This window comes from Trachurus japonicus, chromosome 12 (genome assembly GCF_045865225.1).
Source record: "Trachurus japonicus isolate A0001 chromosome 12, Traja_1.0".
In the NCBI taxonomy this organism is placed as follows: domain Eukaryota; kingdom Metazoa; phylum Chordata; class Actinopteri; order Carangiformes; family Carangidae; genus Trachurus; species Trachurus japonicus.
This window is the reverse complement of record NC_140918.1, coordinates 11,031,197-11,103,285: the sequence shown is the minus strand read 5'-3', so window position 1 is coordinate 11,103,285 and position 72,089 is coordinate 11,031,197. Positions and strand designations below refer to the sequence as shown.

The 72,089-nt window shown below is 41.3% G+C and overlaps 3 protein-coding genes across 5 annotated transcripts in view; all 3 read left to right on the top strand.

The window, feature by feature from the left end:
- The first annotated feature begins 33,023 nt into the window (after positions 1–33,023).
- tbca (tubulin cofactor a) lies at positions 33,024–46,744 on the top strand. The gene is made up of 4 exons (XM_085793124.1): positions 33,024–33,206; positions 39,366–39,471; positions 43,311–43,397; positions 46,396–46,744. The coding sequence occupies exons 1-4, from the start codon at positions 33,154–33,156 to the stop codon at positions 46,474–46,476; spliced, it is 327 nt and encodes a 108-aa protein (XP_085649250.1). The 5' UTR covers positions 33,024–33,153; the 3' UTR covers positions 46,477–46,744.
- Positions 46,745–52,061: 5,317 nt separating this feature from the next.
- Positions 52,062–58,286, top strand: otpa (orthopedia homeobox a). Of its 2 annotated transcripts, none has more exons than XM_085792400.1 (3): positions 52,062–52,466; positions 53,001–53,446; positions 57,137–58,286. In XM_085792400.1, the coding sequence occupies exons 1-3, from the start codon at positions 52,391–52,393 to the stop codon at positions 57,647–57,649; spliced, it is 1,035 nt and encodes a 344-aa protein (XP_085648526.1). In that variant the 5' UTR covers positions 52,062–52,390; the 3' UTR covers positions 57,650–58,286. The 2 variants fall into 2 exon arrangements, with proteins under 2 accessions (XP_085648526.1, XP_085648527.1); XM_085792401.1 differs by having other exon boundaries at positions 52,063–52,427.
- A 9,734-nt stretch (positions 58,287–68,020) lies between these two features.
- wdr41 (WD repeat domain 41) overlaps positions 68,021–72,089 on the top strand; it is an 11,423-nt gene continuing 7,354 nt past the window's right edge. The window contains exons 1-3 of one of the 2 annotated variants that reach the window (XM_085793122.1): positions 68,021–68,217; positions 68,387–68,462; positions 71,626–71,741. In XM_085793122.1, coding sequence (XP_085649248.1) covers positions 68,415–68,462; positions 71,626–71,741 — 164 coding nt within the window. In that variant the 5' untranslated portion in view covers positions 68,021–68,217; positions 68,387–68,414. Of the gene's footprint in view, positions 68,463–71,625; positions 71,742–72,089 lie in introns of both variants that reach the window. The other variant, XM_085793123.1, reaches the window with a different exon arrangement.

The following is a 72,089-nucleotide window of genomic DNA, read 5'->3' as shown; positions in this document are numbered from 1 at the left end:
TGGAAGATGAGACTGATCAGTGGTATCAGTGATTGTTAGTTGAAGACTTTGTGTCAGTGGTTTCACTTGGACCATGCAGAGCTCATCGGTCAGTGAATGCATCACCTCTGCCTCTGTTGTGTCCCCCCTGCTGTAGACAGGGACTAAGGCCGTCATCAGTACCCTCCTCCTCCTCCTCCTCCTCCTCCTCCTCTTCCTCAAATGTTACAACAGTCTCCAAACTCTTCTCCTCCTCCATCCTCTGTGCCGCTCTGCTGCGCTGCGTCATGACGCACCGCTCCCTCATCTGAATGCTAATTCACTATTTAAAAATCCTCCCTCTCTCACAGAGGAGGAGGAGGAGGAGGAGGAGGTCGGACTGGATGAATTTGCTAGAAATCACAGATGTAGAGAGCATCAAACCTGGCCTCTCTCCTTTCTCCCCACAGCTCTGAAGGCCGCTTAATTAACCCCCGGGCCGGCCGGTGGGTGGGTGGGAGTGGGCAGGTTTCCTGGCAGCCAGCGCGCGGCCACAGACCAGACCAGACCAGACCAGACCAGACCCCTGCATGTGCGCTCAGATTTAAATGCGCATCTCATTTCCACGGTGCTGAACACGCACAGGCTGCAGCGGCTCTTTAGCGGAGAGAGAAAAGAAATAGATGGGCAGAGAGAGAGAGAGAGAAAGGGCGGTGTTGCAACCCCAATTCTCCTCCTAAATCCAGCATCTAATCCCCTGAGAGAGATGGCCTTTGAGGGGGGGCCGGGGTCGATCCCGAGTCACTTTTTTTTTTTTTTGGTTAAATGCTTTGGAAAGATCCTTTTGTTTGCGCCACGCACGCTGCGGCGATCTTCTGAGGCCGCTCAAATAGAGAGTGACTGGCCTTTAATTGGAGTGGTCCGCGAGCAGTTGTCATATGGAAATATTTGAATAGAGATCGTGTGCAGCACTTCACCCAAATCCACTGGCGGCGCTGAGGGGTCCGCGCTGAGACCCGGGGATTAGATAAATGGACTCAATCAGCCAATTAACACTTTAGCCGGCCCCGGGAAACATGCTGGTTAACATTTGAAAAGGAGTTTAAGGCTTGATCCACTTGTGCAGCCACCTTTTTTGTCCCAGTGGTTAATAACAGATGTGTCATAATACAGCGGGATTACACGAGAGGAGGAGGAGGAGGAGGCAGGATAATCTTGTTAGGTTAAGATTACGCTGTTTGAGTTTTGGCCTCAACGCGCCGCTGATGAAGAACAAGAGAATATTTGGAGAAGTGTCACTTGTTCCATTTAGTTTCATTTCTCATTGGAGATGATTTGGTATCAGCTCGCGGGGCTGACAAGGTTACACGCTGCATTTGTTTGAGTTTGGCATCTCTAATCATGGCGCTTCCAATTGTGTGATTTATGTTCGGCGTCCAAATGCGGGCCTATGATTAGGGGCCTGGTGGCGAGTGCAGTTTGGATGCGTGTGTGTGGTTTTGTAGGCGAACAGGGGGAGTAAATGGGCGTTTTATTTATCACCGGTGCCACAGCCCCCCGGAGCGGAAGAGCGCCCTCCCAAATTGAAATATAGCGGAGTTTACTCTCCTGATTAGGGCTCTCTCTCCGCCGCGCGCGCAGCCCAAGGCTATCATCAAACTGAGAACAGCGGCGCGCTGACACCTAATTGCGTCTGGATTAATGTGGGCCCGGACTGACAGCGAAGCCTCCTCTCTCCTCTGCAGAGACCCGACGATCTGAGGGAAAGTTTAGCAGCTTTTACATCAAACACAGCAGCAGATTTATTTGCATGTATAAAGGAATAATGTTGGTGCAGCAACACCAGCAGGTCTCCTCTTTATGATGCTGGAACTACACAATCACATGTTAAAAGGTCTGTAGATGTTTCATGGGATAAGACTGAATGCCATAAATACACTATTACAATATCAAAATGTTTTAAAAGGCAGTTTTCCCCTGAACTATAAAATAAATACAATATTTAGATTATTATAAGGTCATATAATCACTGGATGCATCCTATAGGTCAACTGTCAACACACAAATCAAAATAAAAGTCAACCATTTGACCACCAATTGGCCATTTTCAGGTTCACAAACACTTTAAAATCCTGTTTGTTAATATAATGATGATAACATCAGTAATAAACTTTGTTAATTGGGTACAGGAAAGTTATCCAAATGACCAAATATATCAATCAGAATGTAAATATAACATGAACTATATTACAATATTTAGTTTATTATAAGGTCATATCATCACTGGATGCATCCTATAGGTCAACCGTCAACACCGTGTAAAAAACAACAACACACAAATCAAAATAAAAGTCTACCTATCCTATAAATCTAAAAGTGAATATAAAAATGGTGAAATTGCAGATTTTAAAAGGGAAACATTGTTTTGAGGTCTGTAAGGTGCTTGTTTTTTTCCAACTGAAGCTCATATGTTCAAGTCTGTAGAGCATAAATACACAGCAAACTGTTTTTACAGGCTGTTAATTTCTGAAAATACAACTGTATTATCAACTGTGAGCAGCAGGTCAGTACCCACAGGTTAGAAATTACACATAAATAGGCTACATATAAAAGTCTACTGATCAATGTGAGCCCAAAACCCAATGTGACATTGATGAAAATACATTAATTGAAAACTATTTGTACATTCAAAGAGATTTAATAAAAACACAAAGTTCTTAAACTGAACAAAAGTCGCCACGAAGATGATGCATCAATCACTGAGAGGACAGAAAGCAGCAGAGATACAGGAGTTAATACTGACAGTAGTGACATATACCAATACAGCATGGTGACATTGGTTCACTGAAGGTGTCAGGTGGTGAAGGTTGTTTATTTCCTGAGGATTCGTTTGTCACATAAAGATGTTTGACTCTAGACAAATACTTATGATGTAAGAAAAGAAAAAAGAAAAATGCTCATCTCACACCCACAAAATGATAACAAAGTGAAACCAAGAAAAGAGTCAAATCCTCACACTGGAACATTTACTTTTTGACGTGATCATCAAACTCATCAAATGCACAATCCAACAACTCCAGTAAATTCATGCAAAACCACTGATGCGCGTTCTCATCGGGGCAGTTTTGTCTCCGCATTTACCTCTAAAACAACTCTGTCTCGTTACGTTCTGTTATTATCTCACAGCGTGGTGAATGTGCAGGTCACAACTTGTCCACCAGAGCGTTTTGGAGTTGTGTATTTGATGAGTTTGATGAGGGAAACCAAGAAATAGCATCCGTAGCGTAGCTCTGAGCAGCTTGCACCGACAATTAATGGTAATAAATGAACCTACTGCTATGACTATAGGGATTATGGCAAAAGGCCAATCTGCCAAAATGTTGAACTATCCCTTTAAGAAGATAAGATAAGTTTGTTGCGACCATTTCCTGAATGATGGCAGCTATAATGTTGTTTGTCTTGTCACCAAACCTTGCAAACAAAGTGACTCAGACCAAGAACATGCAGGTCAAAATGTCACTTCCTGTCAAAGAGAAAAAAGTTGATCTGTGTATAAAATATCATATTTTAGTAAATTTTTGCTCCAGAGTGAGTTTTTCCTGCAGCAGGATGATGATTCAGACTCAGAGCAAACCACAGTGTTAATGTTAATGAAGATGGACGAACACGTCACCTGGTGCACCAGTGACTCACTCACATGGAGCCAGAACCAGATCTCCATCATGGGAGACAGACATGTAACCAACTACAGCCACAACAAGAATATATATACTGTATGTATATATATATATATGACAAAGTAAGAGTGAGTTGACAGATCAATCAAATCTGACAGATCTTGCAACCAGTGTACTGTAATCATGTCTCTGGGAGATGCGCAGCAATCAGAGATGTTACAGATAGAAGATGTTACTGTCTTACATCTGCAACTGTGTGTTTTACAGGCAAGTTGCAAGAGATAGAAAGTCAGAAAAAAGCAAAGGCGGAGCAGAGGGAGTGAGACATCAATAGTGCCAGTTTTATTGTTGTTTCTGTTATATACAAGAGACATTAATGACACCAAATATAGTTCATGCCATTAGAAAAAGAGAGAAAATACCAAGTCACTCATATTGAATGAAAATATTAAAATGCCTTTATCGCATTAAGGGCCCAACATAGTAAAAAAGAGCCAAACGCTCTCAGCCGAAAAGCGTTGAAGCGTCTTCTCTATGTTTGGCCCTTATTATTGCAATAAAGGCATTTTAATATTTTCATTCAAGATGAGTGACTTGGTATTTTCTCTCTTTTTCTACAGACCCGGCCCTTCACCAAAGAGCACCATCTTAACAAAAGAAACCCATAGTTCCAGGCAGCACTCCTAGTCTTCGGCTTTTTTTTTTTTATAGTTCATGTCATATTTACATTCTGATTGATGTATTTGGTCATTTGGATAACTTTCCTGTACCCAATTAACATCTTGGCAAAGTTTATTACTGATGCTATCATCGTTATATTAACATTAAAGTGTTTGTGAACCTGAGAATGGCCGAGGCCTCAACAAACATATTTTTTTTTTTAAAACCAACAAACAACAATAAAACCAACAGTATCTCTCTGTTCCCCGGAGGAATCAGGCTCTGGATGCTCAGACAACATGTTGAAATCAACTCACTGTTGGTTCTGTTTTGTTTTTCTCATGTTTCAGTAACCCAGTGAGCTCCATCCTCTTTCTCTCCTTCCCTGAGCACCAGAGGCTCATGGGAAGTTAAACTCCCATTACCTGTAAATACGAAAGGTAAAGTTGTGTTATGAAAAAAAGTGACCCCGCGTCTCCTCCCCCTCCTCCCTGGAGGAGCGAGAACCTGTTAACCTGAACGAATGTGTGTGTGTGTATGCTTGTATGTGTGTGTGAAGCACCGCCCGCCCGGCCGGCCCCGGCCCTGGAGGCGCGCACCTGAGCGTTACCGTACAAAGCCTCCATAAAGCAGCGGCAGGCTGTGACCTTTGCTATAATTCATCACGGGGCGCGGTGACAGCGGGGCCCTTCACAGGCCGATAATTTGATTACTATAACATCTGTAACATCAATAATGTCCGATGAGATTGTTTTGCGCAACCAAACATGCAGAGGCCATAAAGGACTGTTGGAGAGAGAGAGAGAGAGAGAAGGAGAAGGAGGGAGGTGACATGACATTTAACCGCGCGTGCAGTCAGCGTCAGGCTCGCGATGATGATGACGAGGATGGCGATGATGATGATGATGATGATGTGAGTTATAGAGGCTATACACATGTGTTGGAATCACCTTTACGCACAGGTTGAAATGACGCACGGGCTCAGTGGCCTCATTACGCACGTACATACACGTCCGTGCTGCTGTAGAGGTGTGCGCGTGCGCGTGAGAAACTAGAGAGGGAGAGGAGAGAGAGAGAAAGAGAGAGATAGATTGTGGGATATAAATGTTTTGCTTAACCAGAGGAAACACTGTGCCCGCTAACCGATCGTCGAATCCATTAAGCTAATTTATTAAATGCAATTTGCCGTGTGTCATTGAGCTGAGTAATGCCGGGAGAGCCGAGCACGCGGGCCGACAAAGGGCCATTGGGCGGGACAGCGGGGACACGCGGCCCTGACACGCGGAATTAGAGGAGGAATTAAGAGACTCATTGAAGAGGAGGGAGGGTCCAGGATAAACAGACAGAGGCTCTGCTCTCTCTCTCTCTCTCTCTCTCTGCAGCTCTGCTCCCTCTGCTTCTCCTCTCAAGGTGCTTTGATTATTGAATTTCCATGTTCAATAAAGCTTCCACACTTAGCGAGCCCCGTTCAGCTTTGATTCGCGCGCGGTATATCCCCACCGGCGCGCACGCATGATTAGCACTTTTCTCTGGAAGCTTAATGCGCCTGAGGTTGTTTTCCCCACGCAGCCACCATTAAATCATCTTCCACTGCGTGTAGTGTAGTGTAGTGTAGTGTAGTGTAGTGTGTGTGTTTTGCAATCCTCTTTGTTCTGCTCCGCAGGTTCCTTCACTCTGCAGGAGAACCCCCCCCCCCCCCTTCTGTTCCCACCATGAGGCGTTTAAGGACCCCTGTAACACAACACCCCTGTAACATCCTTAATTCCTCCTCCTCCTCCTCCTTCTCCAAACGCGCACCTGTAATCTGCTTTATAGTGTTACAAAACAAAACAAAAACTGATGTTTCATCATTTTCACCATCACTGCTCATTGTAACGAATGTAAAAAGGGGGGAAAAAAAGAGAGGAGGAGGAGGAGAAAGAGAGAAACTCTTACAGAAGAAGAAGAAAAAGAAGAAGAAGGGGGTGAAAAAAGATCCCACGCGCCATGGTTATTAGCTCGGGCAATTTATTTTGTGTATGTCAGAAAACAAGAAGACCAGAAAAAAAGAATATATAGGCTTTCTTTTCCATTACCAAACATTACAACCTTATTTCCATCACTGCGCCGTTCAGTAATTTGCGGAGAAAAAAGCCAACAGAGTCTGGCGGCATTCTCGCTGCGTGTGTTTAAACCCATTACTTTGCCTTTTAATCAAACGGCGCGCTGGTGTCAAAACGCACTATTTTCTCCATGCATCTCCCCCTCCTCACCCAATCCCCCCCCCCCACCCTGGTTCCAGTTCACCGGGTGACCTTGAAAATGTTTGCTCTCCTGAACGTCTCCCCTCTCCTCTCCTCTCCCTCCCTGCAGCTTTTCATCCACCAACATCACCCTCCTCCTCCTCCTCTTCCTCCTCCTCCTCCTCCTTTTGGCTGATCCTGGAGAAAGACGCGCTCCTCGACTCCCAGTCCCAGTCCCAGTCCCACAGCTCATAGCTGCACCAACCGGGCCACGGTGATGATGACGGGTGTGCGGGTGGAGGGGAGATGACCTCATGACAGGCGAGAATCACCACCAATATCAACAAAAAAAATCAATTACACTTCCTGAATGGCTTCCTCTTCTTCCTCCTCCTCCTCCTCATCTTCTGCTTTACCATGATGGATCACATTAATTTATGTCATTTAGATTCATATCAACTTAAAAATGTGGTTTGGTTTGTCCTCAGCTGATCATCCGTGCTAATGCAGGGGAATCAAACCGCCTATCACTGCCAGTAGATGAAGAAGAAGAGGAGGAGGAGGAGGAAAATAAGGTATTTACACCAAATTACGCAGCGGGGTGTTGTTGTGTAAATCCTGATTAGGCCAAAAGAACCAGGCCTAAATTAATATTAGTGCAGTAATTGTGTTACTGTCACCGCATCATGGCTCAGATGATAATAGACTACTGCTTCAATTACACCGCTGATCAACTGGTTTAACCCTGCAGGTGCAAAGGTGACGTAGCTGGCCCTATACCTGTGTATGTATGTGTGAAAGACACAGAGAGAGAGAGGGATGGAGCAGAGGATAAAGAAGGAAAGAGGGAGGGGAGGGAGGGATGTGGGTATGTGAGTGTGAATGTAACAACACTGGGCCTCTATGATTTATCGCGATGGGAACGCAGCTCCAGTTTTTTGGTGCCTGGCCTGTCCTAACGCATTTCGCTCCAGCCATCAGCTATGATTAAACACCTGCTGTTGCGGGGGGAACAAAGCGCACTAATCCAATATGTATTTCTGACATCTTAAATATCACCCAATCCCCCTGACATCACGGGCCGCTTTTTCCGCGGGATGGAATTCTAAAACATATTTTTCTAATTTATGGACGGACTATAAATCAAAATTAAGCCGGCGGACAACGAAATATACATCAGTGGGATAAAAAAAAAAAGAGAAAAGAAAAGAAAAGAAAAGAAAGAAACGGGAAATAAAAGAAAGAAAGAAAAAACTGAGGATGAAGGAGGCTCTCAGTGCCTCCTCGCGCCCTTGTGACAGATGCCTCGAGGCTGTATGCACGTGCTTTAAAATAATAATAATATAATAATAATTTAAAAAAATAAAAAAAGATCCTGGTTCTGATTCTGTCGTTTCCACTGTTTATCTCGGTGCTTTGTTGGAACAACAACAATAACAACAAACTGCTGCACCTGCTCTGCACTAAACAGCCTGTGTGTGTGTGTGTGTGTGTGTGTGTGTGTGTGTTTTCCAGCCATTTGAAAAGCCCTCAAATGTTCATTTAGCTCTACAAATCGAATCAGCACTAGTGATAAGTCGTTCATTCGCGCCTTTTAAACGTGCTCTCAGTCGATTAGACACAATTTAAAAGCTAAACCGGACAGGGACCTGTGGGCCTGAACCCCCCCACCCCCCACCCCCACCACCACCCTTATTGCTCTCTGATTTACACCCGGTTCTGACTAGTGCAGCCTATATCACCTAGGGGGGGGACCGGGGATGGTTGTAACACTTTTTGTCTCAGCTCCCATAACTTGCAGAGTGTTCATGGTAGGGCTCTCAAATTTTGACACAGAGTATACCCTCATTCATCCTCTACAAATAGCAATGCCCTAAACTTCTCAAATACAACCTACCCCACTACCAGGGTAAATTCTAACAGTGAGATTAACAACTAAAAACTGAGACCAAACCAAAAAAACATGCATCTATGTAAGTTTATTGTGCATGTTCCAAGACTAAAGCATCTTCCTATGGTTCAGTATGAACAAAAAGAATTAATCACTGACGGCTAAATGAAGAACAGTGACAATGTGGATCCTAACATTAGAAAGCTAAATTAGAAAGCAGATCATACAATTCCAGGAAGGATGGTGACACTTAATGACACTTACAGTAATAAAACAACAAAGGTAAAAGGTGTAACAACCATCCCCACCCCTGTCAGCCACGGTGGTTTAAAATAAACATTGATGAAATGACTCATATTTTACCTATTTTACCTTATACAAGTTACCTAATTCAAACTTCAACGGTATCGATACTACGTAGTCAAAATTTAGGCTTGGTCCAAAATATTAGTTTTTGACCTAAAAAAGTGTTTTTTTGGCTGTAAAACCTACACACTTATTGACACAGCCATGCAAATTCACATGCAATGTCAGGGAGTGGGTGGGTACACATGATATTGATCACATAACTCTAATGTAACATAACTCTAATGTTATCCCTTATTGGTGAAAGTGATGCTGTTACAACCATCCCCGGTCTCCCCTATACACACCACAACCACCAAGCTCGTGCACCGTGGAGACCTGCATGGCGACTCCTGATGTTGCATAGGCCCCCCACCTCATAAAGTTTCAGGTGTTTTTATGCAGAATAAAGAATCATTAAGTGCAACATGTCCCTGCACTGTGTTTATTCTACAAAAGCAGGTTTTCTATTATAGAAGATGTGAAGTTTCAGTTAAGTTCAAGTTGTTTCTATATAAAGCCTATAATAAAACGTAATGTACTACTACTACAACTTACACATCAAAGTATCTCTAATAATAATCCAACAGATCGTTGTCAGCTTTTGAATGCTGCTTCTTCCTTATGTCGCTACTTGATAATAAACTGATCAAATGTGCAGATTAACAGAAAATGAGAATGAATCATTAACCCGTCATCCGTTTGTTTGACATTGAGATTATTGTTGTAGGTCCATACTGTCACTTCTCTGACAGAACGGCTTCTTGTCATATTAACTTTAGGTGCTTGTTTGGCTTTCTAGTGTCTCTCTGCTGATTATAAAGCAGCAGTGGCAGAAGAATCCAGATGTTTCACTTATTAGGTTATAATATGTATATATATATATTCTTTTTATAGTTCAAGTGCTGCTGTCACAGCTCCACAGAGCCCATGGTGGTTTTATTCTTTGTCTGACCGACATATAAAACACAGAAATATTCAGTTTCAGGATATTTATTTCTCACTTATCTGCACATAGGCACTGTTACATCTAACTGAAGTGCAACCAACGCAGTGCACACAGGACTTCTGGCTCATTTTCTTATTCTCCTTGTCCACGGTCTGATTTTTAGGCAAATGATGCACACAATACACACAAATAGACCTAAAAACTGACAATTGAAGTGGACACAAACAAGCAGACTGATGATAATGAAAGAGAAAGAGACTTTAAGACATCAACTGAAGTAACAACTGAGAACAAACAAGAGGAAAAGAAATGTAAAATATACTAAAACAACAACTTAGTATTTGCAGATTTGTTTAGGCCTTATAACTTTGTAGTTTTACCTTTAGTATTGATCATTTTGGGGTCATTTGATCTGATTGTAAAGTGTATTATTTATATATTACAGCAAAAAGCAGCAAATCCTCCTGTGATGATCAACAATTATTACATTTCCATGTTTGTCAGTTCATTATTATATTATAAACCAGGTAAACAGGTGTTGTTCTACAGTTTCACTACTTCCTGCTTCCTCTCTCTGTGTGTGTGTGTTTCATGTTTAGGGAAAGATAAGTTTCTCCAGCTTCTTCAAAGTTGCTGCAGTGTTTTAGGAAGTACCACCACCACAAACCTCCATCTCTCCCCTCCACCTTCAGGCCACTGTCCCCCCTCGGCCCCCTCTCCCCCCCCCCCTCCTCACACCTCCACCCCTGCTGTGACGCTCATTGTATGTGACTCCTCAATTTCGCTGCTTCCCCGCATTTACAGCACATTTCTGCCGCTGTATTACGGCGCTATGAACTCTCTGGACAACCGGTGTTTGCACCAGGTAATGGATTGTTTTTTTTTTCATCCCCTGGACCCTCAGTGCTGATGTTGCTGAGAAGCCATTTCTAACACAGAACCCCCCCGAACCCAACCCCCCCCAACACCACCACAATACAACACCACTACTACCACCTCCCTCCCCAGCAAAAGAGCAAACATTATTCTATTTGTTCATTTTCTTGCAGCAGGATTTCGCGCCCTTTGCACTGTCCTAAGTGGCATTGCGTATAGAAATTAGTCCCACTGCAGTGTTGATTCCATCACAACAATGATCCATTACAGGATAACTGAAAAAACTAACCCACGTAATTGTTTATAGTGGCCTTAATTAATGCACTAATGACTGCATTTCACGCCTCCTAATGAAAATAAAGTATATTTTCAAGCATATAAAGTTTGTGGCCAATAGGGCGGGTAATTGTCATAATGTCTTCTTATTGATATTTATGTAAATAAGCAAGTTTCTTTTTAATCACGGCCGTTTGAATCAGGTAAAAAAAAATGTGCTGGATTCATTACTACAAAACGCATGTGGAGGAATCGATGCAGCAGTAATTTTTTTTTTTTTAGGGAGCATGGACAGCGCGCTAAAAAGCTGCAGGACGTATCGGGCCAATTTGCATCTAAAACGACTCTGTCAAACATGTTTTGGTAATGCGTTTATGAGTGTTACTCAGGCATTAGTGCTGTGGGTAAAGTGCGATATTAAGGTGGATTATTTTCCACCTCCTGCTACAACACACACACGCACACACAGACACACACACACTGCTGCAGTTAAACAGCCTGGACTGCTGCAAGTGTTGCTAAGTAGCTGCTCTAAAGTGGCCCTATATATAAAGTTAAGGACTCTAACACTGACAAAGAGGACGATAGAGCTCAACATAATGAGATGAAATGAAGACTTTTTAAAAGATGATAGTGTTGTTGAGTAAAAACACAGCAGGCGATGTGTTTCCCTGCCCCCCTAAAGGCATTCTGGGAAAAAAAAACAGGTGGCAGCAATTAAGGAGAAGAGTGAAAAATGCATCCGTTCCTCTCCATTCAGCGACTTTTATGTCAGACAGGCACAATTTAACGGCGGCGACGCGACGTCAGTGTCCAGAAAATGAAAACTCGCTTTAATGATTGTTTTCATCTCCCTGACAAATTGGTCGGTAGCTCTGTATCTTTTTACCTAAACGTGGCGTCTTCCATGGCGGCTGCCTGCCACTCATGTCTCCTGGGAGGCAGACTATTGTTTTTCATTTTTCACCAACGTCGCTTCTTTCTTTCTTTCTTTCTTTCTTTCTTTCTTTTTTCTTTTTTTACTCCTCATGAAGCTGCTTAATGCTGATTTAACTGAAGTCTTCAGTCTCATCTCTGGTGTTTCCACAGCAGTCCATTCTGGTGTTAATGGTGTGAAGGGACACATGAGACAAAAAATGATGATATATAATGTAATTGAATGCATTCATACTAAATATGGCATTCAATGAATATTTAAATAAAGATTTGACACATTGACCTCATCCAGGCCATGTTTATCACCTCAACTAACCACAACTGTAAAATACTTACACATTACTGCATTAGTAATAGAAATTATGTTTGAGCACTTTATCCTCCTAATACTCAAATATTTTAATTGACCAATACTGGAGAACATTTATTCTGTAGCACTGTCACTGTGCTTCTGTAACAGATGAAAAATACACATCTGGACATAATATTGATTTTAATCCAGACACACAGTCAACTCATGTGTTTGTGATCTGCACTGCAACACGTTAAACTTAAAATATTATTAGATTTTACACATTAAAACCCACGATTAACAGTCTAAAATAGTAGAAGGAGCTCCACCTTAACCAGTTACACCATTTAAATGCTGCTTACACATCTAATAATGTAATAACCGGCCCCTCTATATAACAAGTGCCTTCATTTTGGAGGTTTTAAAGGCAACGCACATTTATTTTGTGTAGCACACAAAGTTTTTAAGTATATTTCACTGATAATACGTCTAATACTTTAATTTATTTAACGTGCATGTGCACATATGTGGATGTAATGGAGTTTATTTCCACTTGTGCTGCAGCTCCACTTAAACACATTTACTTTTCCACATGTTATGATGCATAAAGTCCAGTTTTTAAACCAGTGCACCATTATGTAACATCTACCCCCACCCCACACACACACACACACACACACACATATACATGTATATACATCCACACATAAATGCATAGGTGAATTTGTGTGCAAGAGAAATGAGGAGTGCGTAGGGAGATGATTTTTCATTTTGTGTTTCGCTCCAGCTCTGCCCCCCACCCCCCCCACCCCACTCCCCCTCAACCCCCTTTCTACCGAGGATCCAATCAATCTGCCAGCTATTAAGTTTGTTAATTGATAATGCATACTAATTAGGCTGTGCGCAGTTACTTTGGAGACTCTGAGGAGGTAATTGTAGGCACAAGTCCAAATGGAGTTTAAAACAGTCTGTGCCAGGTAAAAATTCATTAGGCGGATAGATTGGAGGAGACGAGGAGAGGGAGGAGGTGCGGAGCAGAACAGGTGGAGGGGGGAAGGGGAGGGAGGGAGGGAGGGAGGATGGTGGTGGTGGTGGGAGCGAGGATGCGGAGGAGGAGGGTGGGGTGAGGGGGTCAATGCTAATGCCAGTCTATGGAGAAATTTCCCACTGTGATCCAATCATTGTTTCTTTTTCTTTGCGGCTTTTTTCCACTTGACGGAGGGAATTTGTTGTTGTTCTGTTTCGTTGTGAAACTTCTCCACTCGGCTGCTGCTGCCAGGTCGAGAGCTGCAGCTTCTCTACTCTGCTTTTGAGTGGAACGTATTTGATCTTGCAAATATGTATAATATGCAGTGATGGGAATAACGGCGTTAAAATAAACGGCGTTACTAACGGCGTTATTTTTTTCAGTAACGAGTAATCTAACTAATTACTATTTTCACCGTTACCACGCCGTTACCGTTACCGACCATTAAATGAGGCGCGTTACAAACTACTCAGTGAAGCCGTTGTCCTCCGACTTGGCTCATCCCCCTGTTATTTCATATAAAAGTTTAAGTGCATACATATTTAATGATGCTGTGTATTATATATTATATATTTAAGACCATCTTTGAATTTTCCAATAAATGTAATACTTTTTAAGGCCTTAATTTAAGATAGATGAATTTAAGACTTTTTAAGACTTTTTAAGGATCCGCGGATACCCTGAGAAGTTGTGCGCTCGCAGCAGGACAGATAATCAGATGGATAATCGGTAAAGTTAATCATTTCACTTAATGTGGCCATGAATAAATGAATTTCGATGTTTCCTGTTATTGTTGCCCAAACGCAAATCTTGAATAGGTCTCCGCTGTTTTCACATTTAAAAAGGTCTTTGTTGTCTTTGTACAGAGACAATATGAGATTTGCTTGTAGCCACAGCACTTAAAAAACCCACTGTAACCTATTTTCATAGGCACACCAGCCTCGCTTTCAATAAAACACTCCACTCGCATTCCATAATTGCGATCAGTGAAATATATGAAAACAATAAAATACAATTTAAAAATGCCCTTGGAAAGAAAAAGTAACGCAATAGTTACTTTCCCTGGTAACTAGTTACTATTATAGTGAAGTAGTGGAGTTACTAACTCAGTTACTTTTTGGGAGAAGTAATTAGTAACTATAACTAATTACTTTTTAAAAGTAACGTTCCCAACACTGATAATATGTATCCTTCTTTTCTACCTCCATCATCATCATCATCATCATCATCACCAGCGCTCAGCCTCCTTCACTCTGTTGCCCTGTGGCGTGTGTGATTGACATAATGAGAGCCATCTCCTTGGATCTCTGTCTGCCATCACGGCTGCTAATTGAGATGGTTGTGGTGTGTTTACTGCCCCTCTCCCTACCCTCCCTCATCCTCCTTCCTCACCCCCTCTCCTCCTCTCTCCTCCCCCCCTCCCCTGTTTCGGTGTCAGCCTGACGACCCTTTGAACTGTCTGTCAGTCTCCCCCCACAAATGAATGTGTCCCTCACGGTGAGAGGCATGTCTGGGGATCATGTCAGAAGCGTGTTTTACAGCAGCTCGCCTCAGCGTCTTGGTCGCTGAGACACGGAGTGACAGAGATACAGTGCGCACGACTGGAAACAGATTTGACTTCCAAGTGTCTTCAAATCATCCCAGAGATTGCAGATGGGAATTGTGTGTGTGTGTGTGTGTGTGTGTGGGAGTGGAAACAAGTGGACAAGTGGACGTTTGTTGGATTGTCACCGTCCGTTTAACTGGATTGAAATATTTCCAGCGGTCTCTTTATATAGGCTACACTTTCCCAGTGGTTTTTTTTTTTCCTGTCATAGCCTACTCTTGTCTTTGTTTTTTGTTTTTTTTGTTTTTTTTTCATTGTTTTTGTAGCTGACAAAGTGAATTAGCCGTCGTGTTGCTGTAATATGAAAAAGCGGGACAATTTCTACCATGTGAAACTCAATGAAGAGAGACTGTAAACTCTACAAATTGCTTTGATGTCCCGCTGTTGTCACATTATTTATCCAGCAATATCCTCCGCTTTAGATATCGCCAGGCCGCCCCCTCTCCCACTCTCCCTCCTTCCCTCCCTCCTCTTCCTTTTTGTTGAATTAATAATAATTTATAGTGAGAGATTTCACTTGCAATGTGAGCCTATCCTTCACTCCTCCTCCTCCTCCTCCTCTTCCTCCTGCTGCTGCTGCTGCTGCTGCCGTGGTCACTTGTTAAATAATCTCTCTCTCCTGGTCTCACTCTCTGTCTCTCAGTTTTGTTTGTTTCCCCCTGCTCGCCTCGTGGGACACCCACAGACAGACAGCCTTGCCAGATTCATTTTCTGATCAAAGCTGTTTGATTTGGTCAATTTTGCCACATTGGAGACGTTCTCTATTACTGAGATAAATAGCCTCGGGCTAACTGTCAACGAAAACTTGTAAGCTAATAAATTATTCCAATTTCTTCCAGCTGGATTTCTCTTGGGAGTCAGCCTCTAGGAAATACACTTTTTGATTAGTAAATTTCTGCCCGCTCCTATGTGTGTGTGTGTCTTGTGTGTGTGTGTGTGTCTTGTGTGTGTGCGTTTGTGTGTGTCTGGACATTCGGATGTGTCGTTTTTGATTAGCAGGCAGCCTGCTGGAGTGGAAGGCGGCAGAGGGGGCTGTCAGTAGAAGGAGGCCTCTAATGCATTATGCATTGACAAGGCTTTGGATCCTGCCACCTCGGCTGGCACGCCGGGGGGAGAGGAGGCTGAGTGGAGCAGCTCACCTGAGGGGCCTCGCTCTGCTCTCCCCCCTCCTCCCCCCTGCTCCCTTTACCTCCGTCCTCCTCATCCACTACGCTCCTGAGAGAGAGAGAGGGGGGGGGGGCTTTGACAGAAGCCATGCAGCGGCCCCTCGGACTCATCCACCCTCACTGCAAAAACTCCAAATCTGTCCAAGAATATTTGTCCTTTTTCTTGTCAAAATGTCTCATTTCTAGTCAAAACTCATCTCTTTCCACTTGAAATAAGACTCATCACCTAAAAATGTACTTGTTTTTAGATAATCTTCACTTGTTTCAAGCATATTTTCACTTGAAATAAGTAGAAAAATCTGCCAGCTTGTAATCAGAAAGAAAAACTTGCTCCTCTATCAGATTTTTCTACTTATTTCAAGTGAAAATATGCTTGAAAGAAGTAAAAAAAAACATGCTACTTATGCTTATGCTTATGTGATGAGTCTTATTTTAAGTATAATGAGAATTAGAAATTACATTTTGACTAGAAATAAGACAAATATTCTTGGTGAGAGTTTACGTTTTTTGCAGCGCTCCTCCTCCTCCTCCTCGTCCCAGGTGAGCTCACTCTCTCTCTCACTCTCTCTCTGTGTGACTGACACACACACAAACATGCACGCTCCAGACTAATACACACACACACCTCGACTTTTTTTTTTTTTCTTCTGTTTTTCTGCTCTTGGCCTGGAAATGGGCCGATGGGCAGAGAAAGTGTGTCATCAGCAGAAACGGACAGAGTGAGAGGACATGACTGATAGGCTGGAGGGGAAAATTGATCGGCTCCACGTCTCCCAGCCAGGCGGTCGGTCTGTCCTCCTCCCATCCCATCCCATCCCATCGCTCCGTCCCCCTCCTCCTCCTCCATCCTCCTCCTCTCTCCTCCTCCTCCTCCTCCTCCTCTCCCCTGGCCTGTCTCTCCACTCAACTAGCCCTTGGTGACTCAATAAGGCTCAGCATGCTCCACGTCTCCAGCTCCTGCTCTGCTGGGTTTTAGGCCGGAGCAGATAAATAGGTGTGCGTGTGCGTACGAGCACCAAAGCCACACACACCATTCATCAACCTACCAAAACTGTCCCTAGATGATTACCTCTTCCAAGCTTCCCCAAAACCAGGGGGAGGGAGATAGAAGGAGGGAGGGAGGGGCGGAGGGGGGGGGAGATGGTAAATGAAACTTTTGAGGGGTCAGTGGTTTTGTACTTTGGCTATTCATCTTCTCTCTCACCTCGCCGAACGGCAGGAGTGCTGCTGGGTAATTACCTCTCAGCGTGCCGCACTGCTTCATTATGTCCTGCAACTCCAATCCACTGAAACATTTGTAATTTAGTCTGGGAAGCTTCGCACAGGCCGTGCTGAGAGGAAGATGGTTGTGTGTATATACGCTTTTGTGTGTGTGTGTGTGTGTGTGTGTGTGTGTGTGTGTGTGTGTTGGCCTCGGAGGGTAATATGTGTATGCATATTATTGGTTGGGATCATTTCTATCTCTACCAAGCCCCATTTAGGAAATGAATCGAAATTTAATTCATCAGTTGCAGAGATTGCCCATTATTTTCAATGAGTATTGTTTTTCAAATCAGGGATTGGATTTGGATTCGCTCGCCCCCGGTTGGACGCAGCGAGAGTACACGATGCATACACAGAAAATAATACGCTTTCTGCTCAGCGCTGTCTGTGCTCTGACACATGCTCAGCTCCGCAAACGAAATTGACCAAAGCCTCGACACACACCAGGCTTCATGCTCGGCTTCAGCAGAACAGTAGCTATAAAAACGACAACGTCTTTCCCCACCGACGTGACCTTTATCTAATCTCAAACCCTCGGCCGCTGACGTCACACTAAGATGGAGTCTAACCCTCACTTTTTCTTTTTTTCTTTTTTTTTGTCATACCTGTGACAACACACTCATAACATCCAAACCCCCCCCCCTCTACCCCCTACCCCTCACCATGGGGACCGCCGTCCAGGCTCGGTCCCTCAGATGTGGACTCAGACGACAGGACGGATGGATGAACAGGCTCTTTTTGTTTTGACAGAGCCGCTGGGACCGAGGTTACAGTCCCCGGCAACTAGATGTGTTTTCTGATCTTCATGGAGGCTCAGACAGAAAACACAGTGCTGTCACTCAGAGGCCTGTGTGTGTGTGTGTGTGTGTGTTGGTGTGTGTGTGTGTGTGTGACACGTGTGTTACCGCTCACTTAACACACCTCAAAGCCCAACAACACTGCAGATCCGACACATGCACAGATGAAACAAAACCTGTCAGTTCTTAAACGCTCACTAATGAGTATTAATCCTTTTTGCAGATGTTTCATTCCTCAAAGGATAATAATGATATAATAGTTACAATAATGATAATAAACTTTATATATAACCTCTTTCTTAACAAAATGAATCGATAGACAAGATAAGATACTGTAAAACAAATGAAGATAGTAAAATCAAAGACTTTACTGCATGAATGTGCCCAACAGAGAATAATAGAAAATGTCAAATAGGTGCAGCAACTAGTTGACCCTGATAAACTTCATGTTATTCTGTTTTATTTTAATTAAAAATGTATAAAAAGAACATAAACATACGAGAAGACTTAATTAAACCTCAGAACTTCCCCAAAATACCTCTCAGGAGTAAATAGTGTGTGTGTTCGGGACTATTTCCAGTGGCGTATTAATCCACATTTGGTGGGGAGGGGGGGGGGGTGAGTCACTGTATAATGACCGTGTCCATCTTCATGGTGATGATCAACATGTGACATCATCAGTGCAGTGTTGTTCATAGACAGTTTAGTGGGTCGGTTGTTGGTCTTTACTGCAGTTTGTGTTTGTGACGATGAAGCAGCAACAGTTTGTGTTTTTTTTTATAGTTTTTGGAAACAACGGAGCTCAGTCTGTCTCAGGGAAATGTGGTGTTTCAGCTTTTTACTAAATACATAATTCATAGTTTCCCTTTCTCATGAGATTTGTTGACTTCACCAGCCTCGTAATAAACAGACTGGAGCTTGTTTAATTGATTTATATCTTTATATACGTAGCTCAGGATTTGACTTTGGGTAGTTAAATGCTGTTGTAAGAAAAGTGTCCCAGTGTTGTTTTACTTTCTAGTTAATAAATCCAGTCAGGTTTTATTTTTGTGTCTGATTAATTATCTGGTCTGAGTTTTTTCTCAGTTTTAGAAGAATCAGCATCAGTGTTGGCCAATTGGAACTGATGTGAAGTGACTTTTTTTTTGCATCTTCAAACTGTCGAGGTTTATTATAGAAATACCGTCCTTGCATTGGTTGATCCACTAGAGAGAAATAATAATGTTGTTCATTCAGTTTGTGGTTTAATCTCATTTCTATAGGTTTGATCCACACAACACTGTAGAAAAACAAAGTCTGCCATCATTCATTAGATATTTATTTACTTATTTCTTCACTTTTTCTAGTTATTTTTATTTATTTTATTCACATTCTCCACTTGTTTCCTGCAGAGCTGCTCCGAGGACATTTTGAATGATAAAAGTTATTTAATAAACAGTAAAATGTCGGGCCTCCATTACAGATTTGTCACAAGTTTTTGAACTATATTTCATGAACCATTGCAAAAAAAAAGTGGACTATCAGCTGATTGATCGGTTATCAGGAACAAATTTTACTCCCTAATATTGATATCGGACCCAAAGATCCCAAATCAGTCAGGCTCCAATTGTCACAGGTTTTCGCATGTGTTTAGAGGACAAGAAGTTTGAATAAACACACTCAGGGAAAACTAGAGGCTCCAGTGACTCGCTATCGGAAAATTGAACCTAGTTAGCATGCTAACTTTAGCCCCTTGACCCCTGACTGTCTCCACTGGGATCAGTGATCACTGTCCTAATAGTCCACCTTCACCTCGTCCTCTCACCTTCTCCCTCCATTCACTCCTTCAGATCTCTGCAGGTTGATTCCTCTTTTCCTCTTCTTGTCGTTGTCTTGCAACACAGCGGCGGCTAACGAAGCAGCTCACACACACACACACACACGTCCCTATTAGACATTGTTGGCCTCTAATCCGCTAATCAGAAAACTCATTTTTCCCTTTATCCATGAACTCCCATGAGCACACACACACACACTTATACACACACTCACTTAGACACACACACACATACAATGCTTGTTCACTTGCATGTTTACTCACAGACACACAAAAGTCTTCCTGTAAGAGGTGGGGCCTTACTGTAGAGGTAGAAGAACCACACACACACACACACACACACACACACCTCCCCCCCCCAGTGGAGAGGAGAGGAGTGTAGGGAGGGCAGGAGCAGCCAGCTGGGTTGTAGGAGTAATAAAGAAGGAGAATCAATAGGGCATGCAATGGAGCCAAGGTGCTGCCATTCATCACGCCGCCTCCCTGACTCCCATCATTCATCATGCTCAATGAGGCAGCAAATAGGAAAATGACTATTTGTATCAAACACATCTGCACTCATCCACCAAGGTATTTTATTCCCATTAACTCTCAGAGTAAAATACGCACAGGGTTGTTGTTTTTTTTTTTTGTTTTTTTTCTTCTCCTCCTCCTTCCACTGATTTTTGTGTGTTTGAGTGTGTGTCGTCTTTGTGTTGCTCGTGTCTCTCTGTTTGCACAGAGCACTGGTGAAAGATTTCTCGGGCAAAGAACATATTTATTGTGGAGTTAGCGTTTTTTTTTTTGTTTCTTTCTTTTTTTTGGGCCTTCCTACTTTCTTTTTTTTTTCATTTTTTCCTGCAGATAAAAAATTTTTATGACTCCAACCACACCCACGTCACCCTCTCCTCCTCTCAGGTCTCACACCCTCCTCCTCCTCCTCCTCCCTCATCATCCTTTATGTGCTGTCATTGGCGGGTTTTCATGGATGTCTTCATTCTTGAACAGCGACTACAAACGCAGGCGGTTTCTATTTGCCTTTTGGGTTTACAGTCCTGTAATAAATCTCCGCGCTTGACTCTAAGTGTGGGTTGTATTATTCCACCAGCGGCTTATTCACGCCTTTGCTCTATAAATTACCCGTGCCAGGTAAGATGGAGGTGCAGCTCCGGCTGCTAAAGGCTGGGATGGGATGCAAATGTCGAGGACTATCATCATTATAGTGTAATACCCCATGAAATGGCGGGATCATTACGGTCTATGGCAGAATCATTATTGTCTATGAGCTTTATGAGCTTCGAGAGGGGAAATGTGCAGAGAGAAGAGCGGCTGTATGGGAAAATAGGCCGGTGTGCTTGTGTGTGTGCACGTACGTACGCTCACACTCACGCTCGTGCCTCCTCTTCAAGGCTCTGTGATCCGGCCCCTCAACCTTTACATTAAACTAGTGCTGTTTGTTTTGAGGCTGCTCCCCCGGTGGCAACCCCATCACATCATTATGGGCCTACAATTTTAATTGGATCTGTCAAATTCTAATTAATGTGGATGATCCTCAAATCACAAAACATAAACAAACAGATTCTCATTAAGATGAAAATAATACAATCTGAGGTTTTTTTTTCTTGTCCATATCAGCACAGGATGCTGAGGAGTGGTGGAGGACGGCACATGAACACACTCACACTCTGCAGGATTCACAGCAGTCGATTTGTTTCACTTTAAAGCTGATTTAAAGACGATGTGATACTTCTCTCATGTCCTTAAACTTTTACAACCAAGCGCTCGTCCTCACACAATCACAAATCAAACAGCAGCTGCAGCTCCACATTATTATTGTGGCTGCTGGACAAACAGGTAAAAACACAAGCTGTACTTGTAAATCAAATCCAACGGAGGTAGCAACTTGCAACTTTCTTTCAAATACATGAAATCAACTATTTGCACTTTGCACTTAATACTATCAGACCATACTACAAAAAAAGAACAACAAATTCAATAAAATATATGGGATAATAATAATGACAACAATCTCAGATCATATTACAGTAATATCAATAAACAACGCTAAGCAATAAGTCCATTTAAACAGATGAGCAAAGATAATGTTGATTGTGTTGTTAAAATACAAATCTACACTGTGCACCAGGTCACAAATCCTGTGAAAAGAAGCAGATCCAACAACCTCTCACTATATAATCTGACTAAATGTTTTTTTATTTTTATTTTTTTTATTGTCACATACTGTATATAAAGTTACATTTTCTAGATACAGTAGGCTACAATCTGTGCACTGCACTTTTTAATAAACTTTACTCAAACTGGAGGAAATGCTGAATTTGCTTGGCACTATTTTCATTGGCGGATTAATACAGATGTCATCCTAAAGCAGCACAATCTTAAATGTTACTTTAAAATCTCCATTGTAAGGAGGGAACCTGTTGTTGACGTGGAGCTGTTTTGCAGTATAGCAGGAAATAAATCGCTCTTTTTCGGGAGTATTATTGATTATATTATGAAGCCTGATTGACTTGAATGAAAAAGAACAATTCCAATCGAAACAATAGCTCTAATTGTGCAGGAAGAGTAAAACTAGACATCAACAAATATCTGCACTTAGTGCACAAATTAGAGGGAAGCCCTGAATTACCTGCTCTTAACCAGCATGTATTAAGCTTATTAAAGGTGTGAAATGAAATGGTGTCTTTTAAATGAATCTAAACGGCCGTCTGTCTGCAGTTGTTCCAGTTCTTCTTCTTATTATCTCTGCTTTATGACAAACAACTAAAGAAGTAATCAGCAATCAGCCAACAGATCTCACTGTAACCTCTCAGCGTCTGAGCATCTCCCACTCTTTTTGTTTCCTTAACCCTGCAGACAAAACTTTAATTCTCACTCTGCTGCAAACATAAAGTTTCATTAGAAGAAAAAAAAAACCCTTTGCACTTTCCCCCTCTTCCTCCTCCTCCTCTTCTTCTTCTTCTTCTTCTCCCTCTCTCTTCCAAATCTCCTCCATTTGGCGGGCTGCCTTCCTTGTGCCCCTCTGCTCCTCCTCCTCCTCCTCCTCCTCCTCCTCCTGCTGCTGGGGGGTGGAGGGTGGGTTTGGGGGTCCCCTCGGGGAGCAGCCAGCAAAGTCACAGACTGCAGGAACAGACCTTTCAAATTCATAAAATTCATAGGATTTTTCACAAATGAATGAACACAATTTTCTACCAATTTCCTCATTATGCAAATATGCAAAATATCGCATTTAGGCCAATTAGGGCTCCACACAGTTCCAAATTTAACCATTTAGGCCATAATTGCAGAAACTATCAAATAATTACCGCCACTAATTGTGAATATTTGTGACAGATACAACAAATTCTCACACAAATTACATTTTTATTCAAGGAGCCACCGAAAGCCACTGCAACTTTTCTTTTTTTTTCTTTCTGGCAAAAAGTCTAATTTAACTTACATAATAAAGCGAATTGAGTGCTTGTTATCAAATTTGAACAATTCATAAGGCTGTAATGTGGAATGATGAAGTAAATTGGTCCGAGATCCAGACAATATTTTACTGATCTCCTTCGCTGGCGTTTCTATTTGTGGGTTGAGGGTGTGTGGTGTCTCCCACTATTACTGTAGGTGTCACCGGGTGATAGAAGCTGATAAAAGGTGATGGGCTCTCATCACCACGTCTCACTCCTTCTTGCCATGAAGCTGATTTCTTTCTGTTAAAATGAGCCGTTTAATAACAATATAATAAAACATTTATGTGACAAAGCCTTTCTTTCTTTTTTCTTTTTTCTTTTTCTTCCCTTTCTCTCCTTCTATGTCTGATAATAATAAACTGCAGGGAGAGTTAGAGAGAGAGAGAGAGAGAGGCCTGGTGCTGCATTCAGGGAAGGTCATCTTTGGACACGGACATCTATTCTAAACCCCCTAATACTAGACACAGGCATTTATAACTGTCTTGCTGGGTGACCCGTTAGCGGATTATGGATGTCCCCCCTCGGGCAGTGATTTGTTTAATCCGTGGAAATGGTCCTGGTGCTATGTAAACAAGCCAAGTGCGGAATGAAGGCGGCCATCCAAGCGTGGCGGGGAGGCCCTATTTGTCAGGGGCCCTTGATAAAATATACGGGGGGCTCTGGCGTTGGGGATGTGATGTCTTCATTTTTACACAGAGGAGCAAAAAAGAAAAAAGGCTATTCCAGCAAATTTAAACCCACGAGAGTGATTTCTTTTTTTTTTTAATCTCATTTTAAGAGAAATTAAGTTGTACTCAGCAGTCAGCAGATGGCATGGAAGTATTTTCACGTTAATTGCCTTGGTTAGAATGTTTTTAGATTAAACCCAGCTAAGATAATTACTTAACAATCAAAGAGCAAATTGAATGATTTTCTGTTTGTATTTTCTAAATAGCGCCGACAAAAATGAGTTTATTTACTTTATTTATTCCAGTATTTTTGCCTTTTTTTAAAAAAAAATATTGTTATTTCTTCCAAAAATGTATTTTTTATCGCTGAAATTTCTTATTGTTTTGATCAAGATGTTAAAGGAATAGTTCAACATTTTGAAGATTATTTGTTTTGCTGTCTCCTAGAAGTCACATTTAGAGCAAATGGGTTAGGATGAAATGATGGATTTTGACTGGATTACATTTTTTAATACTGTCAATGAGGAAATATTGTTGATTTTTTTTACGCATTCGCCAAAATATGTTGATACGTGTTTGTTTTCCACCAAAATATCTGATGTTGCAGCACAATATCCATTTGTAGTGATTACAAGGTGATTAATCTCTTAACGGTTCAGTTCAGACTCAACAGCTCTGACAGGGAACAATCCTGAAAATTTCATAATGACTTTGAGACGCAGCCTGTTATCTGTATTCAACTAAAAACTTTATACAACCGTAATTTCCAGAATAGATAAATTATATCTTAGTTTAGCATTAAGGTTGGAAACGGCTGGCCTTATGAAGCCAATATGGCGGCATCTAAAAACTGCAGTTCCTCAAATAGCCACTTGAGGCTGCTTCTAAAAGTGAGTCAAACCCCCATAGACACCTATATTCACCTATATAAAAATAAATATAGGCTATTTTATAATCTTCCGTCATGACAAATGTTGTCACACCCGTTTAAATTTCATTAAGACCGAAATTTGTGCATAATTGAGGGCGTGTCCGTGCACTACAAGTGAGCCGAAGTCTCAGCTCCACACTGGCTCCGCCTCTTTGCCCCATATTATTTGGATGAACTGGGAATTAGGTGTCGCTGCCAAGATGTTGATGGTGCAGCATCCCACTCTGAGCTTCTTTAGAAACCTGCAGAGGCGACGTCCATCTTTATTTACAGCCGCTGAAACTCATGAATTAACATGTCACATCTCTGTTGTTTACAGAAACTAAAAAAATGAGGCAATATGGACAGAACCAGGCTAGGTGAAGCTAATCTCTCTTTTGTTCTACATTAGAGCGGCTAAATGTATTTCCTAAAACATCAAAACTATCCCTTTAAATCCACATTAACAACTGCAGGTTGATCAAATTGCGGCCTTTAATGGAAGTCTTTTATATAGCACTAAAAATCATATCCCTATGTATTTACATTAATATCCAGCACCCTGCAGTGCACCCCCATTCAATGTCATGTTAGACATAATGACATCTGTGTTTATTCCTCAAAAAGTCATTGTTTTATGGCCCCATCATCCTTAACACACACACACTCACTCACACACACGCGGCTGCAGCGTTTCACCCTCATGGAGAATGATTTTGGGAGTGAATAGAGATGAAGGAGGGGATATTAAGTCACTCTATATAACATCCAGGACACAATGCCGCAGTGATTGATGGGGGACAAAGTGGGAACAGCAGGACAGGGGAGGGAGAGAGGGAGGGAAGGATGGAGGGATGGACGGATGGAGGGGAAGGGGAAGGGGGGGGGTCCTTGGAGACAGCGGTGGTGGGGAGTAAATATGGACGAGAGAGAGAAAAAAGGAGAAGAGGTGAACAGAGAAAAACACATTTTGGGGGGAGTTTGGAGTCTATTTGTATGAGTAATCAGCCGCCCATCTTCCACCTAACACACACACACACACACACACTCCTCCCTCTCCCTCTCTCTCTCTCTTTCCTCTCTCACTCTCTCTCTGTCAGCCGTGTTTACTCACTGATTTTCTCAACAAGACAGCCATTGACACTGGATGGATGGGGCTAATCCGACACAGAGAGGAACAGCTCTGCCGGGGTTACAGGTCTGAGATGGAGCGCCCTCGACACACTCCCCTCACCTAATCTTCCGGCAAATATTTATCACTATCAATTTGGCCTGACTCCGTGACATTAAAATACCACGTATAGATAACCTCTCGCTGGAGAATCGATCGGACGGGGGGCTGCTGCTGCTGCTGCTGCTGCTGCTGCTGCTGCTGCTGCTGCTTCTGCCTGCCTGTCGGGCTCAGCCCCCCCTCCCCTCCCCACCCCTGTCCAGCCCTGCTGCCTCCCCTGTGTGGCAGACCGCAGGATCAGATGGAGAAGGTCACTTTAGTGGCACAAAAACACCTGATACCAAACAGGTCATCCGTGCTGCTGCTGCTGCTGCTGCTGCTGCTGTGCCCAGAGAGGCCTTATGCATTTTAATACACTGCACCCTCCAAAAAAAAAACCAAGGGGCGACAAGCCAGTGGTGTCCCTGAGAAGACGTAGGGGGGGTCAGGTGGGGGGGCTTAAAGGCAGCAAAAGTGACGAGGAACTGATTCATCTCACTAGACATAAAGAAAGAGTTCAATAATCAGGTCTGACTGTGTCATCACACTGTTCACAGTAACAGGACCAAAGACTTTAAATGAACCATCTGATGCTTTATTTAAGAGTTCAGCTTCATTTAAAACAAACTAACTAACAAAAAAACTTCATGCTATTTTTTTTCTCTTAAGTCCAACTCATCAATATAGATCCAATAGCAAGCAAAATATGAAAAATATTTGGTGATATACTCATTAACAATATATAATTCCACTATTTAAACACACAAATTGATCAGGAAATTGTAAGAAATAAATCTTGTACACAGCACAAGTCCATAAATATTAATTATTCACAAGTTTATTATTGGTGTGAATAAAATCTATTGTTGTTATACATAAAACATGTTCATGGATGAAGTGCCTGACTCCAGCAGCAGCCACTCACACACAAGAACACACATGTTTGACTGATTATTGATACAGTGTCGTACAGTAACCTGGAAGTCAATTTAGAAACTATTTGTTTATTTATTTAGTGAGTTATAGTTCGATCCCCATTGGTCACTGTGCTGTCACTGTGCTGCTCCTCTCAGGCAAGGTCCCTTTAAAAAAAAAACTACACTTCCATGACAACAGATTCATAAAACATGATACACAACAACCAACATCAAATTAATACTATGCGTAAAAAAAGAAAAGAAAATCAATATTCCATATAAAGTCGTTGTGGAAACAAATACAACCTTTACTATTAAAAATATATAATTAGTGACCACCAGTCCACACATTAAGGAAACATGCTGCTAGTCCCTTTACTTCCACTTTTCCACTTTTATTTCCCATTAAGTTGCTTTAATGTTGTTAAAATCATCTTATTCTACACTTCCTGACTCCATCACTTTAGATCAAATATCTCCTCTCCAGCAGCTTCTCCCAGCTGTTCACTCGACTCAACCACATCTGTGTAACAGCTTTAGGTTATAGATTTCGATTTTACCTCCACTGTATGTGATTATAAATATGATGCAGTGTAGATGAATCTTCAAACAGTTAAATGTGACTTGATTGCAACATTAAAATGCTGCTCACATGTTAATTTATTTTCCAATAATATCCAACAGGAACATTTTTACATTATAAATGCTTATATAATACTATACTTTATATTGATTTCCAGTTTTATTCCAATTTACTGATACAGAAACATTGAATCAGATTTTAACAAAATCTGAAATGGAAAATAAAACTTATAACTTTGAAAATAATTAATAATAACTATAAACTGACATCTCTTGACTTCTCAGATTTTGCGTCCCCACATCTGGATAATTCACACTTTCTAATTAGGTCTATGGATTAACTACTGTAACTGTGTCTGAGAGGAGCCGGCATGTTGTTGTTGTTGATCATTTTAAATATAATTACTTAATCTGTGAGCACAACAAACAAAATGATCTCCACTAAGGATGTCTTTAAAAAATATATAAACAAATTGAGGTAAAACTACCTGCCCTGCATAGACTATAGAGGGTTTTTTATTATTATTTTGAGTTATTTTTATTGAACTGACCCTTTAATACGTTTTGCGTTAAAAGCAGCTGTTCTGGGTTCAGCCACATAGATATCTGATAATATAATGTTATTTCACAACTTTATTACAATTCAGAGGAAATCACATAAGGTTCAGTGTGTGTGTGTGTGTGTGTGTGTCATCTGCACTATATGAGAGTATACCAGCTGATTTCCTCTCCTCCTCCTCCTCCTCCTCCCTCCCTCTCTCCCTCCTCTTCCTCTCGCCTCGCGCTAATTGACCACCAGCGTTCATACACACATTTCTCACTAATTTCACATTTGCTATTCCAGCAGTGGCCAAGGAGGCACGTCTCGAGGAAAAGCTACCTACCACTACATCTCTGCCCTCGCTGCTGCACACGGTCCATCCCCCCCCCCCCCCCAGTTATAAATTAGCTGTTTTGTTTGATAATCAAATCCCTACGATTCAGCCTATACTATACAGTCCTCTCTCTCTCTCTCTCTCTCTCTCTCTCTCTCTCTCTCTCTCTTTGATATACACACATATTACGCACACATTACACCATTTCTCATAGGGGGAAATTGCCAAAGTGAATTGATATTGTCTGATTTTTAAGGACTAGGCCACAACTATATAGTGCACAAACACACACACACTCACATTCAAGTGCATGCATGCCCTTATAGGCTATACACACGCTCGCGCATAGCCTATATAAAGACCACAGCACGCGCACGTGGAGGCAAGGCGGCGCGTTAGAAAACTCCAAAGTCATCCAGTTTGCTCTAATCATTACAATTAGTCGTGAATTATCACCGGACTCTGACAGACGTTCCTTGTAACTCTCTTTTATTTCCACCCCGCGCTAATCAGCGGCTCTCATTACAAACGCTGATTAAACTGCAAATTACCCAGCAGCGGCCCCGTCCGCGCTACCAGCGCCTCGCTCAATATCAATTAAGTGGAGCAGCCCGTCTGTAGTCTCACGGCGCTTCCAAATGCTTGATAGTGCCACTTATTAGTTTGGAAAACTCGGAAAATACCAATAATCAACGGCCATGAAGCTGCAGGGGGAAAGAGCTCAGGGTTTTCCCGCCTCTCAGATGCAATCAGTCGGTGCTGCAGGATTTCTCTGCTGCTGCTGCTCCATGCATGCAGGCCCTGCAGACACCTCCATCATGCTTTATCTTTATTCATGTCTGCTGCTGCTGCTGCTGCTGCTCTGAAAAACACATATTGGACCAGCTCATGTGTTTGGCATTGGAGTAATATATATTTGAAATAATGACTTGCATTAATGCGTGCCAAATCTGAGATCTAACATCATTAGATTGTTCCGCTGCAGACTGAATGAACTGGTTTGGACCCTCTTAAATTAACCTATTTAGTCTTGGTTTAATATAAATTAATAGCAACTCATTAAAGTTATTAAAAGAGAATCCTACTGCTGCATGTTTCTACAATTGAAAAAAAAAAACCAGTGATTGTTCAGCAGGAGGAGGAAGAGTTTAGATTATTGGCTGCAGTAAAAATAAGGATAAAATTCCCCATTATAATAAGCACTGCATTGAAAATGTAACCTAAGCAAAACATTCCCATGAAGTGTGGGTTAGGCTATTATATATTTTACTACTAATGCATTTGCACAATGTTTCAGCAGCATTTTAATGTTAATGTTGTTTGATAGTTTAACAATTAACTTATTACTGGTTGGTATAGCTACAGAGCTGAAAAAGTAACTGCACATATTTAATGGGCAGTTTTATTTTATACAGAGTTTATTTCAGTTTATTATTAGCCAACAAGAGCGTGACGCTTGGACAATGGTAAAAAATAGACGAGTTGTTAATTGAAGCATTGAACTTGCTCCATTTGTAAGATTGTGTAAGTGGCTTATTATCACAAATGAATGGAAACAACAGAAAGACAATAATGTATGGTCTGTATCAACGTAAAGTAGAAAATGGACCAAACACAGTGGATCTAGCATTTTAGTTATTTATTCTCCATGTATTTAATCAACTCTCTAAAAAATTGCACATAGGCTATATGTATGTTACATTCTGCTATAATAACATCTTTTAATGTCTTTTCACCTTGATATTATGCAAGTTTCCATGTCATCAAACCTGCACTGTGTTATGAAGTCTTATAGGCTATATTATAACAACATTGTGCTCTATATTAAATTTAATGTGGATTGAATACAGTTTTGTATTTTCCAGTATACACAAGCAGATGCATCATATCTGCTATGGCTTTAATGATGTAATGTCTGATTCTGGCGGTGTAATGACATACTCGCATGTTATATATCCTTAAAAAATTATATTAAATTCGTTTAGATTTGTGTAAATGATATTTTAATTTGAGGCTTGATGGCTGCTCTTAACGCCATTTGACCCTGTTCTTAAATCAAAGTGTACGGTCATATTTGTTTTTTCACCTCCCCGTAAACTCTGATTATGAATTGAGCAAACACCATTAGATTGAATTTTTTTTCTCTCATTTTACATCCTTAAGTCTGACAACGACAAGATATTTTTCATTTTGACACATGACAAAACATGACAACATGACTATACCACCAGTCAAGAATAGGATTAATTATACAACTAAATACAAAGAGGAGGATTTAGAGAAGCTATGTTTTGAATGGCGTTCACTCACTGCACTGAGAAAAAGGTGTAAATTTCCCCCTTCTGTTACACATTTGACAACGGCTCAGCTCATCAGTTGTGAGGCTTATGTTGTTATGATCAGTTGTGATGAGCAATTAAGACCATTAGGTTTTGTTTTTAACATAGTTAGTAATATATTGTTAGGGGGGGAAAAACTGTTAGGCCTACATGTGCAGAATATGTAGTTGAGGAAACTGCATAAACTTTTAATGGCAGTGTGGCAGGCTGAGGACTCCATTGTAATGATATATATCTATATATACATATATATTTGACACAATCAGCCTTGAAGAACACTATGAAATTGATTCTTTTTTCACAGATCACACAAATCAATATCAGATGCACAAAGATTCAAATGATATTGAATGTGCTGTCTTTGTGACACAGCTTTATAAGCCATGTCAATTGTTTAGCTTAAGTGATAAACTGTGTGGATGAAGAAATTGGCTTATTCTGAGTCTCATAAAACCTTAACTCATAACAAAAGGTGTCAGGCATTTTTCTGTATGGAGTTTGATGCCTGCTGAAACTAAATGTGAAAAGCCAAGTTAATGTAAAAACAACAACAAAAACAAATACACCAACCTATTTATCTGTGTTGCATTTAGATATATCACAGTGAACAAGATGCACAAACCAAACTAGAAGAGCTGGGTTGTGACAATACCTGTCCACTCAAAGTGCACTCCAAAAGGCATATGGTTTTTTTTTTAAAATATCGGCCTTTTGGGACCTATACATATCTTTATATATTATGCAATACATATTTGTGCAAAGGCAAAACTCCAACCGTCATTATGTGAGCACTGGTCGGAGAAGGGCCAACATACGTATAAATGCAAAACTATTAACTTTATTATACCATTGGACACTGATTCATAATGAGATACACTGTTCTACATAGAGTAGCCTACAATTTTGATATGTGAAGAAACATGAGACATATGGATGTTAGTATCATAGATATTAAAGCAGAAGTAAGCGATCCGGTCGTTTTGGCTAATGCTGCGTTCCAGGCAGGCTTTTGAAACCGTAAGTTACAGCTTCAAGTCACGACTTACGACTTTGTAGCGTTCCAGGCAACCCGCAACTCGCGTTTCTCCGACCTGTTGTCTGTGAAAGTCACTATAACGGCCACTCGTAACTTCCGACCCGTGAACTCGCACCAGATCGAACTGGTACGACTTCACAGGTCAGAAAAACACGAGTTACGGGTTGCCTTGAACGCACCATAACTTCTTGTCAGCCGACGGAGTTAGCAGCCCCCGCCCTCGTCATGGATCTATTGGTCCTCGTCCCTACGTCACCACATTCAGGCGCATCCCTTGGCTGCACACACAGCCCTTCATGCCGTTCTCTCTCCTCATTGGATAAAACTTGTAGGATACAAGAAAAGTTTTCTCCTCGGCTCAGAGCAGAGCAGAGTGACTGGGAGACCCGTGTTTCGGTCCAAACACTCTATGTAAGTGATTGCTGTCGGAAGATATAACTATTTAAGACTTATATTAACACAAAAATATCGCTTACTTCTGCTTTAAAGACCCAAAACATTCAGTTAAAGAGGAACAGGATTTATATATAGGATATATAGGATTTTTAGCTTAAATATGCTTAATTTTTACCTTAATTATACAGTTTTGGAGTAATTGTGATGGTTTAATAAATGACATACTTGTTACGAGGATGGAGGCTCTCTGCCTTCCAGGTACAGGGTCTCTTGGCTGTTAAACAACTTTGCAAGATCAGCGCCACCTTCCTCGCGCCCCACAACCTGTAATCTCTTGTTTATGACAGATAAGATTACACAAATATAGCCTACACGTCATAACATTGTATACTGTATGATAGGCCTAACCTATAACGTTATGCACATGGCCAGGAGGAGGGTTAGTAAAACAGCAGAAAAGCAACCAGACACTTTAAACCTACAGGCAGTTGAACTTGTGGCTTAGCATATAGATGCACCTGTACCATTATAAATGCAGAGAACTTAGGCTTTAAAATATGATTCACTTTTACAATTTAAACTACACCTGACCTGTGAAATCCATGTCATTCTGCTGCATAATGATCATTTTTATTTTTGAATTTTAAGTAGGCCTATTTACAGTATAGGCCCTATAGTATTTTTGTTGACACTGTGCTTTTTCCACAGCACCAATTTTGTTTTTTTCCATATTTACGTTCTGTTTTACTATATATAGCCTACTCTACCTCTGTTGAACATTTTTATTGGGCAGATTTAATGAAATGTGACAAGATGAGGAACCAGAGGAGCTGAACCTGTCACTCTGATCCAAACGCTCGATAATCAACTTACAGCGGATCGATGTATCTGCGAGCAGCTCGTCATCCCTGACTTCCATCAGCGCACACCACAGCAGCAGCTTTCATACATTTAACCAGCTACACGCTACAACCGAGAAATAACACACACACACAGAGTCTACTAACAGCCATGGCAGACCCAAGAATACGGCAAATCAAGATTAAAACCGGCATCGTTAAGAGGTACGTTTGTTTTATTGTTGTTTTTAGCATGTCTGAAAAGGCTACAGACAGTTAAGATAACGGTAGCGAGCTAGTTAGCTTAGCCGAACGGGAGAGCGGGCCTGGCATGAAACCAGGCTGAGTGCGTGAGGCTGTTAGCCCGGCGAGGCTGTAACGACGATGCGGTGCTTTTGTCGGGGGCCCTGTGTTGATGGATGAGAGAGATGGTGGAAGCAGTATTTTTTCTCCCTTTAATAAACAGCTACACCTCAGTGTTAATGCACATAACTTAATGAAAGCGATGAATAAATAATACGACTGAATAAATAACATTTGTGAAGCTGTAACCGTCGCTTGTAACGGTTGCTAAGCTAAGTAGCTAACACACAGAAACAAGTTGCATTGTTGTCTCGTCTGAGGGGAAACGCCTGCTGCTGCATTGTTACTGTCACTGATACTGATGGGAGTGGTCACATTTACCCAGGCACAGACACCTGCTCATTATCGACATATAATTTTCATTTAAAAAACAGCCCAAAATATGAAACGAAGCATCACTAGCTAGCTACAGGGATGCTAACACTAAATGCTGACATATTTTAGCTAATCTCTAAGATAAACACTGTCTTAACACTACAGTTTTAACAAAGCCCTGTGTGTTTTGTTATTTTGTATTTGTATTTGTGTTGTTGTTATTGTTTTATTTTCTAAATAGCAGATATTTACCACACCAGTCTGGACTGATGTTGGGCATTTGTGGTGGTGTTGGGAATTATCTGCACAGTCATAACTGGGGAGAGGAGACCTCATGATGTCTTGTTGGATTACAGTTATGGCCCAGGAGGCAGGTGGTCACGTGGGTTTGTGTTGTAGCAGGAGGGTAACCGCAATTTAAAAGGACAAAACACTTAAAAGAGGGTAGAGACATAGACAGGCCCTGATGGCATGTGCTGAAACTCATTTGCAAGAGGATGGGAGGCATCAGCGGGGATGCCTCGTGTACAGTAATGTGGCGTGGGTATGGGTATGAGGCCCACAATGTCACAGTCTGCCACTAAGGACAGTGAAATGGCAGTACAGTGGAAGGGAGATGTTTATTTTTTGAATAATCTCATGAAAAAGTGTAATTTATGATTTATGATTTAAATCCATGCACAGTGCAGCGAATAGGAAGAAACAAAACAAAGTCAGTATTTGTTTTTTCCAGCAGGTGCAGATTAAGCTGGCAGAACTCACTCAGTCAGGTGACATTTATGGACTACAAACCTTCATTTGTAGTCCATTTATGGACTACAAACCTTCAGAAGAACGACACAACTTGCTTTTTAACTACAAACACTGACATTGAGCCACAAGTTTTACAACTGCCTTTTAACGTTTGTTTTTAAAAGTCATTACAAAAAATGATAATTATGATAATCTCCATTTAATAATAACAATAGCAACAATATAACGGTAGAAACTGTCCCTCATAGTACTGGCAAACCTGGCAACACCAGTACAACAGCAGCCTCACTGTAAATACTGAAGGACTGCAACGAACAATAGCTCTCATTATGAATTAATCTTCCATTAGCTTACTTCTTTAAACTGTATCTAGAATATATTTATTGTTCATTTTACTTAAAAAAAAAAAGAAAAAAAGCTGAAACCTCTCATGCTGAATTGAAAATTAATAAGTTTATTAAGTAGATTTGATATTGATTTATTTTCTGGTCAACAGCTTAAATTGGCTTTTGCTCTCTCTTTGCATAAGATTATCTTTACTATCTTCTATCCAGTACTTAACACGTCTTAGTTCACTTTTCTTTTCTTTTTTTTTTAAGTATATTTTTTGGGCTTTTTCACCTTTATTTGACAGCACATAGTGAGATAGACAGGAAAGGGGGAGGCAGAGAGAGGGGGAATGACATGCAGGAAAGGTCTGCCCGACGCGGGATTCGAACCGGGGACGCCTGCGTTGAGGACTGTAGCCTCTACATGAGGCGGCCGCTTTAACCACTGCGCCACGCACCGCCCCCTTAGTTCACTTTTCTAACCAAAGCTCGTTACTTACTTGGATTTAGATCACTGTGTTGACTACATCTTTGGGAATCTTTGCAAGTTATCACTGTTTTATATTAGATTCATTGTTGTAGTGTGTTTGTTTTCTGATTCCCTCAGATCTTTTGAGTTTTGGACGTCACTTCAGCCTTTGACAGTTTCTGAGAATTTCTTCCTCTGTTTTGAAAAGTTGTCTCTTGCCATTTCTTTCCAAGTTCAGTTCAGTTTTAGGTCCGTCCACACTCTTTCACTTTTTCCAGCAGGTGACCAATATCGCTGGTGAATTCACCGTTGTCTCAATTTTTAGTCTTTTTGGCAGAACACAAAAGAATAACAACAAAGTGATGATCCAAACCTGCACCTTGGTTTGTAGTAGTACATTACATCTCGATAGATTTCACACAGGCGTTGTGATGAAGTGACTTTTTCAGCTCATCATCCAGTGGAAAGCAGCGGCCTATTAAACGAAACTGGCATCCATTGAATTTGTACCATGGTCAGATTTACCATGCTGGAGTATGAGATATTTTTGGGTATTATGAGGTGTGGTGAAGACAGTGATGGGCCTGAGTGTATCTCTCGTCGATCACACACACACAGACCTCTTTAATTCCCTCCTGTCGATGGCGTTTGTGTAATGTGTTATTGATTTGTGTTTTGATGAGGGTCAGATTACTAACAGGCTCCCTGAGGCGGCGGCAGCAGCGGCGATGATGATGATGATGGAGGCTGCTGGCTGGGTTTCCCCATAGAGGAGAGTTTCAGTATGAGAGTTGACAACAGGGCAAGTAGCAGCAGCAGCAGCAGCACAAGTAACTGTACTCATGTTTTTGAGTTTACTCTTTGAACATATTACATCTCACCCCATCTTAGACCACAAGTCGCCATAACATGGTTCCTCCTTAATCAAGCTGTTAGCTTTAAACGTACCGGCTGTCATTGGTTTCTGTCTCTTCATAATCTCCTGTGTGTCCCTCCCGCCCGTTCGCCCTCTTTTCTCTTTTCCCTTCTCTCTCCTCTCTCCTTCCTCAGTCCTTCCTCCTCTTCTTATATATTGGAGTTTAGAGGAAACCTGCCGGCTCTTTTAGCCGGGCCTATTTCCAGTGGCTTTTGCACATTCCAGTCAGTGCCTTTCTGCCCTAGCGAGGCGGATGCCCTTAATAAAATGACAACAGTAATTTGCCTTTGTCATTCCGGTCCCAGCACAGACTACATCGTGGCTCAAAAATACAGTGCTAGAGGAGGCAGCGGCCCCCGAATGAATGTGTGTGTGTGTGTGTGTGTCGACTGAGTCTAATTCCCTTTTTTTTTCTATTTTCCAGAGAGCTGCCTTTTCCATTAAGCCTGAGGTGGCAGGTCTATTTAAAACCAGCCACGACCCCACCCCTCATTCACACGGCGCTCCAAGTCTGGGAGAAATAAGAAATTAACATCAGGACTGGAAAGGGGAGGAATGGACATTTTGTTATTAGACTGTCCTTCAGTTTTATTCAAATTATTCCAGCCTTCCCTCCTTCCTTCTTTTTCCTTCCTCCATCTTTCTCTCTCGTTGCCACCTTCTTCTCCTCTAAAGCAGGTGACATCACTCATTCTGCATCAAGCGCGCGAGAGTGGGAGGAGGCGCGGAGCCGCCATCGCATACGGTGCCTGTTTAAAAGCGTCTTGATAGAACTGTATTAGAATGAGCAGTAATTGATGTAAAATATGACAGAGTGCTGTTGGCTTCCTTGGCTAAGCAAGGAGCAGCGCAACACGGAGGGAAGGGGTCTCCAGTAATGTGACTGATTAATGAAGGATCACTCACTTATGCACACACAGCTGATTTTATGAAAAATGAAATTTGTGTTGTCATCCCGACAAGCAGGGCGCAGCCGGAAAAAGACTATTAGTTGGGAATCATTATCAATAGCGATATTTTCAAACTCCATTATGCCAATCAGGGTCGGAATCTGTTTAATAGATTTTGTTCCATTTGGCCCGTAATTGATAAATAATCAAAATTTATCAATGTACTCAAGCCCATTTTCACTAACAATCAAGGAAAAGAGGCCCATTTACCACCTGACTTGGTCCAAATTAGGGACTAAATTGATGATCAATTAATCTCTAAAAAGGAGTAGTAGTGTGTGGGTGTATGTGTGTGCGTGTTGGAAGCAATAGAGAAGCATGCTGATAAGGTGTGAACGAACGGGAAAGGCTGGTGAAGTTAACAGCAGCGGCTTTTGTGTTCGGCTGCCATAATTTGAATTTAGAGAGCGAAATGTATTATTAATGAATTCATCCAGAGCTTATTTTGTTTCACAGTAGGAATGATGAAGAAAAATGTCATTTATTAAATGACATCCATCAAACTGGTGCAGTTAAACAAATCATCATCAGTGTGGCAGTTGTCTGAAGTTGGATGGTTTGTAAGGAGAACAAATTAAATTTCATCAATAGGAGGCAGAGACGTTGAGTATTTTCACATGTGAGATAAGAAAAGTTCACAATACATACCAAAAAGATCTTATATATATTGATAATCGTATATGTTCAAACACAGAAAGAAATTTGTCTTTAATTGTCATTGTCAATCATTTGAGAAAGGTGTCGAGCAGAAACATCATGAATTGTCATGTTTTTACACAAGTTTAAGACTCATAAAGGCAAAATGAAAGGCCTTTTGTTGAATATATTTCCAGTTAATAGTTTTTAAACAGCAGGTGAATCCGTGTTAGGTCTGGTATTTCAGGTGCTGATCCAGGTCAACAATCCAGATTCGCTTCTGTGGTTTGTGCATCTACGGTAGTCTTGTGCTGAACAAGAAGAGTGAGCTGATAGCACAGCAGATGTTTAGCAGTTGGGTAACTCAACATGTTCATGTTGTGAGGAGATTTTGACTCTCAAAACACTAAAAAGCAACTTGTATTGTGTGTAAAATCAGTGTAATATTGCGTATATATCAGAATCTGTATCTTTGTTGGCAGGTATGTTTAGTAATTGGATAGAAACTGGGGAAAAAAAGGGTTTTAGAAACGTTACTCATGGACTTTATTCACTCAACCATCACTACAAATGGTATTATTAGACAAAAATATTCCATTAAACATAAATCTAGTCGCTTACAAATATAATATCCACATACAATATCAACTCTGTGCACTGCAGTGTATCCTGTGATATTACTGGTTCCTCACCACTAAGAGTGACTCAGCTGATTTGTCTCTTGGTGATTAAAGTGACCGTGATGAGGTTTTATGCTAAATAATCCAACAACAGTAACAGTGTGTTATTGATAAAACAGAGAATTAGCAGTTGGATCTGCAGCTCTGCTTTACAGAGTTTGATGGAGAGTTTCAGCTCATTGTTTATACAGTATATCTGGACCACAACTTCACTTTCAATACGCTATAGGGCTGTCATGTTCAGCAGCTGCAGGCCAGGCAGATGTTTTATAGACAAACATCTGTAAAACCAGCAGCAGACAGACTCTGTTAGAGAGCAGCTAAGGAACAAGGTGGAGCTTGTATCAGCTGAAGATCCAGATATTATTTCCCTCAGGAGGACACAAAAACCACTCTGAATTAATAACAATGTTGCACAGTTACTGTAATGTTTTCCAATTTTTTTTATTTTTTTATTTATGTCATTAAATTTAGAAGAACAGCAGCACAGCAGCTTAACGTCACAGTGAGTGTTACAAATTTCAAATCAAGTTACAAATGAGTCAGATTTGGCCTCAGAGCGTAACCACGAGGCTGATCTCCACTTGGATACCGGCGCTGTTATAGTAAATATGTGTGTGTGACGCCCCTGCAGCAGCAGCGAGGAGGAGAATGATGCGTTCGCTGCCTGTTACTGAGGTGTGTATCTTACCATCCTGCGGGAGATGATCTCACTGTGTCCCCTCAGTCAGAGGGAACGTGGGGAGGGAATGAGGATGGATGGCCTCGTCTGTAAAGAGGTGACCATCGCTGGCTGGCCCACCTTTTTTCACGGCTCAGCCTATATATACTCTGTGTGTCTGTGTGTGTGTGTGTCTGGGAGCTGGCTGCGCATTTGTGCGTGTGGTGGTGGCGTGTGTTTGATGGAACAACAACTGTGTCACTATAACCTGTAACTTACAAACTCTTCCTTTCTGTTCTCTCTCTCTCGCAGGCTCGGCAAGGAGAAGGTCGCCTACATCACCGAGGCCAAGAAGCAGGAGGAGAAGATCGAGCGCATGAAAGCCGAGGCGGGGGATGAATACGTCATCAAGAAACAGGCACGTGGGCCGTCTCGCTTTTCCTAGATACTGCACAATAGGGGTGGGAGAAAAAATCGATTCACATAAGTATCGCAATATTTTTTTGATGATATTTAAATCGATTTTTTTTTTCAAAAGTCAATTTTTTTTAAAATATTGTGCAATGTGCATTTGTTCGCCTTTTTTTTTTACATACAGAGAGTCCAGGTTTTGAAAAGGGTTTAAGTTCACTTTATAATGGAGTATGTTAATTTAAAGGCTCCTACAGTATTTGTGTGCAGATAAATGTTAAAATGTAGCAGTTTACCTCTCTACCTCTATATCTCATTTTGTCAGAAAGGTTTCAGAAACCTGTTTTTTCTATACTCTTTCATTTTTGCCTCTTTTATGCAGTCCAGGCTTTTAGAAAGAGAGTAAACATATATATTGCTGCTGAATTAATCTTAAAAACTGACTTACATGTGATGTGTATTTTTTGGGGGGAAAATATGGCTCCTGGAATAGACTGTAGACAATCATAACCATTCAACTGTTTCACTGGTGTTAAAAATGCAGACAAAAAATCGAGAAAATCGGCAATATCGTAGAATCGCAATTTAAATCGAATCGGCTTCCAAAAAATCGTAGAAGAATCGAATCGGGAGAAAAGCATATCGTCCCAGCCCCACTGCACAACCATTAGCCTAACGCGTCCTTTTTTTAATAGTTTGTTAAACTTTGCTTCATCCATTTAGCACCAACTGTTGGGCTGGCTCCTCCTGCTTTGTGCTCTCCCGCAGTTAGGAAGCGAATTGTATCTTGATGACTTGAGTAGCCCCTCATTCATGTAATGAGGTCAGTCCACAGCGATAATGAAGAATTAGTTTTTGAGAGGAGAATCATTAGTGATTTTGTAATGTGCTTGATGCAGATGTAATTATATCATGTTACTTTAGAGGAGTTTGATAATTACTGACACATGCTGGTTATTTAGTGTCCCCAACAGATCACTGGCCCATATCCTGCTCTCTCCTTTCTCTCTCTGTGTGCCTGCAAGCCCTCCATCATCTGTCTGATCGCTGCAGAAAGCAGCTTTTACTGTGAAAATCTGTCTCCTTAGCTCTTATTTACTTGTGTGTGGCCACTTCTTTGCTTCTTTTTTTTTAAATGACATTTTAAATTTAGCCGAGGACTTGAAATGTGAGATGATAGCATGAGGACTTAAGGATAGGATCATCAATTAACACAGACACATACACCGGTTCAGTTCATTACACAGGGATTCAAGCCAAAAAAAAAAAAAGGTGAAATGAAGAGGAATGTTAAATAAAAGACATTAATCAGTGTCTGTTTCCTGAGAATAACAGTCCTAGTTGTACGGTATTTTTAGCCGTGATCGTTCTGTGGCTGAAATGTCTCAACAACTATTGGATTGATCACCATTAAAGGGATAGTTCAACATTTTGTAGTAGTTCATAGTTCAACAAATTGGCCTATTGCCATAATCTCTACAGTCATAGCAGTGGGTTCATTACCTTTAATTATCGGTGCATGTTGTTTTGAGATCTGTGGGGCAGAGACGTGAGCTGCTCAGTGAACACAATGGAGGTGAATGGTACAGGTCCCCTGTCCCTCATAAAACTCATCAAATACACAATCCAACAACTCCAAAATGCTCTGGTGGACAAGTTGTGACCTGCACATTCACCACGCTATGAAATAATCATCTATAGTTATCATGAAGCAAATATTGAGAACTACTTGCGCTTTTGAAATCACTGGAATGTAGTTCCGGTTTTGCATTTGCCTCAAAAACAACTCTGTCTCGTAACATTACATTATTATTTCATAGCGTGGTGAATGTGCAGGTCACAACTTGTCCACGAGAGCATTTTGGAGTTGTTGGATTGTGTATTTGATCAGTTTGATGAGAGAAAGGGAACCTGTACCATTCACCTCCATTGTGTTCACTGAGCAGCTCACGTCTCTGCCCCGCAGATCTCAAAACAACATGCACCGATAATTAAAGGCAATGAACCTACTCCTATATGGCAATAGGCCAATCTGCAAAATGTTGAACTACCCCTTTAAATTTTCTACATTTTACATCCACTACAAATCACAGTGCAAGTTTCAGACTGATGTAGTTGTAGCACCTACACCATCTTGAAATGAGCGCTGGTCTGGTGCATTGATATCTTGAGGCAGCAATGAGTTGTTGTGCAGCTGAACCAAAAAAACAACTTATTTTATTTTATTGTCCAAAGTAAAATGGCCAAAGTGACATGGACACGCCTTAAACGTCCTTGTGCCATCAGACGTGTTGGATTGTTTGAACAGAGCCCAGTTCATTTCCAAAGAGACATGATAGAGGTGCACCTGTTCCCCTCAGGATGAATTCTTTCTAATGTCCTTTCATGTTGTTTCATGTAATTTAAACATCTAAAAAAAGGAGGATTTTCACTTGTAGCTGTAAAGATCTCCAGAAGGCAGACATCACATCCACATCAAACATCTCCAAAGAGACAGAAACAAAACAAAACGCCCCCTCCGTATCCCAGAAAACACTTGAGTTTATGGACAGTAGTAAAATTCATGGGCATGTTCTTCCACTGGGCCTCGTGTTAATTTGGATCTCTCCTCCTCTGCTGCTGCTGCTGCACTGCCACCACATCTGATTATATCTAACTGGTAACATTAAAATTCAGCGCGTGTTTTGTTTTGTTTGTTCATTCGCGGAGAGAGGTGGCTTCGGGGGGGGGGGCTGAGCAGCAGCAGGCTTGGCTGGTGTTAAATGGGGAGATTTGGGGGAGGCCAGATGGATTATGGTTGGAGATGAGAGGTCTGAGGCAGGATGGATTAGAGGTTTTTATTTTAATGGAATCAATACGCTGTAAGTGTCATCCTTATCCAGCCGCTGATGGGATCATTCCACCGCACACCGGGGAGGGCGCCATGACTTTTTCTCTCTTGTTTCAGCAACTCCTCCTGCTTATAGTCGGGCTCACCTTGTCACATCTACATGGCAACCAAGTCGACTAGTTGTCTCTCGGCGTGTCAGTTTAGTCTGCCAGCAGCAGCAGCAGCAGCAGCAGCAGCAGCGTGTGCACGAGTTCATCTGAGCGCCCTCTGTTAGTGCGCACAGCCGTGTAATGTACATGTGCGACGTGTCGGTGTTTTGACTTTTCCAGCTCGACAGAGAGACAGAGAGGGAGAGAGGGAACGGAGGGGGAGAAAGAGAGAGGGCGCCAGGTGAGGAAGCATCTGTCATGAGTGAGTGTGTCTGACAGCGTTAGACCAACTCCTCTCTGCTCTTTAGGGCGCCGGCCCGCGGGGAGGGAGGGAGGGATGGGGATGGCGGGGTGGGGATTCGCACATTATCCGCGGCTGAGAAAGTTCCCCCCTCCAGGCTATAACACAGTTTCACTCCAGGCGTAGTAATACCTGTTTACGCCTGATCACAGCGCCCTCGGCTCAGGGTTTTTTTCATCCATTCAGGTGTGTGCAGTCAGATGAGAGGTGGTCCCCCGCTGCCCAACTCCCCTGCCCGATCGATAACTCAATAACATTTTTCATAACCGCCGTCTCGTTGGGAGGAGATGTTAACCACGGCCGAGTGTGTACGGCACGCGGGACACCCCCACAGCACGGTGTTGTCAGGAACAAGGGCTTCGGCGAATGAATATTCCTGTGTCTGGCTGTTCAAATTAACGCTCTGAAGTTGGAAAAGAAACTCATGTTCAATAATGTGTTGATTTTTTTTTTTTTTTTTTTTTTTGTGTGTGTGAAAGCAGCGGGTAATGAAAAGCGATAACAGTTGCAGGGGCGAGGGTATTCTTTTTAATAAAGATGCTGATGTGGTCTCCGTGTGGTTTCAGATGGAAGTGTTGCAGGAGTCCAGAATGATGATCCCAGACTGCCACCGCCGCCTGGCCATCGCACACGCAGATCTGCAGCAGTTACTAGTAAGTGTGAGCGCTCCCATTAAGTGGAAGTGTAAATACTGTTTTTCATCTCGCAACAGGACAAAAACATGAACTGATGAAAACTCTGCGTCCGTTTATTCCGTTGCTGTCACTCTCACTAATTTGTGGGTCTTGTTGAAAAGCTGCATGGTGTAATTGTATTATTGACACACGGAGGCAAAAAACAACTCTTTCTCAAAAGTACCGTACACTCTGAACTTCAGCTTGTGTTGCACACAGAAGTGTCTTTTAGTCCTTCTTCTTTCACATGAGGAGATGGAAGTCGTTCATTTGAACTAGACGGACAGTAAAGACAATTAACTGCCTTCATTTTGAGGATATTAGAAATGAAATAAAAGTAAATATCTTTGTCTCTGTAAAGATCTAATAACAGATTTTGGTCACTAGGGGCAGGAAATGATCAAAACAAATAGCTAGATTCATGCTCCACCCAGGAAGTCGGAGTTCAGAGCTGGGAGTTATGTCACATCAGAGTTGGAAAAGCAACAGTTTTTGTTATCTGTTGTCGTAGTTAGCATTGTTAGCTACGACAATAGATACCGTCACATTATGTGATAGGTTGCTCGTTAAAATAACAACATGTTTACTGGTAGAAGTTGCACAAAACTGTAGGAACAATAAATTTAAAGACACGAAAAAGAGACTTAGTGGCTTAGAAACGGTGTAAATTCCACTGTTGATGTGTGGAGCAGCCATCTTGGATTGTGAGCTACTTTTAGTGGGAATCATCATTAGTCCACTTCCTACATCTGCTGCTGATTGCGCTGTGGGTTGAAGGGAGAACTGATGCTGAATCATGTTTAATTGTGGCGTAAATCCAAAACAATGAGTCAAAAGAGGCTAAAATTCTCCGTAAAGCTGCGTTTAGCTACTGTTGCTACCTCATTATTACTGCAGAGTGACACATGAAGGTGTTTGCTAATCCATTATTGATCACTTCTTAACACCTACATAAAATAGAAAAAAACTTTTAATACATGATGTTTAACTTCCAAAAACTTTAAAACTATTCACATCAGTTGGTACCAGACACTAATTCCATCCGTTCTTCCCTGTCACTGTGTTAACCATAGAGGTGGTTTCTATTTTTATTTGGCAGCTGTTCAAAGTATCTGACAGCTGGACTTTGGCTTTCTCCGAAATCCACTGGAGCTGAATGCAGTGGTGTTGTTGATGCTCAACAAGACTGAACACCTGTCTTTGCAATTTGATTCCTTCACTGAATATTGTTAATAATAACTTTGTTTGGTGAAGAATGAAGACATCTCGGGGTTTGGATTTCACCTGATATTTAAAAATCCAGCTTCTAATCAAAGTTAATAACAATTTAACACAATCACCAAGAAAGTCTGACACACTAAAACTGCACTAATTAACCCTCAAACCTATAAATCACAGACCGCTCTGAGGTTTTCACCACGTGTTGTCTCCATTCATGAACCACGCCCTGTCCCTGGAGGGGGCGGGGCTTTGCTGCAGCTGCAGAAGCTGAAGTAAAAAACGACACTGAAGATTATATTACATTTATGGAATAACAATAAAATGAATAGCTGATATTCTTCATGCACAGTGCAGTGAATATAAAATACAAGTGCCTCTCAATAAATTAGAATAAGTCAATTTCCTGTAGTTCAAGTCAAATAGCTCCAACTAAATATTGAGAGCATAGAGATGGACATACTTTTTCAGAGGGCCGACATTTCCATATTAAAAATGATTTTTTTGAGATACTGAATTTTAAGTGTTCATTAAAGGGATAGTTCAACATTTTGGCAAATTGGCCCATTGCCATAATCCCTATAGTTTTAGGAGTAGGTTTGTTACCTTTAATTGTCGGTGCAAGCTATTTTTAGAACGGCGGAGCAGAGCCACGAGCTATGCTACCGAGGCTGTTTTCGAGGTGTATTCATGCAAAGCCGCTGTTGCGCGTTCCCGTTGGGGGCGGTTTATCGGCAAGCAGTCTCTGCATTTATCTCAAAGACAACTGTCTCGTAACGTTCTGTTATTATCTCATAGTGTGGTGAATGTGCAGGTCACAACTTGTCCACCAGAGCGTTTTGGAGTTGTTGGATTGTGTATTTGATGAGTTTGATGAAGGGAAACCAAGAAATCCCATTAGCCTCCGTAGCGTAGCTCTGAGCAGCTCACGGCTCTGCTCTGCCGTTCTAAAAATAGCTTGCACCGACAATTAAAGGTAATGAACCTACTCCTAGGACTATAGGGATTATGGCAATGGGCCAATTTGCCAAAATGTTGAACTATCCCTTTAAATGTAAGCCATAATCATAACAATACGATAAATTAAATAAAGACATCATATGTTTCATGTTTATATGACAACAAACTTCCATTCATACTTCCCTGACGCAGAGTGATACGCTGTGATAAGGCTTTAGAAGGCTTCATTATATCACAGTTAACAACCAATCGGATTGCCGAATTCCACCTTTGCTTTTTATAAAATGTCACCAGAAGTGGCGTGCATGTTATTTTGGAAGTTTTTCTGTCGATTCGGAGCGTTTCAACCTGGTCGGCCATGTTTGTCAGAGCTGGATGCTAGTTAGAGGAAAGCTAAAGCTAACCTGCAATTAGCAACACGACCCCTCCCTCCCTCTCTATCACTCATCCACACTTCTTTTTATTCCTTTAGACTGACATGCACATATGCACACGCTCATCACAGTTCATTAGCAGCTCTGTCTCTGCAGCGACCACCAACAGGAACACACACACACACACACACACACTTATACAGTCACATGATCACCTGATCCAGCCCCCATTTTGCTGCTAAATTTAGCTCCTGACTGAAGTTTTGTGATGACAACACAAAGTGAAGCAGGTTTGTTGAAATATTTATATAGTATTTTTTTCCGAAGCTTTGTGGATTTATCAGCTGTAATCGCAGAGGAGACAGACGTATTGTTCTAAAATGGCAATAAAACCAAACTCTGTGTGTGTTTGTGTGTGTTTGCAGGAAACAGAAGAGGATTTGGCCGAGGCGGAGGAGTACAAAGACGCTAAGAACATGTTGGACTCAGTGAAGCTTGAAGGATGATTTCTGATCTGTCTTCTGTCCTCACTGTGAGATTCACTCGCTTCAAATGTCCATTCCTTCTTCTCATCTCATCAGGCCTGGTTTGGGAACCACGGAGGGGAAACTGAATCCATTCAAAGTCTCTGTTGTTGATGTAATTATTTCTACTGTTCTTCTGTTAAAACAACTCCCACACTCCCACCACCACCTCACCAAGCCCCCGCGAGAATTACGATAAAACCTGGACTTTATTACAGTCGAGCAGTGGAGAGGTTTTTTTTTTTATTAATTATTTTGTAATTCTACATGTCACAGTAAATTCACAGAAAACATGTAACCATCAGTTTTACTGGTGTGGCTCCTCTACCACTGTAAACAAACACAAACCAGCTGCACATGACAACACAAACACAAACTCCAGTGTTTTACCAAGTGACTGTTTCCTTAATCCACCATTAAACCCACTTTGCCTTTATTTTGTATGCAAGTTCTGCTTTCAGGTCTTAATTTGCCTCTAAAATTGACAAGGAGGATGATGATGATGATGATGATGTATTGCTGATTACTAACAAAACAAATCCAGCAATTTATGTTTTCCTGATCAGCTAATATGTGAATAATTCCTTTTGATTAATCGATTAGATGTCAGAAGATGTTCATACCAACCCCAAAAACATAAAGCAGATGAATCTGAGACATTAAATTATTTCTCTCTAATCGATTAATCAGCTATAAGGATTTCAGCTCTGATGGATTTACTTTAGTACTTTAGCATGTGTGTGTGTGAGCGTGCACCTGCTGCTGCTGTTGCTCTCCCTGTTAAACAGCAGCAAAATGAATTGTGTGTGATTTTTTTTTTCCACAATAAAGACCAGAGCTCTCCGGGCAGCCCCCTGTCACTCACTCACTCACTCATTCACTCACATGACAAATGTCGCTCATGGCCATGAATGACAGAACAGGCCTGTCTGCCGTCCGCGCGCCACTCTCATCCATTATCCAGCAGCAGCAACGGCCCTAAAATAACGACACCTTGTATTAAAGGCTGAGGGAGTCCTTCCTAAATAGTCATACTACTAATAAATGAACTCAATTGCCAGACAAATTAAGGTTACATTTGACTTGATCCTTATTTTACAGATTTCGATAATTATCGGGATCACCCCAAAGTCTCATTAACCGCCCTAATGAGGCGCTGCTGCTGCCGCGTGACATCCACCCCGCTCCATCTCGTTAAGGAAATCGCTCTTCAATGCTGATTATTTTATTTGGAGGTATAATTATATTTCTTTCGGATAAATCACGGGGCCTAATCGAGTCCGTGCAGAGGGCAGCGGCCGCTAATTGAGGCATGAGATGCGGCGGCGGCGGCGGGGCGCGCGCTACACCTGGGTGTGTGTGTGAGAGAGAGAGAGCGCGTGACCGGAGGAGGACCGCGCGCCCTGCTCTGTCAACACGCTGGATGACAAGTGTCCACATCCTGTAGATATATACTACTGCACTGATACACCAGTGTCAGCAGCCCTGCGCTCAGGAGTAAAAGTCCTCATTCTGAAGTATTATCCATCTAAACCATCTTAATATGATTATAAAGGCAGGATTTTAATCAATATTGTAACTAAAAGTGGAACCAATCTTAATAACTTTATTGTAAATGTATGTATTTTGTATCCTAATCCGGGTGCCCGAAATAAACAAATTGATTGATTGATTGATTGAAAAGGCTTACGTTTACAGTGGATTTTAAAATGTCAGAAATGTACATAATCAAGTGCAAATATCTCAAAATAATAGGCCTATATTATAAGTTACTTTACACCACAGCTACATCATCACTTCAGACACTGTGCAACATCTCAGCTCCTGCATATTGTCCCTATCACTGCTGTAAACCTCCTAAAATGAGCAAATGCACAACAAAGTAACTGTTTGGATCTATGTTAGTACTGTAAATCTTCCCCTCTTGTAATTCACAATGACATATTTGTCTTGTTAATTTATGTGCACATTAAATACAGTGTACTGCGCATTAAAGCACCAACACATTGGTTAAATTAGCTCCAGCTTCAATATTAAAGTGCTGCTTAAATGTTAATGCATATAGTCTAAGTAATAACAATAATAACCCAATAGTATGATGCATATTTAATGCAGCGCTGACTGAGGCCATTATCACTGCACACTAAGTAATTTGACTTGTGTAGCTACTTGAGTGCGTGTTGCTCATAATAAGCTTCTTCATTTGATTTACGTTGGGCACATTTTGGAGTGTGTGTGAGTTTTCTTTATGTTTATTGATGATAAAATACATTATAATTGCAGAGACTATAATAATAGACCACATCTGTCCTGATGTTGATGGCTACAAGTGTTGGAGGAAAAGACGCGTTTTGACGCACTGGCTGCAGCTGTTGCAGCATCAGCTCCTCTTCCTCCATCTCATCCTCCTCCTTCTGCTGCTGCACAGTAACTTATTATTGCTCCTAATCCCCCAGACTGTCCCCAGATCAGCTGCACGAAACAAGAATCTCATTTGTTAAACCTGAGGATCGTGCAGATGGAAGATCGATTGTTTTTCTCCTCAGAAATCTCTAATTGAGAAAAAACAGAGAGGAAAGGAAAAGAAAAAAAAAACTAAAAACACAAAAACCCACTGTGGCCTGTTGGTGTGTGTGTGTGTGTGTGTGTGTGTGGGGGGGGGGGTCACAGGTTCGATCCCCGCGCCATGCAGCCTGTGTCTCACCTGGATGTGCACAGGTAAACAAAACGCACACACTTCACCATTTACAGTAACATTTCTGTTTCATATTTATTTATTTATTTATTTATTTATTCATTCATTCATTCTCCTCAGTTTTATCTATTTATTTATTTTATTAAAAGTCACTCCTCATCTCCACCGCGCGTGAAAATGTCTACTTTCCACTCAGATGCGCCGCATTAACTTTCAGGAGGAGAATTTGTTTGTCTAGTTTTATTTATATGACGCAGAAGATTGATGCGCGCGAGAGGAGAGATGTAGCAACCTGTGCTGTGGTCCCTGTTCACCCTAATTACAGCCTTATCAAGTCAGCAATACTAAGACCTTCTGCACAACACACACACTTAGACACACTTAGACACACACACCCTGGAGCTATTGACACTATTAAGTGAAAAGATGCCTTTGAATTAGTGGAACTAAACGTATTAGGGATCCCAACTTCCGGGGTTGGTCATTTATCAGACAGCAAATTGGTTCATGTAAAACAATAAAAATCTTATAATAATTATGACAAGGGTGATGGTTATTATAATAAGAGTAAATTAGGCGCCCATTGCATTATGTAGGCATATAGTTTAGTTTTATTTTTACCATAATGAAGCATGAAATCTTCAGAAGAAACCAGTCACAGCAGAACACACAATAAATAACAATAAAAACACGTCATCCACCATGTTGCACATGTTTTGTGCCTATAAAAATAAATACATGTTGCAAATATTACAGAAGTCAGTATTGAATATTAGTTGTTTTCTTTTCTCTTTCTTTTCAGTGTTTTTACCCCCACCTTTTTTTTTTTTTTACTACTATAGATATCTCATGCTCCCTGACATCCCATCATCCCCTCTCTGTCGCTGTTTGGGTTAAATATGACCTGCTGCTGCCAGAGGAGTCATTCACTCGTCTGCGGTTTTTTTTTCTTTTCTTGTAGGCTACAGCCATAAAAACACGCAGCCATCTCTCGAGTCGTAAAAAAAACAAAACAAAAACAAAGCTCGCAATCCATCATCCCGCAAAGTGCTGATTTTTTAAATAATACGCATGCTGCACACACATACTGTATACTCACACACACACAAGCGGGCGCAGCGCAGACTCACGGTGGAGTAAAAGCTGCACAACATATTAAAACACAAACAGGACACTATAGACTTTTAGATCATGTAGCTTAATAATAATAATTAGTAATCGGAACAACCGCAGCCTGCAGATTTGTATTAGAAAAAACACACTGATCTAATTATGATGATTAGAAATAAACAAACCCGTGAACGCACCATGAGCTACAAATCTGACATAAAATCTGAATCAGCAGCGTTTAGTTCCGGGTTTAAACCTCCTAAAAATCTACCTCAAGTTCGGCTTCTAACGAAAAAACACGAAGACACGCGGAGAAGACACGAGTTATCTCCAGTTGCGCTGCTTCTTCATCATCTTCTTCCTCGAAATCTCCACCAGCTCCACATCCCGGTGCGTCCGAAACAAGACTCCACTCCATCCCTCCATCCACTTATCCACCCATCCACCCATCCCATCATCCATCCATCCATCCATCCATCCCTCCCTCCCAGTGTGTCGGTCGGTCGGTGCCACCAGATTGCAGACACACACACACACAAAAAGAAAAGAGGAGCAGAAGCGACTGAAGCCGCTGAAGGACGGAGGGAAGAAGAAAAGAAGCCTCACGAGCCCCGGGTTCACGCTCGGACGCCTCCATTGTGGCACTGTTTTTTTTTCTTTTTCTTTTTTTTGTCAGCGACATAATAAATAAACCTCCCGGCAGCTGTTCAGCATGTCTGACTTTTTTGTTTCTTAAATATTAACAGACTAGTGTGTGTATTTCTACAGGCCTATGTGTTTTTTTTTTTTTTTTTTACATCTTATTTATTTTTTATATATATTTTTTCCTCATTTCGTCTCATTGGAAACAAAATAACCTTCATTTTTAACCAGCTCGTGGATCCCTGCCTCCACGCTCTCCATCCACACATGAGCAGGATGATGTGTTTCTGCTCAGGTGTCAGCTCTGTCCTCTCCTCTGTATTAACTGTGCCCCCCCTCCTCATCAAAACGCGTTCAACTCCCTCCACTTTCCGCCGAATTAATCTGCTCACACATCATTTACACACCAGGACCCCCCCCCCCCCCCCCCCCCGCCTCCCTCCTCTTGACAGTTGCTCCTAAATACTAGTAAATTACCACTAATTTATACTGATCCTACTCTGATATTTGCAATAAAGGCGTATAAAGATTTGCCACTAATTACATAAAAGCCTAATGGCCTTGAAAATGAGCCTGGTTAGAATTATATAAAGTTTGTTGTTGGGCTGACTGGGAAATCAAGGATATTAGAAGAGGTTCACTTGGTCTCTAAGAGGCATTTAGTGTCGTAAAGGAGGTCGACAATATCATCACAGAGGCTGGGGAAGGAACATAGAAGAAAGAGGCATTTATAGTTATAGTTATGGCCATAATAATAATGATGATAATAATAATAAGAGGAAATGGTGGTTTCCCGTTATAGGCTGCTGGAGTTCACATTCCAGCTGTTAGACGGAGCCCCATTACGCAGACAGTGTGGTGTCAGTCCAGTGGTTATTCCTCATATGAGTATAAGTTGGAGTTTAGCCTGTGCATGTGCTGCTGCTGCTGCTGCTGCTGCTGATATAAAGACGAGTGCAGAGCAGCATGCACAATTAAACAAATATTGTGGTGATCCAACATTTCTTGAACGGGTCGAAGCTTTTCACACAGATATTAAATCAGGTTATTTTATTGGGTGTAATTTGGAGGAGAAATCAAAGCCAATTACAGGAATGAGGAGGAATGAACTTGTGGATGTGAGAGGATGGAGGGGTGAGGAAGAGGAGGGAGAGAGAGGAGGAGGAGAAGGAGGAGGATGGAGGGTGGTGGTGTTGGGGGGTCTCGGGCTAAAGCTGACATACCTCAGGCTTCAGCTCTGATTGGTCCTCGTTTGGAGAAGCTCATGGGTTCATTCCGCTGTTAAGCGCCTCCCCATTTCTCTAAACTACATTATAATGCAACCAACCTCCCTTTTAACCACAAACCGAATTTGCTTTCATTTAGGCTATATATATTTCTTAAATAGGTTAAAGTCATAGAGATTTTTTTTTTTAGTGGGAATAGCATTTCGCCCTGGAGCGGTGCGCAATGCTATCTCATGCCGACCTCCTGGATGCTCGCCTCGGTGAGTTATCATCACCAAACTCCGGTCTTCAACTCTACTGTAAGCTGGAGGCTCTTCTACTCTTAAATCAAGCTGAGAAAATTGTCAATTTGCTTCTTATATGATCTTAATGTGACTGAAGTGAACTAAACTCGCTTAATTCATTGGAAAAGTAATTATTATTATTATATTACTGCGTAATTTGATTTAACAATTTCCTAAGATATCGGTGTGATCGAATTGAATTAAGAGTATTTAAGGAGCAGATTGTAACGTGCATGCTGCTGCAACGTGCTTGTCTCTGTCAAATAGCTGCATCCGTCGCTTTTTGGGGAAAAAATAATCTGTGTCTGTCTTTCTGTTTTTAGTGTTTTAGTTTTTTAAAGCTAGCTGGATGGTTTTAATGCACGCGCAGCTTTTGTATCTTCATTGTGCCCTCGGTGCAGAAGATGCTGCAACTCGTCATGATTTATTTATTCTGCTGTTTGCCTGTGTAAAGTGTTTTAAAAACTGCCTCTAACCGAGTCCTCTTTCCCCCTGTAGAGCAGCATCTCTTCACTGTCCCACTCTCACCAGCTCTGCTTGTCTGTGCAGGGATGAAGGATGCCGCGGAGCTGCTGGGCCACAGGGAGGCTCTGAAGTGCAGGCTCGGCGGCGGAGGGGGACCTGACCCGGGAGGACACTCCGGGGAGCTCGGCCCCGGTCCGGACGGAGTGGAAGGAGCCACGATGCTGCCGGGCGATGATATCAGCGGCGGCGGAGGAGGAGGAGGAGGAGGAGGTGGTGGAGGAGGAAACAACTCGGTGCAGGTGAACAGCAAAGAGCAGGAGAAGCAGCAGCAGCAGAACAACAACAACCAGTCCCAGTCCCAGCAGCAGCAGCAGCAGTCCCAGTCCCAGAAACAGAAGCGGCATCGGACCCGCTTCACCCCGGCGCAGCTCAACGAGCTGGAGCGCAGCTTCGCCAAGACGCACTACCCGGACATCTTCATGCGGGAGGAGCTGGCGCTGAGGATCGGCCTGACCGAGTCCAGAGTGCAGGTAAAGGCCGGCTGCAGCTGCTAAACTAAACCCAGGTCACACACACACAGAGAGAAGAGACGAGCAGTGACGTTTTATTTCTCTCTCACACACACATGTAAAGGAAAAACTGAAGCCTAAAACTAAAATCTCCATCAGCTCCCAAAAAACAAAACAAAACAAAACAAAACAAATCAAACAGCTGCTAACAGGAAAAATAAACAGAAACACGACTAAAATTTTGAAAATTGGAAAAAATTGAACTCGAAAGAAATTAAATCATCTGTTTTGTTTTGTTCCTTATTTATTTTACGACTCAACACTTCCGTTTATTGTTTTCACTCTTGTCTCCGTGCGCGCGCAACCAGCAAAAACTATTTCCCTTTCAATAATCAAACTAAAGCCGCTCGTGCTAAATAAACTGCTGTTTATATTTTCATGGCTTTAAAATCAAACTCTCTGATATGAACGGACTTTATTTTCATATTACCTGTAACTATTCTTAATAATATTTAATAATAAGTAGTAGGCCTAGTAATAGTTAAATCGTCCTATTTAGAAATTATATTTAGAGTATAGCCTCAAAGAAATCTTATTCTAGTCTAAATTATTTTTCGATTGCACTAACCCCCTTAAATAATTGTGTAAACTAGCATAGAAATTGCACAATGCACATTATAATCATTTATTTTACTTAATAAAAACAGTCAAGACTTTTATTTGACTCACAGCAGCTGGAACAAATGTCTTTTATTTTGTTAAATGAGGCACTTCCTGTTAATTATTTTAAGAGAACAGAACAAAGTCAGATAATAAGCCACTGATAACACAGGTTTCATGTGTGTGTGCGCGTGTGTGTGTGTTGGTTCAGTGCTATTCTGGACTTCAGAGTCTCACCCGGATTCGAACCCGCGACCCTGTGGATTACACACACATCCCTCACCCACTGTGCACACCGAGGCTGCGGTTATGACAGACTGAATTTGTCCTTTACACGTTCAATACACGACAATTTGATTCAAAAACATTTCATTTATTTATTATCTAATCTTTTTATGTATTTATTTACTTTAACATGTAGCCTAGAATTTTTTATTATTATCATTTTTATCTGACGTTTATTTGCAGGAATTTGCTCCAGAGCAGAAATGACATTTTAACACGGTGTTATTTCTAAAACGACTAAATAACAACTCTTTTTTCTTTTTAAATCTGTCTTATTTACAACATTTTTATTATTATTATTATTATTATTATTATTAGCCTATTGTTTCGACTCTTATAGGAACCAAACGATGGATCTTTATTACACCTGTGATACAACTGCCTCTGACACATTTTAACCTTGTGACGCTGCTGCAGTTTATTCCCATACTACAGCAGCTATAATAATAATAATAATAATAATAATACCCTTTATAACACTGTCCTCGGCGACATCCGGTCTGCACAGATACAATACTCCATCAGCCACATTGAGAAGGAATAGTAGAAGGAGAAGAGGAGGAGGAGGAGGAACAATAACCACAGTGTCACCGCCTTATTAACTACAGAGCAAAGTCAAATGCGCGCGGGTCGCTCACATGTGAAATAATAACCCTCAATAATAATCATCATGATTATTATTATCATCATCGCTGTCCGCGCGGGTCCATTCAGTTTCCTATATAGACTATTTACATAAAATAAGAATTAGTGTAATGATGCTCATCTCTTGCTATTACCGCCTGCAGGGCTGAGAATAAGAAGCAGACCCAGAGTCAGTTTTGCAGCAGCGATGGTTCTGTCAGCTGCTGCAGCTCTGCACGTCTTAATGCCGGACACCCGGAGGATGGAGATGGAGATGGAGATGGAGATGGAGAGAGGCGCTCTGTTTCTCTCCCTCTCTTTCTCTCTTTAAAAAAAAAATCCAATGAGAAATTACATTTTCTTTCCGTTGAAGTGTAATGCATTTCAGGCCGGATTTCACGGCTGGCTACGCGGGGGAGGGCGGTGGGTGGGGGGGAGAGAAAGAGGGAGAAAAGTGAGATTGTCCCGTTCTTATTACTGCGCCCCACTTTCTCAAGCAAATCTCCACATTAATCATAGACGCCGAGCCGAGCCGCGCGAGCTATACAAGCAAAAACCTGCAGCAGCTCAAGGACTCAGGCGGCCGGGAATAAAGTGTGTTTGTCACTGCGATAACATTATCTTTATTATAGGCTATAGGGCCGCGGGAGCGCGCACTGCTGCATGCTGCACAAAGACCACGGGGTCACGCGGTGTCAGCGAGAGTCTGAAATTAAAAATGAAATGATATAATATTATAAAAGTGACATGTGATATTTAAAAAAAGAAATAAAAAAAATAGAAATGCACCTTTAAAAAAAATCAAGTTAAATTCAACTAAGCCAATAAAGAAAATTATTATGAATTATAAATTCACAGGGCCACAACTAAAATAAACACGTGAGCATATGTTATTTATCTCTGTTTGTTGTTAATTGGGGGGTTTTCCCATGATTCTTAGCGGTGTAAATTGGTGTCAGCTGATGGGATGCCGGGGACATAAATCTGTGTTTTCCCCCTGCAGCTGATTTATTGTTGCTTGTTCGGCTTTATCGTGATGATCACAGCCTCACGTCGTAACCTTTTTATGAGCTGCTAACACGAGCTGTCATTGCTGCAGCGGCCATTACTACACCTGCTCCTCCTCATACCCCCCCCCAACCCCCCACTCCCCCCACCCAACCCAACCCAACCCAACCCAACCCCAGCTCCACGCTCCTCTGTCCGTCCCGTCCCAGGCCTTTTCCAAAAATGGGATCATCATGAGTGTGTGCAGCTTTAATCTGCTTCACTTCCACGTCCCAACTCCACATTAACATTGACCCCAGTGTCACCCTGCAGTCCTCTGCACCGTCACATGACTCCAGATGGGAGGAAGTTGCTGTAAACTCATTTTAAAGCAAAAAAGAAACAAAACAAAAAACAATCTGAGCAGTAAAAGTGTTTTACCGTATGTGTTATATTTTATTTATTTATTGGTTCTGTTCAACATTGTTTTATTCACACACACACAACAACGTACAACAACGAATCAGGTCTCCCATTGAAGCTATCAAAAGCTTATTGGGGGAGCCTGGATACATAAAACAATACAGCACATACAAAACTAACAATACAATACATTAAACATGAACAGACATTAGACAACATGGACCCCTTGCGTAACAACAGAAGCTTTTTCAAAACATGAAACTGTGAACATCTGGAATCCAAACCTCTGGACGGCTAACAACATTTACTCATTTGTGCAAGGACTTAAATCTAAATTTCATATTCAAAATACATAATTATCTAATTTAAATACGCATAAAACGTGCATAGTTTAGGCTTCGCTCACGCTCCTCTGTCCATCCCGTCCGTGCTGCATTTCCATTTCCATAGTTTGCATATTCTGTGACATAAACTGTAAACTGTTTTCTTGTCTGTAACAACATCTATTGCACGTCTGTCCGTCCTGGGTGAGGGATCCCTCCTCTGTTGCTCACCCTGAGGTTTCTCCGATTTTTCCCTGTTAAAAGGGTTTTCCATGGAGTTTTTCCTCAGTGGATGTGAGGGTCTAAGGACAGAGGATGTTGTTATGATGCCATGTAAAGCCCTTTGAGACAAACTGTTTGTAAAAACGGGCTATACAAATAAAATTGCCTTGCCTTGCCTTGCCTGCAGGTCTGGTTCCAGAACCGACGCGCCAAGTGGAAGAAGCGCAAGAAGACCACCAACGTGTTCCGCGCTCCGGGGACTCTCCTGCCGACGCACCACCTGCCGCAGTTCCCGTCCGCCGCGGCGGCAGCAGCGGCCATGGGCGACAGCCTCTGCTCCTTCCACGCCAACGACACCCGCTGGGCCACGGCCGGGATGCCCGGCGTGTCGCAGCTGCAGCTCCCGCCGGCGCTGAACCGCCAGCAGGCCATGGCGCAGTCCCTGTCCCAGTGCAGCCTCGGGCAGCCGCCGCCCAACTCCATGGGTCTGTCCAACAACATGAACGGCTCCGGGCTGCAGTCGCACCTCTACCAGCCCACGTTCCCCGGGATGGTTCCCGCCTCCCTGTCCGGCCCCACCAACGTGACCGGCTCGCCTCAGCTGTGTAGTTCCCCGGACAGTGACGTCTGGAGAGGGACAAGCATCGCGTCGCTGCGCCGCAAAGCGCTGGAGCACACAGTATCCATGAGTTTCACCTAGTGCGGGGGAAGAAGAGCTTTTCTTTCTTTCTTTCACTCACGCACTCACTCATCCACTCCACGCACACGGAGAGCACCGGGAGAAATTACAACCAGGATACTTGACCACGTCTCAAAGCGAATAAGAGCATTTTGCCAATTTGTTGTTTTTTTCCCACCCACATCCCAAAAACCAGAGGGAAGGAAGGGACTGACGCCACTCACCGGGCCTGTTGGCCTCTGTCAAGCATAGGGCTGGTTCTGTTTGAAGCTATAATTTATTATTTCGCATGTAGCCTATATGATGACTATTTATTTCTCTATTTAAATTAACTTATTGGTTTGTCGGGTATTTATTTCCGTGGCTCCTCCAGCGCTTTTACCGCTGCAGAGCCCCCACAGTGACATTTGTTTTTGTTTTGTTTTTTTGCTTGGTGACTGACTGACGCGGGGTTTTTGTTTTTTGGCAGTGGATACTTTGAAATACAAAAACTATAGGTGACAGATTCCTCCCCCTCCTTTTTTTCAAACCTGCTGCACAGCATGAAACTGTGAAGGGCCAGAGGGACGACAGCAGCAGCAGCAGCAGCAGCAGCACGGTGGACGTGCACATAAACCAGACAAGCTGGAAAATAGAAAAAGCACGCACTAGGAGGAGAGAGAAGAAGATGTAGAAGAGGGGTGGGAGACAGAGGAGGGTGGGGGCTGATGATGTGACAGGAATCAGGACGAAACATGGAAGAGGACTTGACTGCATGAGCTGTCCAAGGCAAAAAATAAAAAATAAATTAATAAATACTGAAAAAAATGAAGGGAAATAACTATTAAATGAAGACATGGAAACTGACTCTAACTATAATCTGTTATATAGGATGTTTTTGTGTAGCGGAAGCAACTCTTGTTCCCATTTGGTCAGTTTGTGATAACTTATGTTTCCAAGAGAAATTCTGTCTGTGCTTATTATTATTATTATGATTATTATTATTATTCGGATTCTGATTATTATTATTCTCAAATATGACTTTCTTAAATGTTTGAGCCATTTTTTTTGTTTGTTTAATGGACATGTTTATATCAATTCAATGTAAATGGTCAAATAAAAATCATTTTCAATTACGTCACATCACGAATCAAACCTCCTTTTGTCGAAGCAGCTCCGAGGCCTCAGTGAAAAAACCTCATACAATATCTCCGTCATCTTCAGAGGCCTTTTTCAAAAATGGGATCATCATGAGTGTGTGCAGCTTTAATCTGCTTCACTTTCATGTCCCAACTCCACATTAACATTGACCCCAGTGTCACCCTCCAGTCCTCTGCACCATCACATGACTCCAGATGTGAGGAAGTTGCTGTAAACTAGCAAAAAACAAAACAATCTGAGTGTTTTATTTCTTATATTTTATTTATTTATTGGTCCTGTGAACATCTGGAATCCAAACCTCTGGACGGCTAACAACATTTACTCACGTACAGATTTGTGCAAGGACTTAAATCTAAATTTCATATTCAAAATTCATAATTATCTCATTAAATATGCATAAAACATGCACAATTTAAGCTTAAACAAGCCAACATTATATAAATTAGTCTTAATGGACTCATGTCAGCCAGCTGCAACATTAAAATGCATCTATAAAAATGAAATATAATAATGTAAAAGGGTCGTAAATGCTTGTAATGAAGCAGATTTATTATGTGCAGTCGCCCTCTTTGTGTTTCCACTGCTGCATGTTTCTTGTGTGGAGTCAAACCAACCCATCCTGCACACATCTGACTGAGGAAATGAATCAGAGCTTTATAAATATACAGTATGAGATCATCATGGAGCATCTGCACACAAAAACTCCTCCTCAGTCCCCAAATCTCTAATGTAGTAATGGAGATCTGAGTTGTCAAAGTGGACGTGAAGGAGCAGACTGAGGAATCAGCCGAGGGCCAGAGGTGCGTTTCCTCAACACAAGGTGATGAGACTTTTACTAGGTCCCCTTATTAGCATCACTTAGCATCTACAACAACACACTGTAATGTAGCTGTAGGCAGATTAAATGTTATAACTTCTCTCATGTAAGCAATGGACAGACTGCCATTTATTCTGTTAACAAATTCATTAATAAAACACTTACACTGTCATTATGGTGTGTTATAAACCATGTATTAAATGATTATACACTGATCATAAAGTCTTTATCCATGGACTTAAAGTAAAGTGATGCTCATCATGATACCGATTTAACCACAAACATGATTTTCAGGAGGTTTTAAATTCATTGATCCAAACCTGATCTCATGGGTCTGAACCGTTTTGATCAAACACACGTCTCGTTTCTGGCTGGACAGAATATTTAATCTTTGGCTGCACCACACAAGTCTTGTGTTGTATATAAAGTGAGATACCAAACTGTCATTTTCATCAGCCTGGATTAATCAGTCAATCATTTTACCCTGGGTTATTAGAAGATGTTGATCAGGGACACCAACAGACTCTTTTTGTATTTTTCTGGTCTTTATTAATCCCTGTTAACCCTTAGTTGGCCCTGATCAGTAAAGACACAAACAGTCAGAGGTTTATGACTTAAAATTAGAGTTAGAAGTTTCTCATTCACTAAAAAAAACCCCCACATTTGGCCTTGTGGTAAATTAAATCAGTGTTGCTTGGTTGCAATTGAAAGTGGCTCTTTTGCATCACCACCAGTCAACCCACTGCCACCAAAACCTTCTGTTATTCCAACACAACATCAACAACAACTTCTTACCTAATCATAACCACCCTTATTTTTGGAAACTATAAGATTATAATGTTGTGCTTTGTCTCCGAAGACGTACAGTATGGCCTCAAACATCCGGGAGAACAGTCACAATTAAAAGTAAATCTGAAAAAGAAAACAGACACTTTTCTGAACTGAACCAAAGCAGGAAGTGTGAAGAGCAGCATGTAGTGTATAGATACAGTAGATGAACCTGGACCAGAAGATGAAGCTTTGTTAGATCCTCCTCCTCTTCCTGACACATGAAGGTACAAAGAAACTCCACAAAGAAAAACATGAAAGTTCACATCACTTCATTTATAGATCAACTATATAAAGAAAATGCAATCACATCCAATTAATCAACTGTAATTCACAGGTCAAAATTAAACTGCACATTGAAAACCATTAATCAGTTTCATACCACCCTCCATCTTCACCTCATAGTTCTCCTCCTCCACCTCTTCATCATCATCTAGAAATAGTATCTCACTCCTTCATCTTCTAGTGAATTATAAAGAACATGAGGAAAAAGTTTGTGAATCTTGGTGTTGAGTTTGTTTGATTACACAAACACCAGGTTAAAGGACAAACCTGAGTGAGTCAGGCAGTATATATATAGGCTATATGTATATGAATATTTCTTATAGGTGGCCTGGAATATTTCCCATTAAAAAAAGCAAAGATTAAAACCTGTAATGTTATTCATTTTTCATGTATTAGGCTATCTACTCTTATCTCATGACCCCTCAGATTCATCCTGTGACCTATGACCTCTGATCTCCATGATAGAAAATACCTTTCTGACTGGCGATTTTTAACTAATATTTGAATTATTATCCAAAGTGTTGGACTGAACTCCTTTGAAATAAACCTCCATGTATGTTCTCGTTGCCTGCAGCATGTCCATGACGTCTGGATGTGTTTATAATCAAGAAGAAGAGATTAGGGGGCGGGGCTGGCAGGCAGGCAGGCGCAGGGATAAAGATTTTTGTAGTCTGGCGACAGATGTGAAATAATATTACATAAATGTAATAATTTGTTTCACTATCACCCAGGTTAATTAGTTTGTGGAAATGGGTAACCTATTTCTCATTGGGTAATTTGTCACACACTGACGAGGTATAGCCAATCAGTGACCCTGCTGTTGGTGGGATCATTCTCCCAGAATGCTGTGCAGCGAGTGTGTCGCGGAAAATGTGAGAGCGAGCCAATGTTTACCTCCTATTTATTCCACACAAATAAATGAAATCAGTCAATAAACCATCCAAGGGTGAATATGGCTCTCTCTGTCCGGGATTATGAATGAGAGCTCATTAATTTTCCTCTGTGTGTGTGTGTGTGTGTGTGTGTGTGTGTGTGTGTGTGTGTATGAGAGAGAGTGTATTTGTGTGTGTTTGTATGCATGTATATAGGTGTGTATGTGTATGTGCACATGTTTACAGATGGGTGTGAGGAGAGGATGTCTGAATTAAATAATGTTGTATAGAAATCACAATTATTACTGACAAAGCTCCAAATTTTGTGATTTGGCATTTTACATGTTTGGAAATACACACTTTAATCTACAGTCAGGTGGACCATCTTAGCTTAGTTTAGTTTAGCTCAAAGACAATAAGCCATCTTCTTCTGCTTATTGTCTCACTGACCTGGCCTGTTTCTAAAGCTCCAGAGAGAAGAGATACACAAAATATATCAAGATGGATCTTGGCTCTTAAAATCCTAAATATATTTTCTCATTGATCAAGACTTGATCCCTTAACCCTAACTTTAACCCCTATAACCATCAGGGGCGTTGCAACAGGCCAGGTGATTGGCCCTGAGCTGGTTGGCTGCATATTGGTCCACATCAATGACAACATGGTTTTGCCAATGACTGTGTTCACAAGAAGTATGCACAATGTCATTGTACACTGCATAACTGCATACAATAAGGTAGTGCTGCCAACTCCAATGTTAGGCTAATTTTTCCTGTTGCATTTGTTGTCAAATGCTAACATTGATACCAATAATAATGCTGCTGCTGTCAGTAGATCAGCTTGTTCTGTTCAAACTGTTACTAATTTGTATTTGGAAGAAGAATATATTATATATTGGGGGTAGGGGCACTTGCCTGGGGCCTCCAGAGTGTCTAGAAACACCCCTGCTGATCGAATGACAAAAATATCAGAAAGGTGCAAAATAGGCGATTTATTTTGTTAATTTAATTCTAAAACAATTGAAAAATGTGTTTGTTTCTCCAAATTTGTATTCTTTTGCAAAGGATTTGTCCAACCTGACCAGTTAATCCAGATGATCGTCTAACCTGAGTCTGTTTCTGCCTTCTAAAAAAGGAAGTTGTGTAATGTAATGATAATCACATGAGAAGGTAATAATGTCTGTTGTTAATTGTTGCTATGTAGGAATAAAGAATTTGCTTTTTGTTGACCATGGCCTGCAGGTTGGGAACCATGCGGCAGTAGAAATGGAGGCAGAGCCAGTTAGCTTAGCTTAGATGTGCATTATGTGTAGGCTACCTATAAACCCCGAAGTCACGGACACTTTCACCACCTGAGCTCAACAAAATTTATGTTTCTAATGTCTGTCTTTAATGTCAATCAATAAGAAAAAGAGAAACTGATCACTGAAGTCACATCCCATTATTATTGATATATTGTTAAAAAAAAATCGAATCCAGTTTTTTTTTTTTTTTGTGGAGGTATTATACAGATACATCGGTGGCTTCACATCCACCTTATGAATCCCAAATTCATGAGAGCTTTAATTTTATTTGACAGGCAGAGACTATAGGAGTGTGTCTCAGTGATTGTTATTCCAGATGGCGGAGAGAAAATCCCATTTGAAGGTTTTATTAATTTTCGTTAAAACGGGGAGAGGTTTCGCCGATGCTGCCTTTGCTTTTCTCACTGTCGAGGGCTGACTGACATCTCGCTGCTCCCTCCATTTGTCATTGTTTGAAAAGGTCTTAATTGTATTACATGCAAATGAAGAGATTTGATTTTTGCCCATTATCTATTTATAAGAGAAAATGAACAGAACATTAGTGGGTCACCAAATGAGGGAGGGGAAGAGGAGGAGGAGAAGGAGGAGAGAAAGGAAGGGAGGGTTGAGAGACAGACAGTGATGATCAGTTCGACAGAGAGGAGGAAGATACAGAGTAAAAGAGAAGTGGCAGCTTTACATTACTGTGCTGTAATGGCTTCCAACTTTATGGGAGGGTTTTTTTTTTTTGCACAGAAACAATCCTTCGTCTCCTTCGTCGTCCGTCCAGACTCACTGTGACTCAGTCTGTATCTGTGTGTATGTAATAGGTCAGGGCTGGTAATTAACCTGTGATGACTGAAACACACCAATTACAGTCATACTCATGTGACAAATCAATGTGACAGAGGCTTGAACACACACTCAGACAGAGACAGCCCCCCACCCCACCCCACCATCCCACCCGCCTCTGGTCAGTGTTAGATCATCATCCCCCTGGATTATAGGCCTTATATATTTTAATCAGATACACATCGTCTGTGTTTTAATTGGATCTTATGTGGCAGATGTTTAAAGGTCCTATGTCCTTGTGTGTAGTTTGATTATATAGATCAAGTCGGTCCAATATTAAAGCAGAAGTAAGCGATCCGGTCATTTTGGCTAACTTCCTGTCAACCGATGGAGTTAGCAGTCCCCGCCCTCGTCCCTACATCACCATATTCACGCGCATCCCTTGGCTGCACACACAGAGAGGACTGCCCCTTTATGTCGTTCTCTCTCCTCATTGGATGAAGGTTGTAGGATACAAGAAAAGTTTTCTCCTCAGCTTACAGCAGAGCAGAGTGACTGACAGACCCGTGTTTCAGACCAAACACTCTATGTAAGTGATTGCTGTCGGAAGATATAACTATTTAAGACTTATATTAACACAAACATTCCGCTTACTTCTGCTTTAATACATAGAAAGTATCAAAGCATCCGCAGGGAAATGCACACAGCCCTTCAAAACGAGCCGTCAGGACTTCCTGGAACTTTGTGATGTCACAACTAAAGCACCCACAAGCCCCGCCCACCTGGACCTGGACCTAGACCTAGACCCCAACATCCAACACTTGCGAGATTTGGTTTCTCTGAGTATTTTACCTGAAATCTGGGCTATATTTATTGGATCGCTCAGAAAATAGTCAGCCAATCAGAAGAAAGGATCCGAGCCTCCTCTCGTCTGATTGGCTGATACCGACCTGTTGTTTCTAGAGCTCCAGAAAGAGGAGAACCTTTTAAATAAATCACATTTTCTATAAAGATTTTTCACTGAAACTATTTCATACCACAAAAATAAAAAGTGGTGACCTTGAGGTTTGTGGAACATTTAGAAAAAACTGGACAATTATTTTTGGAAACTTAATGTTCCAAAAATAAATCTGTAAGTCAGATGTTTGGTGTGTGTGTGTGTGTGAGAGAGAGCAAGATCTCCTGGCCGCAGTGGGTAAAGCAGAACACAGTGAAAGCTTGATGAAGAGGGACAGTGAAGTGTGTTGGTCAGGAATGAGCCTCTCTCTTCTACAAGACCCCTCCTGCGGCTCCGAGCCGCGAGGGAGGGAGCCCGCTATCGAATACTGTTGTTGGCCCATTGTTAAATTACAGCTTAATTCCTTTTCCATCATCATAACCATTTGTTTTCCTTACAGGCTGGAGATGGGCCGACACCATCAGGTTGCTATACGGGCGCTCAGAGAAGAAGGGAGTGGGTGGGTTGCTCTCTGACTCTCTGCTGCATGGTCTTTAGTGTGGTGTGAGTGTTTTGGTTTCGCCATCGCATCATGACTTCACCTCTCAGCTGATTCCTGCCATTGGTCATGTTTGACACCTCGTCTGCTCCCCTGAACCGAGGCCACTGCACTCACCAAATATCTAAACCAGGGGTGTCAAACATATGGTTTGTGGGCCTAAACCCTGCCCACAAGAGGGTCCGATCCGGCCAGGAGGATGAATTTGCCAAGTGTGAAAATTACATAGAAGACAAAAGCGACATAATACTGTTAAATTTGCAGGTGTTTTTCCTTAAGAAGCTTCAGGTTGCTCATAATGTCTTGTAAAAGGAAAGTTCATTAACTGTTAACATTTTTATAATATACTTGTACTTCTTTGCACTTAAACAAAGGGGGGAAAAATCTTGTTCTTGTTGTTTATAGGTTATTATGTTATCATTTTCCCACTAGAGATCAAATGTGTCAAATGTGTATGTGGCCCCTGAACTAAAACTACTTTGATCTGTTTTCTTTTTTTATATATTCCTTCTTTCATCATCTCCTTATGATGATGTGATGTTGAAATTATAATTTTCCAAACTCATTTCTTGCTTGCAGCTCCCGTTGTGCAGTGCAGTCGTCATGGTTTCCAGAGGATGAATCCCTCTGACATCTGACTCTCCCTTGTGGTTGCCACCTTTACTGAAATGTACTGTAGCCTACCTGTGTGTGTGATTATTATTCATATGGTTTGAAGTATAATAATAATAAGGGGGCCAGTATTGTAGGAGCCAAAATATATTTTGCCTGTTTCCTTACATAGGTTTTACATCATTGCATTTGTGTTGACACATTGAGGGCGTGTGGTTATTGTGTGTGGTGGCGGGAGTTTTGAACACAAAGGTGACTATAGAAGCTCCAATATTTTTGGTTGACCGTCATTTCACCTTACCATTATCATTATTATTTATTGAGACATATCTAGTATTATTTTTCCTTTTTGCTATAACTGCTTGTTGACTATTTTGGGGATTTTTCTTACAATAAACACTTTGAATCTTTGGACGCGTCACAAAAGACGAGCTTTAAGTTCCTCAGTGGCTGATGTGTTGAAAGACAGCCACAAGTCAGGTTGGACCACTAAATGTCAGATTTATACAGAGCTGGATGGTGCAGCATCAGGACCAGTTTGTTCAGCGTTTGTTTGCTCAAGGACACTTTGACACACACACACACACACTCTCCTGGGATTGAACCAGTAACCCTCCCATGACCATCCAGTCCCAATCCTCGGTGGTGAACTCCTGTGCAAACACTCCCTTTAGGATTAAGAGTAATAACTTCAGTGCTCGTGCTGTCATTTTGACATGTTGAACACACTTGACGTTAGCATGTAGCATGCATGTGCAGCCTCACACACCTGCTGACATTCCTTCACATGTTTTTTTTTTTGTGTGTGTATTAAACATACACTGAGTGAAAACACACGCTCTCCAGAGTCTACATATCTGACCCATTCATCCACGTATCTGACAGGTAGTTAAGCAAACAGAGCATCACCGATCCTCTCACATCTAAAACCCATTCCCTCCACCATCAGCCAATCCCTCTCCCTAACCCTCCTCCTTTCTCTAGCTGCCCTTGAGCTTTTCTATTACCACATGGAAAGCACCTCGCAGCCCCTGACAAGCGCAGCGGATCGACACTAAATCAGAAATCAGTGCCAGCCGCAGATCTGAGCCACCATGAAGGTCACAGGCCCTACACTGCGTGTCGTCTCAATCGGGGGAGCAGGAGTAGACACAGCTAGGGTGATGTGTGACTGTGTGTCTGGTGGTGTGTGTGTGTGTGTTTGTATTAAAAGGGGAGACACCAAGGAGGAGGAGGAGGAGGAGGAGGAGGAAGAGGAGGATGCAGAGAGGAGGGAGAAGACGTGGTGGACGGAGAGCAGCAGGTTTAACATTAAAGCAAAAGTCATGAGGAGGAAGTGATGAAATGAGCAGATGGATGCAAGAGAGAAAAAAAACTGCAGGCAGAGAGTGATGGAAACATGAAAATAAGAAATCAAAGTAAATGTTTGATTCTTTTTCTGTAGAATTAAACTCATAGTTTAGATCACCGCAGGAGGAAAAATGACAAAAACGTGAGGTTGTGTCTGACTAATGAGGCTTTGAACCTCGTCTGATCTCATGGGATTGTGACACACTGCCATCTAGTTGTAAAAATGAGAATAACACTACATTAGACAGGATGCACAACAGTCCACTCTCTTCAATCTTTAAATATGTACTCAAATTCTGTGTGTTTCACTTTTGTTTCTTGTGACTTGGCTCATGGTGCTGTTTTTGATCTGTCCTACATTTTGCCTGGGTGGAAAAATAATGAGTATGGAAAGATAAAAAGAAAAAAAGTAGACATAAATGCAACAATCATGATCATTTTGATAATGTAACATGTTTATGACCTTAATTTGGTAAAGTTGCACTTCTACAGGGTGTTCTTGTGATTATTTACATAATTTGTATTGATAATATTGTACTTAGCCTACTGAATGCAGGGCTTTTATTTTTAATGCAATATTTTACAGTCTCATTGAAGAGCTACTTCTCGTTAAATAGGCTACAGGATCTGAATATCAACTTCCACCCATGGCAAAACCACTTCTCTTTCTCATTCATGGTCGGCTATTAGTTGCATGTAGCCTATTAAAAGTGTCTGGAAGTTTAATTTGGATTATAAAAATTAAAATAAAACAAGATTAACTGAAAATGAACATTAACTTAACAAAATGTCATAAATAAATACCTAACTAAAAAACCCTCTGTAGCCTACTACATTAGCTTCATAAATACAAAACGTTGTTACTTTTGCTTCCTAAATGAATGAATCTTGTCCTAGAAAAGCTTCCGTAGCTGCTGCAGTCACATGAATGGTTTGTTGTGTTGTGGTCGGGACTGAAATCAGCTTCTATCTATAATGTAGCTTATATGTTACATTATCAACGTTACATTTGTCCAATTATATATCTATATCCGGACGTTTTAAGTTAAAGCTTTTACACGTCGCGACGATATTTGACCGAGAAACTGCGCTTTTTGTTTTTACGCTAATGACTGGTAAGACGCTGCTGCTGCTGCTGCTGCTGCTGCTGCTGCACGCGCCTGTAGCATTAGCTTGTTTATTTAGCTTCGCGTTTTCTCCACAACAAACAAGAAACATTATCTGTACCAAAAACATACACTGTGTCATAGCCTAATAATAACCACATCTTTACCGTGTCTTCAGCTGAAGTCAGCCGGGATTAAACCAAGTCATGCTGCGGTGGATTCTCGGTGGTCGTGAAGCTCAAGGCTCCGTGGAGGTGAGGTGTCATGTCAACATGTAAACATGTTAGTAAACAAACAGGTCAGCCATTTATGTGTTCAGCTACTGAGCTGTAATACTGTTGTGATGAACCACAGTGGTTATTCTTATTCTCGACTGCAGTTTAGAGGCAAATAACACTATTTTGTTTTACTCCACTAGCTGCATTAATTAGTCAGCTTCAGCTCTTTGCACTATAAACAGGGTAGGGGAGACTGGGGACGGTTGCAACAAGCCTTATTTCTCCAATCAGAAACATGCAAGAGTGATGACACTCACACTGCACATTCACAGTTAGACCCTCTACCCACCAATAATAGAAAAGACATATTCAGCATCTGCTCCTGCTTGTACTGAGACAGAGTTGTTTTAAGGGTATGAAAGTAGCTTTTTTCTTGAGCTGTATTTTTGTCATACTGTCCTGATCTTTTGTATGAATTAATCCAAACATACCTAGTTTGAATCACTGTTTTGTTGACTATCAAATGACATGGTCAGCATGTGTCAGTGTCATTATGTCTAGCTAGTATATGATGTTTTGTCATGACTGACAGGGTGGGGACGATTGCAACAACTGCCATTTGAATATGGAAGCACTATGCAAATGCAAATGTATCAACATTTTTAGCTTAAAATAGGCACATTATATGTATTTTATTCCTCATGATGAACAGAACAGCCAACTATATTAAACCATGAGAGACTAAGATTTCAAAATAATTCCCCAGATAACTTCCTATAATGAAATATGCAATTTGTATCTATAGCCTAGTTGTATCTTATTCTATGGGACAGAAGTAGCCACAGGTAAATTTATTATGTCATACAGTGAATAAATCATCCAAAAGTAGAGTACATGTTTATAAAAGTTTTTTGTATTGCAAATAGTTCCATTCTTCTTGTCTCACACTAAGCTATTGAGTTTTATTACCACTGTCAACCTCTGCACATTGACTCAAGGCCTATGCTCTACGCAAAACAAAACTCCAACTGTTCTCTGATAAATATGACTAAATAACTAAATAATACTATAGTATTATTGTAAGACAATGCATATTTTAGGAATGCTATGTTTATTGAGACAAAAATCAAAAGTTAATTAGTGAAATTTAATGTATGTTTAATGTTGCAACCGTCCCTTATCTGTGTTGCAACTGCCCCCACGTTTGGGGTCAGTTGCAACGTCTGGATTCTTCCATTCAAATGAATATTGTGACTGATGTGTTATATGTAACCATCTTTAAATGGTATGACTAATTAGCTGACAAATGTATGTTTAATCTATAAAAGTTTGGTGAGCCTAGTCCAAATAGTCTCTGAGTAACTGAGAAAAATGTAAAAAGTGTTGCAACTGTCCCCAGTCTCCCCTACCCATAAAATGAAGGTTCATTACGCAATAAACCTCTATTTGACATGAGGTCCCTTGTTTAAAGGTACCAGGTTCTACATGTTCATCATTACACCTGTTGTTTACCTGTTAAAATCCTTCATGTCCTCACCAAAGGATATTTATATAAAGTCTGATGAGGGAAAAATAAATGGTGTAATGTAAACAAACAGGTCAGCTCTGCCTTCAACTACTCAACTAATACTATATTGATGTACTACAGTGGTTATTCTTATTCTCGGCTGCAGTTTAGAGGCAAATACATTTTTTACTCCACTAGTTGCATTAATTCGTCAGTTTATAGCTTCTCTTTGCATTGTAGTTATATAAATACACATAGCCTACAATAAAGGTTCATTAGATACACATTAAACCTCTATTTGACTTGAGGTCCCTTGTTTAAAAGCACCAGATACTACGTATTTCCATCATTTACACCTGTTGTTCACCAGCTATAATCCTTCATGTCCTCACCAAAGGATATAAAGTCTGATGAGGGAAAAATAAAAACTGGTGTAATGTAAACAAACAGGTCACCTCTGCCTTCAACTACTCAGCTACTGAGCTCTAATACTATATCTATTCTCACCTGCAGTGTAGAGGCAAATAATACATTTTTTACTCTGACAATTAAAGATTCTCTTTTCATTGTAGTTTTATATAAAAACACACAAAATAAATGTTTATGACGCATTAAACCTCTATTTGACTTGAGGTTCCTCACTTAAAAGCAGCAGATGCTACGTGTTCATCATTTACACCTGTTGTTCACCTGTTAAAATCCTCCATGTCCTCACCAAAGGAGATGAAGTCTAATGAAGGATGATGAGAGGAAGGATTTTGCTGACTTTATTTTGTGTCACAAGCTGGAAATGTTGTGAAATAGTGAGTTCCTACTATCAGCAGCTCCTCAGAAAATCAAAGATTGAGAAAAGCCCAAAAGTCCCAGTTCCTCCTTGTGAAGTGGTTCAAACCAGCTCCACCTCCAGCTGCTACAATAGAAACATTTCAATCATGCACAGTTGTTTTAAGTAAAAAACTTTATCACTTTCATCTCATATACCGTAGGTTATTCTGAATCATTTTCAGTTTCAGTTCAGTTAGTTCATCTTTGATGTTCTTTAAGTTTCTTAGATTGTAATATAACTTTATTAGTTCATTAACATTAAAAAAACATTGTGACTATTTTTGAAGTTTTAGTCGGTTAAAACAAAAAATAATAAATAACTGCTTCTCTCTTTCCAGCTAATGAAACAGACGAAATTCTGCTTTTCTGTTTCTATATATATATATCACTGTAAACTGAAGATCTTTGGTTTGGTTGAACAAAACAAAGCATAGATAGATAGATAGATAGATAGATAGATAGATAGATAGATAGATAGATAGATAGATAGATAGACTGTTAAAAACAATCTATCTAAACAATATAAACAATATACATTTTGAGGTAAAAACACTGTGGTGTCTGGGAGCTTGTGACAAGAACAGTTTCCCTTTTTTGACATTTGAGAAACTAAATAATTAGCTAATCAATGGAGGAATAAAAAAAGGAGCTTAGACAAAAGTTGCAGCCTATTATAGATAAATTCAATGCAGTGAAAAGTCATAAAATAAATCCAAAGGAAATCCAAATAAAAAGGAAATAGTGTCTGAAGTGAGATGAACTGAGTTCCTCTCCTCCTCCGTCGGCCTCGCCTTCCTCCTCCTCCTCTTCCTCCTCCTCCTCCTCCTCCCGCTGTTCGTTTCAACACTTTCCCTCTTACGTCTGCAGAAAAGCCCCGTGTTGTGCATTGGCGAGGAACAGCCCAAAAACTGGTTCACTGAGCTGCAGGTGCTGAAAGGACATTTTGACATTGTTCGATTTCTGGTGCAGATTGATGACTTCAGGTAAGCAGACCACAACCTTCCTCCCCCTCCTCCTCCTCCTCCTCCTCCCCCCCCCCCCTCCTCCTCTCTAACCTCTCTCCTCCTCTCTACCCTTGGCTGGCCTCTATCCCCTCTGTGATTGACAGGAGATCCTCACCTACAGCTAAACTTACAGAGCATGACAAGAGCCCAATCATCACCGCTGTGTGATTGTGTGTGCACGCCGGTACAGTATCACCACCACAGCCTTTTAACGCCACATGCACACACACACACACACAGACACACACACACACACACACACACAGAGACACACACGCACACAAACACGTATCGGGAGGCTTTGTGCACCTGCTCTCTGCTTTGTGG

Bases quoted from the DNA above. Each gene is read 5' to 3' on its own strand.
- tbca (XM_085793124.1), top strand. From the start codon at position 33,154: ATGGCAGACCCAAGAATACGGCAAATCAAGATTAAAACCGGCATCGTT. The intron at 39,472-43,310 runs GCACGTGGGCCG...GTGTGGTTTCAG, and splicing joins AATACGTCATCAAGAAACAG to ATGGAAGTGTTGCAGGAGTC. The intron at 43,398-46,395 runs GTAAGTGTGAGC...GTGTGTTTGCAG, and splicing joins CAGATCTGCAGCAGTTACTA to GAAACAGAAGAGGATTTGGC.
- otpa (XM_085792400.1), top strand. From the start codon at position 52,391: ATGCTATCTCATGCCGACCTCCTGGATGCTCGCCTCGGTGAGTTATCA. The intron at 52,467-53,000 runs GTAAGCTGGAGG...TTGTCTGTGCAG, and splicing joins CTCCGGTCTTCAACTCTACT to GGATGAAGGATGCCGCGGAG. The intron at 53,447-57,136 runs GTAAAGGCCGGC...CCTTGCCTGCAG, and splicing joins TGACCGAGTCCAGAGTGCAG to GTCTGGTTCCAGAACCGACG.